The sequence below is a fragment of the Carassius carassius genome, chromosome 39, assembly GCF_963082965.1.
Source record: "Carassius carassius chromosome 39, fCarCar2.1, whole genome shotgun sequence".
Lineage (NCBI taxonomy): Eukaryota > Metazoa > Chordata > Actinopteri > Cypriniformes > Cyprinidae > Carassius > Carassius carassius.
The window spans coordinates 20,193,712-20,265,513 of NC_081793.1; the positions used below are offsets into that span (position 1 = coordinate 20,193,712).

The 71,802-nt window shown below is 36.7% G+C and overlaps 4 protein-coding genes and 1 pseudogene across 10 annotated transcripts; 2 read left to right on the top strand and 3 right to left on the bottom strand.

The window, feature by feature from the left end:
• Window positions 1-505: 505 nt before the first annotated feature.
• LOC132120991 (solute carrier family 35 member F3-like) lies at window positions 506-16,259 on the top strand (annotated as a pseudogene).
• An 817-nt stretch (window positions 16,260-17,076) lies between these two features.
• LOC132121586 (ectonucleoside triphosphate diphosphohydrolase 1-like) lies at window positions 17,077-31,618 on the bottom strand. Of its 5 annotated transcripts, none has more exons than XM_059531118.1 (11): window positions 31,350-31,616; window positions 22,781-22,837; window positions 20,449-20,576; window positions 20,238-20,355; window positions 19,867-20,017; window positions 19,145-19,304; window positions 18,762-18,980; window positions 18,065-18,316; window positions 17,863-17,970; window positions 17,628-17,765; window positions 17,077-17,544 (listed from the first exon to the last, which is right to left on the bottom strand). In XM_059531118.1, exons 1-11 carry the CDS (start codon window positions 31,363-31,365, stop codon window positions 17,329-17,331), a joined length of 1,563 nt encoding a protein of 520 aa, XP_059387101.1. In that variant the 5' UTR covers window positions 31,366-31,616; the 3' UTR covers window positions 17,077-17,328. The 5 variants fall into 5 exon arrangements, with proteins under 5 accessions (XP_059387101.1, XP_059387103.1, XP_059387104.1 ...); XM_059531120.1 differs by lacking the exon at window positions 31,350-31,616 and adding an exon at window positions 24,052-24,408; XM_059531121.1 differs by lacking the exon at window positions 22,781-22,837 and having other exon boundaries at window positions 31,350-31,615.
• Window positions 31,619-36,143: 4,525 nt separating this feature from the next.
• LOC132121587 (delta-1-pyrroline-5-carboxylate synthase-like) lies at window positions 36,144-47,980 on the top strand. 3 transcript variants are annotated; one of them, XM_059531125.1, is made up of 18 exons: window positions 36,144-36,294; window positions 36,777-36,886; window positions 38,390-38,610; window positions 38,736-38,885; window positions 39,770-39,874; window positions 39,970-40,122; window positions 42,160-42,250; window positions 42,869-42,993; window positions 43,093-43,237; window positions 43,338-43,411; window positions 43,577-43,676; window positions 43,805-44,025; window positions 44,309-44,446; window positions 45,126-45,321; window positions 45,457-45,578; window positions 46,254-46,440; window positions 46,630-46,725; window positions 46,813-47,980. In XM_059531125.1, the coding sequence occupies exons 2-18, from the start codon at window positions 36,796-36,798 to the stop codon at window positions 47,013-47,015; spliced, it is 2,418 nt and encodes an 805-aa protein (XP_059387108.1). In that variant the 5' UTR covers window positions 36,144-36,294; window positions 36,777-36,795; the 3' UTR covers window positions 47,016-47,980. The 3 variants fall into 3 exon arrangements, with proteins under 3 accessions (XP_059387108.1, XP_059387107.1, XP_059387109.1); XM_059531124.1 differs by having other exon boundaries at window positions 36,145-36,294; window positions 39,970-40,128; window positions 46,813-47,979; XM_059531126.1 differs by having other exon boundaries at window positions 36,145-36,294; window positions 38,459-38,610; window positions 39,970-40,128; window positions 46,813-47,978.
• Window positions 47,981-50,008: 2,028 nt separating this feature from the next.
• On the bottom strand, window positions 50,009-51,487 carry LOC132121589 (gamma-crystallin S-1-like). Its single transcript, XM_059531128.1, has 3 exons — window positions 51,353-51,487; window positions 50,723-50,965; window positions 50,009-50,571 (listed from the first exon to the last, which is right to left on the bottom strand). Exons 1-3 carry the CDS (start codon window positions 51,389-51,391, stop codon window positions 50,296-50,298), a joined length of 558 nt encoding a protein of 185 aa, XP_059387111.1. The 5' UTR covers window positions 51,392-51,487; the 3' UTR covers window positions 50,009-50,295.
• Window positions 51,488-52,043: 556 nt separating this feature from the next.
• Window positions 52,044-53,816, bottom strand: LOC132121588 (gamma-crystallin M2-like). Its single transcript, XM_059531127.1, has 4 exons — window positions 53,723-53,816; window positions 53,480-53,560; window positions 52,833-53,075; window positions 52,044-52,375 (listed from the first exon to the last, which is right to left on the bottom strand). The coding sequence occupies exons 1-4, from the start codon at window positions 53,810-53,812 to the stop codon at window positions 52,097-52,099; spliced, it is 693 nt and encodes a 230-aa protein (XP_059387110.1). The 5' UTR covers window positions 53,813-53,816; the 3' UTR covers window positions 52,044-52,096.
• Window positions 53,817-71,802: the final 17,986 nt, after the last annotated feature.

Genomic DNA, 71,802 nt, shown 5'->3' on the forward strand with positions numbered 1-71,802 from the left:
TTAAATTGATCAGAAGTTTCAATAAATATGTTTATAATGTTACAATGTTTTCAAATACATGCTGTGAAGTTGGTATAAATAAAGCTTCCACATAAATATAAAACAGCAAAACATCGTTAATATTTAGAAATGTTTTAAGCACATAAATTCTGAAGGATCATTGGAAACTGGAGTAATAGTAATAGGAAAAAATAGAAATCAGTTATTTAAAAGTGTCTAATATTTCACAATATTACAGTTTTTATTTTATTTTTTAATCAAATAAATTCAGCCTTAGAGAGCATTATAGACTCATTTCAGAAACAATAACAAATTCTTACCTACCAAAAACATTCCAAAAGTGCTTGCTGTGAGTTGTCCTACTAAATGTACAGTTCTGAAATTATATTCTATTATCTTATGTACTGCATTTCAGATTTGTCAGCGTCAGCTTTCTCCTAGAGTTCTGCATGAAAGTTTATTTTCTAAAAAAATCAGATGGTGATGTGATTAAATGCCTGTGGCTATGCTTATGCTTTTGTATAATGCAGTTATATTGTCTGTATCAGCAGGGGAGGACCAGTCCAACAGCGAGAATGTGGAAGTGAAGGTAGATGGCCATTCTCTAACAGAAACAGTCAAATCAGATTGTGGGAACAGGCTGCAGAGGCTCCACTGCTGTTTGCATATGAATGCAGTCCATCTGCACAAAGCACTGTGGGGTGTCGCTTTGGTGATCTGCATCTGCTTTTCTTGGTCAGGCTGCACTCAGTTAGCCAAAATAACCATCAGACACTTGAATGTCCCGTTCACCCTCACTTGGTTCTCCACCTCCTGGAACTGTGCCATCTTCCCTCTTTACTACCTGGGTCACCTGTGCTGTAGCAAAGAAAGACATACTCCCAGACAGTGCTTCAGGTGAGTCGGGTTGGGTTTCCTTTCATGCAAGGAGATCTGATTCTGTAACCATGAAACTTAACTGCATTTCAAAATGAGAACTCTTTGCAGAAATGCTGCACTGTGAAATAGCTTGGTTTTATGCAGTCAACTTTTGTTTATGTTGCGATTTTGTTGGCCTTGGCTGCTTAGATAGAGGACTTGACACTAACCTCATTTTCTTAACAATGTCTCATGGCATTTTTTGTCTTTTGTGAGTTCAGCACAAATAATTTTTTTAAAGGTTAAGGGCACTTTTTTTGAACTAGGTGTAATTTAACGAAACCAGGATTTCCCTAAATTGGATAGTTGGTTTATAACGTTCTAATAAATTTGTAAACTTTCACCAAAATACAATTACATTTTCCACCTATAAAATTACTTTTTCCTGATGTTAGTTTATGTTATACATTATCCAAAGGCTTTTTTGGCTGCTGTTGTAAGTCATGTAGTTTTTTTAAATATCTTGCCAATTTACTGTAGTAATTTATTGATATAAACAAATGAATGAAGTCAATATTAATATAATAAAAGTTACAGCAGTATTAACAATATAAGCATCAAATGTTGAACATTTACAATGTTCAAACAAGGCTGCATTTATTTACGGTGGCCCAGTAGTGCACAACACAACGACATTAAAAAAGCAAACATAAGCTCACAGCACAACGACATTAAGCCACAACACAAAGACATTAACCCACAACTCAACGAAATTCTCACAACACAAATGCATTAAGCCACAACACAACGGAAATGCTCCCGACCACTAGGGGGCAGTTGGTCTGCAGAAACGGGCAATAGACTACGTATTTCCTGTGAAATCTCAGGGCGAATAAAAGGTTCCTGTCTTTATTCTGCCGTAGTGTGAGTGCATTAACAGCCGCAAACTTTTATCCATAAACGATGAATATGAAATAATATTTATACATTTTGCTATAATACTCCAAATCTTTTTTATTGGTTTTCAACGACAGTACAGAATAAAACATCATAAACAGTATAGAGTAAGATATTGTCCATTATTAACCCCTTACATGATCTCCCCCCCACCTTCCAATAGTTCAGAAAAAATAAATAAATAATAATAAAAAAATAATAATAATAAAAAATAATAATAAAATAAAATAAAAAAAGATAACAAAAAATAAATAAATCCCCTACAAAGATCATCCTAATAAGCGAAAATTATGTACCATTGCCAGTTACAGATGCACAAGGTAAACCCTTAACGTAATTTAAAAAGGGATTCCAAGTCTTGTAAAAGGATGTAAGTGAACCAGAGAGTGAATATCTTAGCTTTTCAAGTCCAATACAGTGAAAAATGTCCTGTATCCACCTGTCATGTGTCGGAGGGGAAGCATGCCTCCACTTAAGAAGGATGGCCCGTCTGGCCAAAATTGTAGTAAAAGCAATGACTTTACAATCTCGGGCAACCAAATCTGGCATAGGGGAAACCCCAAATAGGGCTATAATTGGATCAGGGCCAATATTAGTGTTGATAACTTTTTTAAGCGTTTGAAATACATTAGACCAAAATGACACCAGCTGTGGACAAGTCCAAAACATGTGTAGATGGTCGGCAGGAGAAAGTTTACAACGGTTGCAGGCAGCACTCTTGTCTGGAAAGATTTTTGCCAATTTGGCATTGGTTAAGTGCGCTCGGAATAGTATTTTACATTGAATTAAGCCATGCCTTGCACATATGGAAGAGGTATGTACCTGGTTCAAGATGTTATTCCATAGGTCCTCTGTAATAGTAACACCGAGGTCTTGCTCCCAGGTATCTTTAAGAGTGGCATTAGTGTCAGAATTAATAGAATTTATTAAATTATAAATGACTGAGATTAAATGCCTATGGTTGGCATTTAAAGCAAGAAAGTGATCAATTTTTGTTTCAAGGGGACGATTGGGAAAGTATGGGAACTGCTTCTGAACGAAGTGTCGGATTTGAAAGAACCGGAATAAGTGATGACTGGGTAGGTTATACTTTTTAGATAATAAAGAGAAAGAGACAAATACTCCCTCATCATAGAGGTCACTAATCTTGAGAAGGCCATTAGATGACCAGAGACGAAATGCAGGGTCTGAACTAGACGGGGGGGAAAAGTAGTTATTGAGGATGTGCATATAAGTGGAGGAGCCTCTATGTAAACCGTAATGTTTCCTAAATTGGACCCAAATTTTAAGAGAGCTAGTGACTACTGGATTATCTGAAACTTTGTTTACAACTAAGGGAAGCTGAGAACAGACAACTGAATAGAGAGTGCTTTTCATTGATGATGTTTCTGTATGCACCCAAGGAGGGCTGTCAGAGTAGATATCTTTGTTCCAAAAAAAGAAGCTTGTTTATGTTACAGGCCCAGTAATACTGCTGAAAGTTGGGAAGTGCAAGGCCTCCTTTAGCTTTAGGAAGTTGGAGAATTGATTTCTTAAGGCAAGCAGGTTTATTCCCCCATAGAAATGACCGAAAAATACTGTCAAAGCCAGTAAAGAAAGATTTCCTAATACAAATAGGTAAGTGTTGAAAGAGGTACATAAATTTTGGGTAGAATAACCATTTTGACCAAGTTAATTCGACCTACAAGGGATAGAGGTAGAGAGGCCCACCTACACATATCAAGCTTTGATTTGTCCACAAGCGGTTGAAAATGTTTTTGCAAATAGATTATTATATGAATTCGTAAAGAGGACCCCCAAGTATTTGAAACCATCAGGCGCAATCTTGAAGGGTAAGAGTGATCGTGGAAGCAGAGGTGGGTAGTAACGAGTTACATTTACTTCGTTACATTTACTTGAGTAATTTTTTGGGGTAACTAATACTTTTCGGAGTATATTTAAAGATGGGTACTTTATACTCTTACTTGAGTAAATTTTTGGGGGAAAATCTGTACTTTTACTTCGTTACTGTGGGCAACGCTCCTCTCATTACTTTATCTTAATGCAATAAATGTTATAAATGCTTCAGTTTATTCCAAACGCGCCGTCTACTTTTCTCTGGGCAATGAGCGATGCCCATTCGCGAATGATTCATTCTTTTGAGTCAATTCTGTTCAAAGGCTTGATCAAACCAATTGGCAAATGAGTGAATTGGTTCATGAATCAGTTTGAATGAGTCGTTCAGTTCCCTGCCGCACGCGCTGAGCGTCTGAAGCGGTTCACTCGGAGTTGTAACGTTTAAGAACAGAAAGAGCGTTGAAAACGTGGCTATGGAACTGCACTGAAATGAAACCAAATCTGCAAAGGCTATTATTTGCTTGCGATGGAGATCCTTACTACAGTATATGAACACCGCGTGTGCTGTCTACTGTTTAACAGGTAATAACTTGGGCTACATTCGATTACAGTACACGATACCACTGTTTGTTGTACGTGTGTGGCTTATAACAGAGGGGAGTCAAGTTGAATGCAGCTTCCAAAAGACAAAAAATAGCCGATTAAGATTTTATTAATTTTAATACAATCACACCGGTGCGAGTACGTTCAGCAAGTCATATCATCAGCTGCTAAATTCAGATCTGTGATCGCTGGCTGGCGCTGAGCCAGAGATAGATGTGTTTTTACAGCGCTTCGCATTATAACGAATCACACATGATTCTTTTGAGCTTATTAAAGCATTGGCCAATCAGAGGTGTTCAGATGAGTCATCGCTAAAATGCCGTTACTTCCTTCACTCGCTCCTGACTGGAGACCTCTTTCTGGTGAAATCTCTCGTCAGAAACAACAAAGTGCAGATGTGTGTACGAATCTTTAATTAAGATATTGATTTCACAGTGTTAACAGTTTCAGTGATTTAATGGGAGTTTCTGAGAGTGATTGAAATCTAGACTGTCAGTGAAAATGATCTTTAATAATGTAAATGTTATTTGCTCTCTTTCTGAACAATGAAAGATTAGTAGCAATATTTATATCACATTAACTTTCAATGTTAAATTCACATTTAATATAAAGTCAGTCATATTAAAAATATGTTATGGCATGACACCTATATCTGTTACTTAAGTAAACAGACAGGGTTTTATAATAAATGACATAAATTGGAGTAAAGGCTGAGGAAATATACATTTATACACACACACATACATTACATACATTTTATCTATATATCTAAATAAAAATAGGCTCAGTATATATGACCAAAAGTAACTAGTAACTAACTACTTGAGTAGATTTTTTATCCGATACTCTTTTACTCTTACTCAAGTATCTATTCAAGACTAGTACTTTTACTTTTACTTGAGTAAATATTTCTAGAAGTACTTTTACTTTTACTTGAGTACAGTTTTTGGGTACTCTACCCACCTCTGCGTGGAAGTTTTTTAGCTTCAGAGTTAACCAGAAAAACTTCACTTTTTTGTACATTTATCTTGTAGCCAGATAGTTGACCGAATTTGTCTAGGATATCCAAAACTGGGGGTAGGGAGGCAGCAGGGTTTGAGACATATAATAAAAGGTCGTCAGCATAAAGAGAGAGTTTGTGAACTAAACCATGACGAGAAATTCCCTCAAAGCCATTGTGGCTACGGAGCCAGATAGCTAAAGGTTCTATGGCTAGATTAAAAATTAAGGGAGAAAGGGGGCATCCTTGCCGCGTCCCACGCTGAAGCGAGAAATAGGGTGATCGTATGCCATTAGTATGAACAGATGCCATAGGGGAGGAGTAAAGGAGTCGGATCCAGGAGATAAAATTAGAATCAAACCCAAACTTTTCCAAAATAAAAAACAAATAACCCCATTCCACCCTGTCGAAGGCCTTCTCAGCATCCAGAGACACAATAATTTCGGGTAAGTCAGATGGGCGGGAAAAGAGAATGTTGAGAAGCCTTCTAGTGTTAAAAAAAGAGTGTCTTCCTGGGGTGAAGCCTGTCTGGTCATGGAAAATTAAACATGGTAATACAAGTTCAAGGCGAGAAGATAAAACTTTAGCCAGAATTTTAAAATCTACGTTCAGAAGTGATATTGGTCTATAACTACCGCATGAAATAGGATCTTTATCCTTTTTAAGGAGCAAAGAAATAGAGGCCTCGGATAGAGTAGGAGGAAGGCAGCCCACCTTAAAAGAGTCATTGAAAAGCAATGCTAAAGTAGGAACTAAAAGGGGAGCAAAAGCTTTATAGAACTCAACTGTAAAGCCATCGGGGCCAGGAGATTTTCCCGGTTTCATGGAATTAATTGCTACCTGTATCTCAAATTCTGTAATTGGGTTGCCTAGATTCTTAGCAGTGTTTTCATCAATTGTGGGATATTCAAGCGAGTTGAGAATATCTAAATTTGTAGTATTATTGGGAGGGCTTTCTGAAGTGTACAGTCTAGCATAATAGTCTGAGAAAACCAGGTTAATTTCAGCTGGTTCCGTAACTAATTCACCCGTTGGGGATCTGATACCAGAAATCCATCTTGAAGTGCTAGCTGATCGAGCCTGATAGGCCAAGAGCTTGCCAGCCTTGTCTCCATGCTCAAAAAAATGCTGTCTACATTGCCTAAGCTGTCTCTCTATTAAATCGGTCAACTGAAGGTTGAATTCTGAATGTAATTGAACTCTTTTAGCATAGAGGACAAGTGAAGGGGAAGCGGCATAAGAGACATCTAACTTAGAAAGTTCGTCAGCTATTGCGGATAGTCTTAAGTTTTTTGGCTTTCCTTACTTGTGAGGAATATGAAATTACCTGGCCGCGAATGAATGCTTTGAAAGCCTCCCACAAGGTGTGACTGCTAACATCTGGAGTCTGATTGAGTTCGAAGTAAAACTTAATCTGCGAGGAAAGGAAATTTTTGAATGCGCTATCTGATAACCTGGAGGAGTTGAATCTCCAGGGTGGGGGCGGCGGTCTGTTAGTTGGCAAAGTTATGTCAATAGATACTGGGGCATGATCAGAGACCACTAATGCATGATAAGTGCACGAGGAAATACAGTGTAACAATTTATTATCTACCAAAAAGAAATCAATTCTAGAAAATGTATGGTGAACATGAGAAAAGAATGAAAAAGCCTTGCCTTGAGGGTTTTTAAACCTCCAAGGGTCAGAGAGTCCCAGTTGAGAGGCGTTGTTTAGCACCACATTAGCTGATTTTGTTAGAGTAGACTGTTTAGAGGAAGACCTGTCCATGGATACGTCTTGAACCAAGTTAAAATCCCCTCCAATAATTATATGATGTTCATCTACTTTGGGTAAGCTTGAAAAAAACTTTATAGCCAACCAATATAGACCAATATAGCCAACACCCCCCCCCCCACACACACACAACTAACCACCCCCCACCCACCTTTAACAATTAACTTGCCTGAGCACTTAGTCTCGACTTCCGCTACTGCTTCTATCCTTCTGGATCTCATTCCCGTTCCAGTAGTAAGCCCTATAAAACTTGAACTTGAGGTTTAGAACATAACTTTTTATAGCACAAAAGTACAAAAGGTAAGAGCAATGCCAAAATAAATAATAATAGTAATAGTTTTTAAGGTGAAGTTGCCAGCTATGAGGCAACCCATGTGATTTTGCAATACAACAGTATGAAGAAAAAATAAACCTTAGGATAAATAAATGTCTAGATAAATAAATGCCTAGTCTCTGCATGCATATGCACATATAAGAGTTGGCCCTATATTTGAAAAATTATATAGTTTAACCTGAAAACAGTCGAACAGAACAATGCCAGAAATAATAACAATGTATAGTACATTTAGGTATGCATACCTAAATACGTTAAATCAACGAGATAATCGATGCAATAATCATGTCAAGCCAACCAAACAGTTACTAGACGGCATTGAGCGGATAGAAATATTACTATAATTTCCGACTCTCTGGTGTGACTGAAAAGGGAGGAAAAAGAGAAGAAAAAACACCCCAAAAAATAAATAAATAGAAAAAGGCAAAAATAACCCCGCTTTCAGAACAAAGTGGAAACATTGGAAATAGTTTCTGTAACTTGCATCAATTTAACCGCTAGAAAACTGAGAACAGCAATTAACCCCGCCTGCTGGTTGACTGTTGGACAGTTATGGCACATGATCCGAGGAGCGGGCAGCTGCAACAAAGTTCTCGGCCTCCGTCACTGAAGATAACATCTTCTTACCTCCGTCTTTCGTCCAGATTGAGAGCCGAGCGGGGAAAAACGAAGTTGGTTTATATCCAAGGTTATATAGTTCTGCCATAACGGACCGGTATTAAGCGCGTTCAGTAGCCACTTCAGGCGCGTAATCCTCGTAGATGGCGACCGGGTTGCCTTGGTAAACCAGTTTGCCTCTTTTGGCTCGAGCCTCTCGGACGATCAGCTCTTTTTGATGGTAGCGATGGAGCCGGATGATTACTGGCCTCCGATTCTTCCCGGTCGCTGGTTTACTAACGAGAGCTCCGGTCAATCTCCGGTGGAGAGGGTAAAATTTCTTCTCCCAGAATGTCTGCGAGGACTTGCGTGAAGAAAACTGAAGGACGTGGCCCTTCGAGTGATTCCGGTAAGCCCACAATCCGAATGTTGTTTCGGCGGCTGCGTGACTCAAGGTCCACAACTTTATCTTGTAATTTCGCATTACACTCAGCCATTGTGGCGCAGGTCGTTTCCTGCGCTCGCACACTTTCGTCCAGATCATTGGTACTCGATTCGAGCGAGGCAATTTTATGTGTGTGGTCCGAGAGTGTGGTTTGAATGCGATCAATCTTCTCTTCGAGCGTCAAGATGGTTGTTTTGAATTCGGTCGATAAGGCCTGGCGATGTTGTTCCAGGAGTTTGACCATCGCCGCCATGTTAAGCTCGCTAGCAGTGTCATCTACAGAGTCCGTTTTCGTTTCTTTTTTGCTCTGCTTAGCCGATTTAGAAGTCATGTTTAGACACAGTTACAGCGTGCGTAGAATATTTAGTTCAGTTTTGAAACTAAATAAACGATAAAATTGGCTTAAAATGTTGGGTTAAACTGAAAGATACGGGAGCAAGAGACGACACGTCTACTCTAGTGATGTGTCGTTCGTGAACGAATCGTTCTTTTTGAACGAATCTTTTAGGTGAACGAATCGTTCTCGTTCACGTAATCCACTGACTCGTACTTCTCGTTCAGTGAAGTTCCTCCCTTCACAGCAGCGCGGCGCTATAAGCAGCGCATGCGCAGCTCAGTGAACCGAGTAACAACCATTTCATCCTGTCAAAGAATTACTCAACCTCGAGCCAATAGCCTTCGAGTATGAGATGTGACAAAGTATGTGATTTGTTGAATGTAGTGAACGAATACGCCCTAAATGAACGAGTTTCATATGAGTCTGAACTAGATCTGGAGATCTTATTGCTCGTGAACGAAATGACTGAACTGGTACCCATGTCGTTCGTGAATGAGTTGAATGAGCTGATACATGTCGTTCGTGAGTGAAATGACTGAACTGATACACATGTCGTTCGTGAAGGAGTTGAATGAGCTGATACATGTCGTTCGTGAATGAAATGACTGAACTGATACACATGTCGTTCGTGAATGAGTTGAATGAGCTGATACATGTCGTTTGTGAATGAAATGAACTGGCACATAGCTTATCTCGTTCGTGAACGAAATGAATGAGAGTAAACCGGCTTAGTCTGCCATTTAGCATGTCAATCTCGCAAAAATGCAAAGCGCAGTTAAGTACTGTACTGTGCACATACGCTTGTTTTGATATTTAGCAACTCCACGTTTAATCCCCGATTTATGAATGTGAATATATAATATACAAACTGTCTGAGCAAACAATTAAAATGCTAATTAGGCAAGAAAACCTTGTGCTTTGTTCATCTGAAAAACTTAATTAGACTTTATATATTGAATGTGATTATACACACATTTTAATAAAGCCAGATCAGTTTTTGTAACAAGTGAATACGTTCGTTGACTTAAGACATAACACATAATACATTCTTTTTTTGCCATCTGCTGGCATATTTTGTGTAATACGAAGAAATGGTCACTGAACGAATCAGTGAACGATTCTGAACGAATCATTTTGGTGAACGAACTGAAAATGAACGAATCTCTAAAAAGAATCATAATTTCCACCACTAGTCTACTCCATTAGCCCTTAAACCGGAAGACCCCATTTTGCTATAATACAACAAATTAAGTATACCACAGCAATATAATTATTTAATGAAGAGTTCCATAAACATCTGTGTGGGTGGTTTACACAGCTATTGCTGTGTCCCATTTTGTGAGGCTCCTCAAAGGTTTTTCACACTTCTCCACTGGATGAAGAAACTCGAAATAAGTGGATTCAGATTAGTAATGTTAGATGTAAGGATTTCAACATCACTTCTGATACTAGTCTGCAGGCGCCTCTTCAAGAATGACAACAGCATGCGAATCTACACTAGGTAAGATCTAAACCTTTATTACTATATTAACGAGCACAATGTAGGCCTATTGTGAATTTTTTAATTGTCATTATTTATTTTTTGTCGCTGTGGTTGCCTGTTTGTTTAAATACCTCTTCCATGGATCAAGCCAATACGTGTCAATAGATGATTAACCCAAAAATAAAAAATAAAAGCTGTCATAATAATACTCAACATTATGTCGTTGTAAACCCATATGACTTGCTTTCTTCATTGGCATACAGAAATGTTGTAAATAATGTTACCTTCAGTCAGCTATCTAGATAGACCCCACAGAATACATTCAGAACAGTTTAGAATGACACGAGGGAGAATAAGCTAAAACCCCAGCTAAAATCTTTTTACAGACCTACCTTTTCTTCACTTGTATGTCAATACATTATACATTTTATAAGTATCCTTCAGGTTCAGTGTAGGCAAACAAACCTTTTAGATTTTTTGGTGTGAATTTTCTGAAAACATGTCTCATCCAATCTAGATTTGAGAAGTAGATCCATTTAATGGCCTTTTGGAGAGTTATTGAACCTGCATTCCACATGGCTCGTGAGACCAGAGCAAGCTACAGCGAGGAGAGAAGTTGGAATAACAAGCAATGCAATGGTAAATATTGATATTGTATTGTTTGTGACAGAGAAAGAAAATGTTATATTTATTTTCACTTTTTGATGCACACGTTACATGCATGTATCATAATTATTTAACATTTATTTTGACAGTGTCAGTCTCTGCAGTCCTTCGATGAGTTCCTCCTCTTCATGGTCTACTTTTCAGTCGATCTTCCACAGAGAGATCTGGCCTTACACAAAAAACTTGGGATGGATTCATTTGGTTTTATTTGTACGGACTACAATATAAAATGTAAATTAAATATTATGTAAGTGCAAATATATGTAACTTTAATATGTTTTCTTGCTCACCAGTGTAATGTAAACATGTAAATATCCACACTTAAATTTTAGAAACTTTGATACAATTTTAATGATTATGTAAAATACAAATACTAATAACTATGAAAGTGTAATGGTGTGTTACTATATTTTTATAACACTACTATATTTATAATACTTCTGCCACTTGGAGGACTGCTAGGTCAGGCAGATCACTGGTGACATCACTGTAAACATTCTCCTGAGATGAAAAACAAAGGTATAGTGTAAATTGACCATTAAGAAAAATAAAAAAATTCCACCATCATTACAAGTTGCATGCATAATGAATAGAGCCATAATCATTATGATTGTGTTTTTGTCTTTTTTTCTGCTAGGGCTAATCAAATAAGCATGTTATACATTATGAATAAAAGCAAGAAATGAAAAGATGATGTATCAATATTAGACACTCTACTCCTACCTTAACCACTCAGTGAGTTTCCTCTCTTGAAAACAGGACCACCATCCCACTGACAGGACCTGGTTTGACTCTAGGCATACCAATGGGGCGTGTTAATATTATTAATCAAAGTTTATTAATTATGTAATACATTAAAGCATTTGATAATTCTCTTACCATTGTTCAAGGTTTGTGCCAGCTCTGCTCCCTTCAGTGCAGCTCTGTACAGGAGGAACTGGACTGATTCTCAGTTCTGAATAGTGTGCTGTCTGCTACAGTGCTGCAACAGTATGGATGGGAGTCCGTTAAAACAATCTGTGAAGATAATAACATTGGTTTACATATTTAATTGATTTCAGATACATTTGGAATTACTTTCAGTTGCATTTTAAATTATTACATTGTAAATTACTCTATATTTAAAATAGATTATGACAAATAATTAATATTTTATATAATGTTACAAACATGCCAATAGACTGTAAAGAGATCAGTAATATTTCAAAGGATGTCCCTTTCTCTCTTAACCATTTCTGATCTTGGTTGCTTTTTACTGAATAGCTTTATCATGTTTGTGTTGGGGATCCCTGGAAAACTGCTATATAAATGTGAACAATAAATTCAAGCTTCAGGTTACAGATAATAAAATTTGAAAATATAACAATAACTGCCAGAAACTGTCAGACTAAAGCCCGTTCACACAATGAATGATAACTATTTAGATAACGATAGAGTCCACAGCAGCGAATGATATAATCTGTTTATTCTAAGCGCGCACAAGCTCGTCCGCTGCTTTACATTCTCGAGCTCGTTATAGCAGGATTCTGATTGGCTGTCAATGTTTTTAATCGTTCATTAGCTGGAAAAAAAATTGTTCTTAAAGTGATTCCAATGAAGTGATTCTATGTCTTTATCATTATAGCTGTGGTGTGGACTCTTTTTTTAATACTGAGAACGATTTTTAAAACTAAATATCTTCATCGTTATCTTTATAGTTTGGTGTGAACGGTCCTTTAAGATTTATTACGATAAATGGCCATCTAAAAATGGCAACAGTATTTAAAACACTTCAAATCAAGTGAAGAAGTTCCTGTCACAGCAAACACCTATCAGAACCACCGATGCAAATAAACGTGGATTACTACTATCTCTTACAAGTTATAAAAAGATGAGGTGGACGGAGTTTAAAGCTAAACTCTAACTTAGCCCTGCTATTTTTGAGCTGATCAAGTCGGTGCAGCAGTGTTATCCAGCCTTATTAGCTAGATTTGCTAGAAGACGATAGAACAATACTCACCCTAAATTTGTTGATGTAACTTGAAATGTTTAATGCCCTTGTTGTGCCCAATAACACCGGCACAGCACCGGATTTAAATAAGCCCCCTGAGATGAAACATTGTGTACAAGAGCAGAGCTAAACGGTCCAAATTGAAAATATTATCGATTTATTTTTTGCTCGATTCATGAATCGATACATTAAGATTATCAGGATATCAAAACATTTAATAAAAACACGTTTTTCATTTAAAAATTGATTACACATATTAAGTTACACATATGTCTCGATGAAATATCGGCGTTTAACTTTCAACACTGCCCCCTAGTGGTCGGGAGCACTTCCGTTGTGTTGTGGCTTAATTTTTATGTGTTGTGAGAATTTCGTTGTGTTGTGGCTTAATTTCATTGTGTTGTGAGAATTTCGTTGTGTTGTGGGTTAATGTCTTTGTGTTGTGGTTTAATGTATTTGTGTTGTGGCTTAATGTCGTTGTGCTGTGAGCTTATGTTTGCTTTTTTTAATGTCGTTGTGTTGTGCGCTACTGGGCCACCGTATTTATTTGATTGAAATACAGAAAAACAGTAACACTGTGAACTATTACCATTTAAAATAACTCTTTTCTATTTTAATGTATTTTAAAATGTAATTTATTCCTGGGATGCAAAAGTTGAATTTTCAGCAGCCATTTATCAGTTTTATTTATTACTTTATCCATTATTATTATCAGTGTTGCATGATCTTTCAGAAATCAATCTTATATTATATTGTGGAAACATTTATTATTATCAATGTTGAACATAGCTGCTTAATATTTTTGTGGAAACTGATAAAACATTTTCAGGACACTTTGATGAATAGAAAGTTAAAAAGCACAGCTTTATTTGAAATAGAAATCTTTTGTAACATTATACATTTCTTTACTCTCAGTTTTGATCATTGTAATGGGACCTTGCTTTGTATGTATGTATATATACATACAATATATATATAAACTTATAAGCTTTTTTTACTTTACAGTATAAATGTGTGTGTGTGTGTGTGTGTGTGTGTGTGTGTGTGTGTTTATATTATATACTGTATGCGGATATATGCAAAATAATTTTAAGCATTAGACTACTTAATTAGATAATTTAGCCTAAGATTTTAAGAAGATTTTCTTTACGATCACTAGAAACTTCCAATCAGTCAGGTGTGTCCAAATGTTTGGCACTTTGTGTTACATAATTGTGTATTGGAAATGTTGATGCGATAAATTATGGTATAAAACATTATTTGCATGTATGTGGATTGACATTAGACAGTGTTGTCAGTTCTTGGGAGATGACGGGCTGTCACTGGGGATGCTGCTCTCTCGCGCGGCTCCTTTTGGAGTGCTGTGGAATCTCACCAGCTACCTGTACCTGCAAGGCCTGCGCAGAACCCCTGCCACTGATCCCTGTGCCCTTTTCTGCTGTAGTAGTGCCTTTGTCTTCCTAATATCCTGGATTGTCCTGCGGGATCGCTTCATGGGAGTGCGGGTGAATCTATGATTAATAAATTGATATATAAAATATTTTTATGGTGTTATACTGTTGTGTAATTGTGAATAAGTCTATATGGGATTTTTACTTTTTATCATAATGTACTGTATTGTTAAAAAAGTCAGACATTTTCCAGTGTTCCGTTTAATCACAGATTGTAGCAGCCATTTTAACCATTGGGGGAATTGTTATGATGACATATGCAGTTGGTTTCCACAGCTACTCTGATTGGCATCTCCCTTGTGGTTGGTTCTGCATTAACAGCAGCTATATACAAAGTAAGACGGGATTGTAAAGCACAACAAACACATGATTTACTGCTATTTCAGAGATGTTTCAAATGAACATTTACTTATTTTATCCTCTCTTCATCTGTAGAGACATCCATAAGTGTAAATGTGTTTCTTCAGGTTCTGTTCAAGCTAGTTCTGGGTAGTGCAAAGCTGTGTATCTTACTGTTCTCGGTGGAGCTAATCTGGTCTTCATTAGTGCTGTACCTCTGATCCTGCTTATCACTGGGGCCGAAGTATCTGTGGTATGTCCGCTCTTCTGCTGGGTAAGAGGATGACCGATACATAAACACATAATGTGCTTACAGTATATACACAATTTGAATGTGTGCCATCAGAATGAAAGTTCAAGCAGCTGATACAATATCCACAAGTAATCCATCAATTAAAATCTCCTGAAATGGAAAACTGTGTTTTTAATAAACAAATCCATCATCAAGACATTTTAACTTCATGTTGTTTTCTTTTGCTACTCTCTTAGTGTTCAACTTCCTCTTGAATTTTGGTATTCTGATAAAACTTCCTACTCTGATTTATCTGGGCGTCGTCCTCAGTGTGCCTGTCAACGCTGGCGAGTCATAAAAGAGCCACTTGTTGTTTTTAAAGGTGTATGTTGTTGCAAATTGTGATTATACGAAACGTTTTTTCTTCTGTAATCCACAAAAGCTCTTTTCTATGCACTTAACATAAATTTTGACCAAACTTCAAAAATAGCACAAAATAAATAACAGCATGAAATTTCCTTTTGTGTTTCACGGAAGAAAGCAAGCCATACAGGTCTGGAACAACATGAGGATCAGTAAATGATTTTTGAGTAAATGACTTTTCTTTATTATTATTTTACTCCTTTACCCCATAATTTACACTACTGTTCAAAATTTGGGCTCGGCACGATGTTTTTGAAAGTTGTCTTTTATGCTCACCAAAACTGCATTTATTAAAGACAATAATATTGTGAAATATTAGAACAATTTAAGATAACCATTTTCTCTTTTAATAGATTTTAAAATGTAATTTATTCCTGTGATCTCAAAGCCGAATTTCCAGCAACCATACCTCCATTCTTCAGTGTCAAAAATCATTATAATATGCTGTTTTAATGCTCAAGAAACATTTCTTATTATTATCAGTGTTGAAAACAGTTCTGCTGCTTTTTTGTGGAAAACAATAAACCTATTTGTATTTATAATATTGTGCAACATTACAAGTGCCATGTTGCCACTTTTGATCAATTTAATGCATCCCTGCTAAAAAAAAAAAACACAATGAACACCTGTGTGATCATCAAACATCTTCCACACTCCAGTCATAGATCGCTACTTGTGTGAGATCCAGCTCAACAGTGTACGCATCATTGCCGTGTCCATCATTTGTTTGGGCTTCCTTTTGCTCTTACTACCTGAGGACTGGGGCCAGTGCCTGCCACAGTTACGATCAATGCTGTACAACCGAGAAGAGCCACACGAGAGCGCCAGAGACAAACACTCAGAGACGCTTAACATCAGGCTGAGAGAGGCCAAGAACTGCATCTCCAAAACTACTCCCAGTCTCCACTGACTCTGCGTTTTATTCATTCCATAAGCTCCCTATGGGTACCAAATGACTCTCTTCCACATTTATAATGCGGTTTAGATGTACTGCACGTCAAACTCAATAGCAAAACTGCTTCGAGAGATAAAAGTTGCTAGAGATCCACAAAGGAGGGTGCTGTTAGAGAAGATATTGAACAATTCTATGCAAAGCTTTAGAATTCGATTTGTTCACCTGTTACAGTTATTGAGTTAATAACGAGCAAGTTTGTGTTTCATTTTTAAGAGCCACAGTGTGAGAGTTTAAGTCTCCAAGTCAGCTTTATTAATATAGCACTTTATACAGTGGAAAACAGGAAAATAGTTTGTTGATAATGCAAGAGGACAATAACAAACAATCGAACAAAGCTCAAAACAGCTCGAACAAAGATATGTCTTGTGTTGATTTGTATATTTCATTGTCATGTCATGTGACACTGCAGACTGAAGAAATGGCTGCTGAAAATTCAGCTTTGCACTCAAAAGGAATAAATGCAATTTTAAAATTTTAAATTATAATAATTTAAGGGTGCGCAATAACAGACCTAACAAAAATTTTAAAGTTTGCTTTGCTAAAAGCAATGTATAAATAAAAATGCAAAAAAGGTATACAACTAGAGTAATTTTACCTCACAGATATTACTTTATTATGTATAAAAAAATAAAAATAAAAAGATTTTTATACATATAATGGGAAACTTCATTAAAGACTATAGGCACATGATATACTGAATGTCAGTGCACATTTGCTTTTAAAGTAACATCAACAACCCCTTTTATCAAGCACCCCAAAAGCTAAAACCTGTACTCATGACTTGATTTTCAAAAGAAAAGAAAACATTTGAGTGGTCACAAAAAGCACAAAGGAATGGGAATAGACTGAGTTCCCTTCAGTTGCAGTGGAATCTGTAACCCATCTCTCTCCAAAAACCTGCTAATCCTTCACATGAGGTATGATTTCCAAATTCTTTGAAATGTAAAACCTTTGAGATCAAGTCAAAATGTGATTTTGGATTTATCAAAATTTTGTTTCTAAAGAAATAAACAATCAATATATAGAGACCACAGCATAATATCGCTGTCTAAATGACAGAAATGTCTTTCTGGGCTGTTCTTGTTGACCGACGGAAATACATGTAGACCAGAAGAAGTAGTAGTAGTATTAGAAGTGAAAAGAGGAGCATAAATGTGACGTATCCCCCATGAGGCATCAGCGGCGTGTCTGGAGCTTCAGCAGGGATCATGTTGGTCAGGTTAAGCATGTAACCTAATGTCCAGCCTGCATCACTGTCTCCTATCTGCACATACATTTTTAATGTGATTTAAGTGTCCAAATACATTTAATGAGAAATAATAACATTTTAATTTACACCATGCTCACCTTCTTAATGAATTGGATGTCTTTCCAGTTGTCAGAAGTGAATTTGTATCCGTCTTCCAGAAGAGTGAGAATGTAGGTTGCTGAGAAGCAATATTCTGAAAGGTACTTCTCTTTTATGTGGGGATGATTTTCTTTAATCTACAAAAGTAAAAAAAGTATACATTTAGACATCATGCCCCAACAAAGATGCAACCGTATTTAACCTCCTTCAAAAACTGTTAATAAAGTATTTCACCTTCTTCCATGGTGTAGAACAGTATGTTGCTAGCTTCTGCTTTGTAACCGTTAAATTATTATTTGTCAGATTCAAAAAGTTCATCACAAAAAAGAAAGCTGAAAAGGCCTAGAAAGTAAAATGCCATAATTATTATCACTAGTTATGACTTACAACCAGTCATTCAAATTCTTACAAACAAACAATCTTCATTGTTTCTCACCCCAAAGTCTCCATCGACAGAAGGCTGGAAAACACCATTGAAAGAGCATCTTGAGTAAGGACAATAGCTGGTATTAAAAACCTTTCTGATTGATTGCTGGCACGGAGACCAATTCCCAAGCCCCACATGGAAGAAGCTTCTATTTGCCATTTTCACGTCTTCCGTACAGGGTGTATTGAAGAAACTTTGAACATTCCTGGTGAAGTTAAATCCAGGGTGAAAGCAAGGATCCCTTAACTCAGTGTGGTCTGTCTTAGGAAAGAAAAAGCATTTAAAAATATAACATACAATTTAAAAAAATAAAAATCAAGTGTGCTCTATATCTTTAGATATGCATTAAACAAAAATACAATAGTTTAATTTAATCTGAGCTAAAGCGGAGAAGCTAAAATACAGTTGAATGTTTGCTATTACCTTTTTTATTGTAAATGCATTAACTACCATACACACATGCCAAAAAAATATTTTTCTAAGTTGTAAATAAAAAGAAGAAAGATTAATACATTTTACACTCAATATATAGTGTCTTTCTACTTCAAAATTTCACATTTAATTTAATGTTCCTTGCTGATTCTTTGTAATTATTTGTGATATTTACTAGCATTGAAAACGGCTTCTAAAGTGCAAAATATTGCTTCAGTGCAACACTTAATTTTATAGAATAAGTTAATAACATAAATTGCAATGACAAGCATACCACTTTATCCTTAAGTGTCGACTCTAATTTCTTGGCCATAGAAAGCTTGAGAACTTGGTCCTTCCCATAACAGAGAAAGCTGTGGGTGTATAAGTGATAATCATTTCCATACAGTCTGAAGTTAATAGAATTGTCATGTGATTCAATGTTTTGTTGAGGTACGAAGGTTATCTGGGTAGATGCTCCGCCCAGGTCCAGAGCTCCAAGAGTCCCTGTGGGCTGCATGATAAACACAGGAAGCTTTAACAATTGGACTTTTCACATTGAAATAGTATATAACATTTACACTGTATATATTCAGCACTGCAATTCCGTGGAGAAGGGCTTTAGGTTAAATTACAAATGTGAAACAATGCTAAACCCAGGTTTAAAAACCATCATACCGTTCTCAAATTTTCATTCAGGTAATTGACAGTAATCCATCCAAAAGCTCCTTCCTCTTGCCCCTTAATGATACGAGCTCCCTGATAGGAGAAGGGGTAGCCCTTCAGTGAATATGCTACGGAGTCCAATACCTTTTCTGAGGCTTCTTTATTCTCCTTCCTTGAGAAAATAAATATTACTAGACTTTATCACTCAACAATTAATTGATAAACTATATACACTAAATTTTTCATGTTCATCAAGGCCGCATTTATTTGATCAAAAAGACATTAAAAACAATTACAATTTCAAATAACTCTTTTCTTTAGTAATTCAAATGTTGTAATAAAATATTAGTTATTCCTGGCAAAGCAGAATTTTCAGCAGCCCTTACGCCAGCTTCAGAGAGACAAATCCATGATTTTATTATCAATTTTAACTTATACAGTATATATATATATATTTTTTTTTTTTTGTGGAAACCATGATACCATACCATTCAAAAGTCTTGGATAAGTAGACTAGAAAATAATAATACTTTTATTTTAGTAAGGACACATTAAGTTGATCAAAAGTAAGACATTTATAACGTTACGAAAGATTTCTAGTTCAAATAAATCCAGTAGTCTAAGTATAACATTTATTTGGAAGTCTTTGGTAATCTTTCTAAGAGTTTTATTCAGAATTATTCTCGGCCACCCTATTTGATTCTTGAGGATTGAGAATATTTAGAAATGATTACTCGAGCAATCTCATGCCTGCTGTGGCTCCCAGGTACACAGGGGTTTCATGATGTCTGTGTGTAGGTATTATTTGCTTAGCTTCCTCCATGCACTCATGCAGAGATGCGCCTGCCCCGTTTGGATTATCGGAGTAACTGGAGATACCTTTCCCTACAGGGCAGAAAAAAACAGAAACAAGTTTTTCAAGACAGCCAGACATTGCCTACATGCTTTTCTCAGTATGCAAATGTTGGAAATTATGCATTATGTTGACATAACGATGCCAATTTTTTATTTTAGGTGGACATAACCATTCACATGCTGAAAAAAAAGGAAAAAATGCTATCCAAAAACTCTATATGCAACTCTATGTAAATTAGGGATCACATACCTTTTACGTTGCAGGTGTGTTTCTGCCGTACCTTGCCTGTGTTGTTCTCCTTCTCAGCTGGCCATTCATAGATAAAAACAGAGGTGTGGGAGGAGCCTGCATCCAGAACTATTCCATACTGTCAAATGTACAGAGACAATTGCATCAGTGAAATCTGTACAAGTCTAATCTCTTAACGCCGTAAATGGTTCACTTAAAGTGTTAGTCATACTTTGCATTTCTGCTTTAAAGGCTTGTTCTGGACAACAGAAATGGCCACCATGATGATGATCGCCACGGTGATAACAGCAGCCAGAAATATGACCACTGGCCTGTACCATGGGTTCTTGACCTTTACATCTAAAAAGAGAAAATAAAGTGAGCAGATTGTCAATTTACTTATTTAACAGCTTCAGTGATTTTTATTCACAGTGTTAGCTGAGTAAATAATACACATAAATATTAATAATTAAAAAGAGCATGTATGTAGTTAATGTTCTCAATAACTGTATAGCATTGTCTTTTTTTTTTTTTTTACAAAAGTAGAGGCTGTTGTTAATATATTTAAATTTTGGATTCATTGCACTATATTATTGAATCCATAACCCTGTGTTTATGATCTATAATCCAGTCTAAATAATAATTGCCAGGCAATTTCTGTAAAAATGTTAAATAAATGCTTATTGGATTATTTCAGTATCATGTGTATTACCATGATGGTGTTTAGTATTTGTCTGAATGACACTGTGTGAACTGTGGACCTTCTACTTCCCTCTTCAGCTAGTGGAAAAGCTGTTTGTGATGATCTTTGATTCCTCATATCACTTTCTCTTCACCATTTTTGGTGGTTCTCGGTACATTATAATGGTTCAAAATGAAAATACTTCAGTTAGTTCTGAAATTAGTACTTCAATATATTAACATTACATCAGTTATTGAAATATTTAGTATTTTTAATTTTACGAATTTAAGTATGCAAAACCTAAAATGTTGTTACCATATTTTTACAGTGAAGTTCTGGCATCCACAGCTGCCGGTATTTTACCGTAAATGTCACCGATTTTTTTTGTTAACAGTAAACGCTAACACCTTCTGTCAGAAAAACAAACAGGGCATGAAAGTATGAAGGCACTGTGTATTCTGCTGTGTACACAGCCCTCTGTGTATACAATTAAGACTCTGAGAGGCCCTTCGTATGTTTAGGTTTGAGGTAGATATTTTATAGAGCAAGATAATATTCACACTAATGAATGACTCTGAATTAAAGAAAATATCTAGTTCTTATTTTCTGCAGTCATAGACGCTGGGACAGGCTACAGCATTCTGATGACCCAATGTAGGAAACACTGCTTTGGAGAATGGATGGATTAATGGATGGATAGTTAATATTTTGGTGAAATGTAAAAAGTATATCCCTTGGGAAAAGTGAACGTGCATCCTGTAGGGAATGTGAATTTTGCATTTAGAATGACTGATTAAATTATTTTAATATAAAACTTTTTTTTTAATAATGGCTAAATTATGTCTTATTATTGTATGTTGTGATATAATTTTGAGATTTTAATTTATCTAAATCATCTACTCAACATTGCACACCATAGGCTTAATTATCTTGAAGGGAAGACCAGGGAATGTTGCAGTAATGGGTGAGATGTAACACATTCAGTTTAACCAGTCAGAAATGAGCTACAGTGACTAGCACCTTCCTGAAGTCCACACACAGTATAAATTGTCCCTATGCAAGAATTATAAAGAATTTTAAAGGATTAACAGAAAAAAAAACTATTTTTAAAGGAATTCTGCTTTCATATTTTCTCAGTATTTAATTTGTAATTGTGTAATTGACAGAAATGGTATCATCTAAATTAAATTTACATTTAGTGATTTAGCGGACACTTATCCAAAGTGACTTAAAAATGAGGACAATAAAAGCCGTCAAGAAAAGAGCCACAATATATGCCAATGACAATTCTCGGTTGGCCTAACGTAGTACATATAGCAATATATGCCATATACACTAACCTAAAGGATTATTAGGAACACTTGTTCAATTTCTCATTAATGCAATTATCTAATCAACCAATCACTGGCAGTTGCTTCAATGCATTTAGGGGTGTGGTCCTGGTCAAGACAATCTTCTGAACTCCAAACTGAATGTCAGAATGGGAAAGAAAGGTGATTTAAGCAATTTTGAGCGTGGCATGGTTGTTTGTGCCAGACGGGCCGGTCTGAGTATTTCACAATCTGCTCAGTTACTGGGATTTTCACGCACAACCATTTCTAGGGTTTTACCAAGAATGGTGTGAAAAGGGAAAAATATCCAGTATGCGGCAGTCCTGTGGGCAAAAATGCCTTATTGATGCTAGAGGTCAGAGGAGAATGGGCCGACTGGTTCAAGATGATGGAAGAGCAACTTTGACTGAAATAACCACTCGTTACAACCGAGTTATGCAGCAAAGCATTTGTGAAGCCACAACATGCACAACCTTGAGGCGGATGGTTGTGCATGTGCACTCATCTCAACTTCAAATAGGAAAAAGAGGCTACAATTTGCACGAGCTCACCAAAATTGGACCGTTGAAGACTGGAAAAATGTTGCCTGGTGTGATGAGTCTCGATTTCTGTTGAGACATTCAGATGGTAGAGTCAGAATTTGGCGTAAACCGAATGAGAACATGGATCCATCATGCCTTGTTACCACTGTGCAGGCTGGTGGTGTAATGGTGTGGGGGATGTTTTCTTGGCACACTTTAGGCCCCTTAGTGCCAACTGGGCATCGTTTAAATGCCACGGCCTACCTGAGCATTGTTTCTGACCATGTCCATCCCTTTATGACCAACATGTAACCATCCTCTGATGGCTACTTCCAGGAGGATAATGCACCGTCACACATCTCGAATCATTTCAAATTGGTTTCTTGAACATGACAATGAGTTCACTGTACTAAAATGGCCCCCACAGTCACCAGATCTCAACCCAATAGAGCATCTTTGGGATGTGGTGGAACGGGAGCTTCGTGCCCTGGATTTGCATCCCACAAATCTCCATCAACTGCAAGATGCTATCCTATCAATATGGGCCAACATTTCTAAAGAATGCTTTCAGCACCTTGTTGAATCAATGCCATGTAGAATTAAGGCAGTTCTGAAGGCAAAAGGGGGTCAAACACAGTATTAGTATGCTGTTCCTAATAATCCTTTAGGTGGGTGTATATTATACACGCACATATACACACGCGTACAAGGAAAAACAAGTAGATCAAATAGAAAAAAATAGAAAACTGTTTTTTTTAATAAGAAAAAAAATAGGAAGAAGATAAATAAATAAAGTAGAATTAAAATACAAAGTACTAGAGTTAGAGGATCAAATAAAGAAATTAGCATGCTTTCCAGCATAGGCTGCTATTTTGACTAAAAAATAAATACATAAATAAAAATGTATTAAGTGAAATAAGGGTGGTGAGGGTGTGCCGTAGTTATTTTGAACCAGAAAACTGATTCGCTACTACAACAAATATAAAATAATGTTCCGGTCAAGCACTGAGTGTGTTTGACTCTAAATTAGACAGACATCCACATAGCCTATTGTTAGTTTCTAAACTAGCTTAATTTGTAGCAGACAAAGATGGAACTATTTTAGCGTTTGAGACATAAAAACAGTTCGCTAAAAACTTACTTCAAGTTATCGCAAGCCCAAAATGAAGCCACTTCTCATAAGGTTTGCTGTTTTCAAGACATGTACGCACGATTTCACGGAGTAAAGGGGAAACACAGTTATAGTAGATGCAGGAATGAAGCGTTTAAACCAGCGCGCTTTGTTGCGCTTTGTTACCTACCCATAAGGACACGCGCCGACTTCTGTTACTGGTGTGAACGGAGTGAAAACGACTGTCGCGGTTGATGCGGTTAGTCCCGGACAACTGAGTATTAATCGGTTCCTGCACACTGAATAACAGCCAAGTTGTGCGAGTTAGCTTCTTTGTAGGTATTTATATAAGTAAATATCAATCACATGTGTGCGCTGCTGCGGCTTTGCTTGGCACAAGTGTTTTCGTGTGATTTTCGGGGAAACACCCACTGTGCAAGTGGAGCCAGACTTGCAGTGACGTCACGAGCGGGAGTGAGCGGAATTCCCTAGTGCTCCCGTTTAGGAACTGAACCACTAAACGAGTGTGAGCTGCATACAGATCAGCCTCTGGAGCGGAAGCTTCTGTCTTTGGCATGCAGTGCTCTGGTATGAAGACTATAAAAGGCATCTTCATGCATGAACTAGCCTATTTAAAAATTGATTTAGCCTATAGAGGTTTATTTCTTCAGAATTGCAGTTTTGGTAAAGGTTAAGTAACTGTCTTTATAAGAGGACACATGAAAAAGTTCATGCAGGAGTTAAACACATATAATAGAAATGAGGTATAGAAACAACTCGCTATGTAATGATGAAGCTTATTTTATATTTTTCCAGATAAAAAAATGCTCGTCTGTTGTTCTCTTAAAGCAATAAACAAAGCATTAAAATTAGACTTAAATTCTAGTCCGTTTATCAGAAGACCTGGAATACAGTTCAATGAGTACATGTTTTTGGACTCCTTTATGGCAGTTTTATGTCATTTTAGAGCTCGACAGCCCCCATTCCACATTCCCTTTCGATGGAAAATGTTCATGTTTTTTTATTTTATTTGTATTATTATTCCTTAGTGAGAACAGCAGTGCTTTTTTATTCTGTTAAAACAGCATTTGCTGCACACTGTAAATGCTGTGCATGAATGATAGAGTTAACCTTGTGCGTTCCATAGAAGAAAGACGGTCATACGGGTTTGGAAAACATGAGAATGATTAAATGAAGAGTAATAGATGAGGAATATTATTCCTTTGATGTATATGGAAGATGCTGTTATACAGGACAAATTGCACTGTTGTTCATTACAACCTATACCACCCAAATATTTTACTCTGTGCATACTATTTATGGGATGACTTTTGGTGGAAAGTGGTTTTGGATTTCTTAAACCCAGAAGACCATTCTCAAGCCATGGATTGTAAAATAAAGCATGTGGTGATCTTAAAGAGACTTCTTCTACAAAATAAATCATACACAGTCATACCTCAAACATGAATTTTGAAAAATGTAAGCTGCTAACAAATTGCTACATTCCAAAAGGACTACGCCGATGTTCCAATTCACTGAGAACATTTACTCAACCTCAGGCCCTCCTAAATGTAGATGAATTTGTTTTCTTCATTGGAAAAGATTTGGAGAAATTTGTTCACCAATGGATCCTCTGCTGTTAATGGGTGCCGTCAGAGGATCCATTGGTGAGCAAGTGATATAATGCTAAATTTATCCAAATCTGCTTAAATGAAGAAACAATCTCTACATCTACATCTCAGAAGGCCTAAGGGTATATTTTACAGCAAACTTTCATTTTCAGGTGCACTATTCCTTTAAACTCATGTCCAGGTACAGGTTAAAGTCTGAGGAAACCCAGTGCTTAATTAACCTTCTGGTATGACCAACAAATTCTTTGTTGTTTTTCATGCATGACTTTGCAGTATTGTAAGTCATAATTATTTTATACAGTGATTTTAAGCTTTGACCGTATGTTTTACCTTTACATGGGAAAAAATGACTTTTTACTTCTGATCAAGACATCATGCGCTATTTTCCCTTCAGTCCTCTTGGGAATACATTGCTTGACAGTACAGACCATTAGCAGATCGTGAATAAAAACAGCAGGACCACTGTTAGGCTAACAAAATAACATTAAAACCCAAACAACCCAATCAATGCTCTTTTATGGGCAAATCTCATTGCATTCTTCCAAACACCCATCCCACATAAAATGCATCACCCCTAAGCTTTTACTATAAAAGTAGAGACGGGCCAAAAACAATCTCTGGCATGAGTACCATGTTGCTTGCTTTACTTAACTAAACAGTTGCATTTCCTGTTGAGCAAAGGGAAACACAAAAAAAAGCTTCTTTGTGAAATGACGGTCATTTCAAAGGATGTTTGTATAGCAACCTACATGTCTCAGCTGTGAATCTTTTATTGTCTGGAACACAAGAGAGACGTCAATGCACAATCATGCTCTCAAGTAAACAGACTTTCTTTCTACCTGGGGTGTTTCTTTAAATTCCTACGTAGATCAGCCATAATTGAGACACTGTCGTCATAAATCCTTTGAAAGTATACAGCACAGCGTTGATTAGTCTCATCAGCCTGAAGAGTCACTGTAGTCCAAATCCATGACTAAACGTGTTACATCAGGATTAATGTCGTTACCTGCACTAACACGCCTGAGGTGCCTGAATAAACTTGGATGAGGTAATCCAGATCAATGTGACACTCTTGAGACATTGTAAATAATGGTAAATGTCACTTCACACCCTACATAGTGAGCTCTGACAGTGGTTCTTTCAATACAATCGTGAGAAAGCATGATATCAAGGGTGTCGGGTTGTAATGTCTTTGGGTTGTTTTGTGTCATCAGGAACCAAAGCGACAGTACCTTTTATTTTAAACAATGAAAGAATGAAATTATATTCTTCATTCAACTGTGCTTTAGATTACAAGGAAAAAGGACTATAAATTTCCTTCAGTTGTATCTGGTAGTAGATCTGACAGTACAAAATTATTTTGTTATTATAAATTATCAGTTTATTTCATGAGCTAAGTGAAGTGAAGTGACATATAGCCAAGTATGGTGACCCATACTCAGATTTCTTGCTCTGCATTTAACCCATCCAAAGTGCACACACACCGCAGTGAACACACATAAACCATGAACACACACCCAGAGCAGTGGGCAGCCATTTATGCTGCAGCACCCGGGGAGCAGTTGGGGGTTCGGTGCCTTGCTCAAAGGCACCTCAGTCATGGTCTTGCCGACCCAAGACTCGAACCCACAACCCTAGGGTTAGGAGTCAAACTCTCTAACCACTAGGCCACTGGTATAACATTTAGTATTTTTTTTATGTACAAATTATTTATTTTTTTCATTGAAATGTAAAATATAATGTGTCATTTTAAAAAATGTAATTGTAGTAATATGTGAAAATTAAAAGCGTGAGAAAGTGTGTTATCAAAGGTGTCAGGTTGTAATTTTTTTGTGTTTTCATGGCTTGTCTTTAGAACAATGAAAGGATGAAATTCTATTCCTCCTTCAATTATGGATTAGATTACAAAAATTATTATAAATATCCATATAACTCAAGGAGGTCTGTAGCTAGTGTGTAAGATGGTTTTGTCCTGCAGAGTTTAGAGTTAAACCCTGCAGGAGTCCTCAAGAGAAAGTGAGGATTAAGTCAAAAAATCCGGTAGATTTGGAGGAAATCCATGTACTCCTTGGACCTCTGCTTCTCATAAATACTGCCATGTATTGTGCACATTATTTCTATTTATTTTTTTGACATATATCAATGTGATAATATTCAAGTGATGTGGATTTGAAGACAGATGGATCGTAAGATTATAATTATTTTTTATGGTTATTAATTTTAGTTCTAATATGCCAACCAACAGCCAGTCTAAGTTTTTGACGGACGTGTAACATGAATGAGGGGTGTAATGTTGTTTTTTTGGGGTATTATAAACATGATCGAGACGTTCATGCTTTTTTGTTAAACACTGGAAACTGAATGTCATGCTGACAGGTGTGAATCCCACAAACAATACCATCAGCCAAAAGTGAGGACTGTGAATAACACGCCTGATCCAAAGAACACACTGATGAGATTTTGTTACTGTTTTTTATTTTTCTATTATTAATTTTTTTATGTTAGAGCCAAGAAGCCTGTTTAGTTCAATAGGCTTATGTTACAGTACATATTACGTGGTTCATTCAGTCTTGCGGACTGATAAAGAAAAGAAATGAGCCGAGATGTGTTTGGTTTAGTGGTTTCGAAAATTTGCACTCAGACTTTCCATAAGAGAGAATAGCTTTTGTCACACCCTTGAAATGTGTGCCAGTGTGATCTTGTGGTCAACATCTTAAAGGGGTCATATGATGCTTTTAGAAAGATCATTACTTTGTGTATTTGGTGTAACAGAATATGTTGACATGCTTTTATGTTCCAAAAACACATGGTTTTTAAAATACTGTACATTATTGTAGGTCCTCTATGCCCCGCCTCTCTCAAACTTGTCGTTTTCTACAAAGTCTCTCCTTCCAACAAGCACAGCCTGCTCTTATTGGCCAACTGACCCAGTGCATTGTGATTGGCTGAAATGTAATGCCCCTTTCCATAATCGCAAGCATCATCTTTCAAAATAAATGTAAAGGCAGTTAATAATGTCCTTTGTTTAACCATCAATTCAAACCCCAAATGGGAACAGAGTTGCGTGACAGACACAGTGATGAAGTTCGTATGTGTTTGCAGTACACAAGCCACAGATGGTTAAGACAGCTGACTCCACTGTGTGACCCAGTCTCTCTCTCTCTCTCTCTCTCTCTCTCTCTCTCTCTCTCTCTCTCTCTCTCTCTCTCTCTCTCTCTCTCTCTCTCTGTTGCTGTTCTAAGTAATCTTAAAGATTCCTAAATCCATCTACTTTCAGAAGGCCAAATAAAGTGCTTTTGCTTTTGCCTAAATACACACAGGATCTCCCTGACATGGCTGCTTCAACACTTACTGCGGTTACTGAAAACATGCCTTCTTTCTTTGCGTGAACATTTGGACAGCATTACGCAAATATTTCCACATAATGATGTAGACATGTGGGGGCGTGTTTGAATGAGCTGTTTTAGGGGGGCATGACAGAGTCTTAACTTTGATGAAGAATATCTCTTTGGATTTGAGACTTTAATCTTTACAACTTTACAGATCTTCTTCATGCACCAAGAGCTTGTAACACTCCAAAGAGAAAGGAAAAATTGAAATCGGATCATATTACCCCTTTAAGATCTGTACTTTGATCTTCATAATAAACATAATATAATGAAGTTTTTTCCATATTAACAGGAAAGACATAGTTATGACATCCATTATTTGTTTAAGAAGACACATTTCTATAATATAACTACATTACTATACACACCCTCTGTTTCATCAGTGTATGAAATGAAGTGTCCATGTAAAGTGTGATGTATACATTTCAGCACTTCAGATATATTTCAGGATGATCTTCCCTAAAGGGTTTGTTTTACCAGAAAAGGATGTTTATTTCAACTGTTGTGGCGGTTTTCGAGGTTAGAGGAAGTGAGCTGCTGCGAGTTGTGAAAGGACTAACATTAAATATAAAAATGTGTGTGTGTGTGTATGTGTGTGTGTGTGTATATACATATATATATATATATGTATTTTTAAAAATATAATAAACCAAAAATATTCAGAAATATGTTTCTAAAATGTGCATAAATATCTTTGTAAAGAGTTTTATTATTTCCATTGTGTCATATATTTATAGTACATTTTTAAAATATATTTTCAATATAAGTACATCCATCCAAAACATTTATATACATTTAACCAAAATGTATTTTAAGATTGGAAATGGATTTTCCCACCCTTTGAAGTACATTTTGTAATATATTTTGGCTTTTTAAGATTTAAACTAAATATATTTTAATACTGAAATATATATTTCCTTAATCTGCACTGTTTACAACATATATTTATACACTTATACACTAAGAAAAGTCTGTAAAAATACAGACCAATATATTTATATATATATGGCAGGATAGTGGGTCCCCAGAAGCTGGGATGAATACCTAGTAGGATCTAATAAACATGATAACAAATATATAAATACTGTAAAAAATGTAATGCTCATTTTTAAAGTCATTGCATTAACTAACATTAATTATGGGACAACCTGAACTGTCCCTTTCATTTGTTATTTCTACTCTTTATTAAAACAAAAAAGTTTAAAGGTTCATTTTGCCGAAATATTGTTGACGTAGCCCTATAAATAAAAGGGAATCACTTCACACAGGTTTCCAAAAGAGGCCCTGTGTGTGGGAGGAATGGGACTTCCTCCGCTGCACATGACTGGAATAATGAGGAACGTCTGACCTTGTTGTGTCAGCTACGAGAAGTTTAGTTTGCTCAAGGCAATAACTACAGGCATATGGAGATGGCACAGAGAGTTCAAGTTCCCTCATTTTGGAAAGTGAAAGAAGAAACAGTCCTTCTCTTAATGAAAACATTCTTAGCTCTGTGTAAGAATGCAAATCTCCATACGATATAATGTAGCTGCGACTAACTTAAATAGTTTTTGTCATGGTTACAATGGGGGATGTTTTGTTACTGGGACTGCTCAACTACCAGATGGCCTGTCCACTCTCAGGAAGAAATCCTCTGGTGTTGTGTAATGCTCTTTCTTCCTCTCTGACGATGCCTCAGCGTTCTCAACTCTGCACAGACTCTCTCATGTTCCTGCTGCTAAAGCAGTTAGATGAACTCCAGATGCTGAATACCGATGTTTCAGACGACCACGCAGCCTGCAGCAGATTCCTGTATGTTTTATCTACCTTTATTAACATTGCTTCTTATCATCTGTTTACACGTCTAAGCCAAATGTACTGCAAGATGCACCAAACAATATGGATTATCCAGCCACTTTACCAGTTCCTGACTTGGGCTTCTTTTTAACTTTTTGACATGTAGTCCATCAAGTTGATAAAACAACCGGCATGCTTCAAAGGATACTTTAAAGTCTTTCAGGCTTGACTGAGAGTGTACGATGTCCATCTGGAATTTCCATTGAGATCATGTCACTGATGAAAAATTCTATTTATTTGGTTTACAGCATCAATTAATCAATTAGCTCAGCCTACAACAGATCTCTAACTAGAAAACCTTTAAAAATGTGTGGTAAATAAAAAACCATAGGGTTTAGAACAAGAAACATCCACTAAATCAACCCATTTATATATATATATATATATATATATATATATATATATATATATATATATATATATATATATATATATATATATATATATATATATATATATATATATATATATATATATATATATATATATAGTTATCCTGCACCAAATAATTTTGTCCTGAAGTTCTGCATTGTTTTTTCTTCTTCCTTCCTGCACTCCTTTCCAAATTACATCCTGCCATGAACCCGATATGGTGAAATGTGGGTTAATGTGAGTGGTCGTCATAGACTCACCTCCCTGTTCATCCATGAATGCAGCGTTCTATAATCCTCTCTCTTTTCTCTCTCACCCTCTTTCCGACTCGTCCCAGCTCTCCGAGTGCTGTTTCGGGTGTTTGGCTCAGCTCTGTTGGAGGGTCTTTCCCATTCTTGAGGTTCTTTATAAGGCTAGAGGGCATGAGTGGGCGGGCCAGTCGCCAAGTTTTCTCCCTCCCTCTCTCTACCACCAACCATGTAAACGATCTGCCTGTTACCTCTCTCTTCTCAACTGTGCATGTGTGAGTGTGAAGAGAGAGACAAAGACGCTGACAAAGAGTGTGTCTCTGTGTGTGTATGAGCGAGACAGAGAGAGAGAGAGAGAGCTTACCTTACAGTATCATTATCCACACTCTCCCTCGCTAACCGTTTTCGTACCACTTTTGCCAGAGCTCTGACCAGAAACAAAGGCATTTTTGTTTCTCTCTGGGTTACAACTAGCTCTGTCACATCTCTGGGTTGTCATTAAAAAAACATCAACACAACAAAAGTCACATTCTGTTCTCTTCTTTTGTGTTTTTTTTCAGTTGGTGTTTGTGTGGGTCTTTCATGCAGGTGTTGCCCTGGAGACAGGGAAAATTATTATATCATTGACAATCGAACGTTAGAAATATGAGACTTATTTAGGCTTATCTTGGGTATGTACATGTTTGGGTTAGTTCACTCAAATGAAAAATTCATGATATGGAAAAGAGCAGTTTAGACATTCTGTTAAATATCTCCTTTTGTGTTACAGTGAGTAAATGATTTATATATAATATGAAAATAAAAAAGTATATATATAATACATTTTGATACATAATAAGAATGTATCTTTTTTGTTTTTTAATTGGTTGTACTCTGTTAATAATAAAGCAATAATATATAATATAAATATATCAAATTTAGTATATAATATGTAATATATATTATAAATACGATATAATAATATGAATATAATGCTATGTACATCTGCTGATGCCTCTAGACACATCATTAGTGAAGTTGATGTGCTGATTTGGATTAAATAACATGCCAGCCTACAGTTTTAAAGTACAAAAACAAAAACTTTTGTGCAGCATTTTCACTTCCATTTCACATTTTCAGAGGAACCAAATTACAAAACACTTCTAGTAGCTACAGTATGTGGGCAAGAGAACAGTTATGTTGCAATTTACTAATGTTTTCCTTTTGAATGCTAGGAAACACTGTCCTCTAGGCATTCTTGAAAAAGACGTGCACAGCTTCTCTGAGATCAGCTGTTGCTAATCAAAGGGATAATTCACCCAAAATGAAAATTCCGTAATTCTCATGTTGTGTCTCAGTCACCGTGCACTTTCACTGAGGTTTTTCCATAGTAAATAGTGACTGACACTGAAAAATAAAGAATACCATATTGGTTTGAAACTACATGAAGTTGAGTAAACCCATTTTAGGTGAACTGTTCCTTTAAATTGGCTGACATTCTGAGTGCTTATCTTTGTCGGATACAGTGAGTAATGCTTTATACAAAAGATTAAACACAAGATCAAAGGCACACTTAATTATAATTTGCGGTTTTTGGCTTTCATTAAAAGTTAGTGAAAGATACTTCAAATGTGTTTAGCAATAAATCTCTTTGAGACAATTACACAACAGTGGAAATGCATTGGAACGTGGTCAGTCTGAGTGGAAACTAGTTGCCCTTTTAAATTTGGAACACACAAGGGACCTCTGTGATACCAAATGCATAATAATTTTTTTTTTTAAAGTTAGATCTCTGTATAACTTTCCTAAAAGGAAAATGCATCGTCTGCATGACTTCCTGGGGCCCCCGAAGCAGACTTAAACTGCATATTCTTTCAATTAATCCTCCAGAAAGCTGTTTCCTGGTGATTGTTTATATCCCCTGTATTTGGATGGTTACAACATAATCAAGCATCTCATCTTGTTTCCAAGAGATTTTTTTCTTCTTCTCTGGTAATGGAACAATGTAATTGGTCTGGAATATCTGATTGGAGAAGAAATAACAGATCTGTTCATAGGAAACCTTTGTAAGCGAGAGCCTATTAATCACTTTATGTCCTCAGGATATTGAGACTGAACTATTCATTGTTACCAAAGTGGACCACACAAATTTCTGGCTTATTTTGTATGTTACCTTCCCATTGAAAAAACAAACCCTTTGGTGAAACAGTGATTGTCTCACCCCACAGCCTATTATTATGGGCTCCCAAAGTGCCTGACTAGTAAATAAAGGAGTTTCTCATGTGAAGTCATTGATTATTTCCAAGATACCATATAAATGACTGTAAGATACAAGTGTTCTCTAAGCATGAGGTTAAAAGTGTAGCTGACCATTTCTGCAAAGATCTCTGTATATCAATTCATGCCACGGATTGAAGTGTAACTGACAAAGTATTATTAAATGAACCCCAGCAATACTAATGGCACTAACTGATCTTGATAAGGTACACTTTTAACTTCGTAAACTTTACAGATGGTGATTCAGAGCCAGCAGTCTCACTATAATGGCTTTCTGGCAATGATGTCAACCATCTGCTTCCCTCTTGGAAAAACTTTTCCTTCCAAAAAGTTTTCATGCTGCACATTAAAAAGGGTGTTTGTGGTACACAACTTGAAAGTGGGGGTAGGGAGGATAAAAATATGCAGATGGTAACACTTGTTTTAAGTAACAATTCTCAACCCAGAATTGTTTTAAAGAACAATTCTTGTTAGCTTATAAGCACACTTATGCCTTATATTGCATTTTTTTTAAATCCCTTAAGTTAACATAACCCATACCAAAACTTAACAACTAGCTTACAATTAATAAGCAGCAAATTAGGAGTTTGTTCAGTGAAAACTTAGTTAATAGTTAATCTGTGTTTCCTATTCTAAAGTGTGATCTTCACTATAACTCTTTATATTCTTGTAAAATAATTGAATTTATCAGCACATATGAAGTGTAATTTAAAAACACATTCAGCACAGTTGTAATTTTTTATTTGATTTCTAAAGGATAAGAGTAATGCAGTGTATCAGCTGTACTGTGAATGAGATACTTTATTTGTGTTATATAAGTGGTACTCTCTGAAATAGGTATAAGTTGAGACATTAAAGAGCTGTTCAGTTCTTTTGCATCTTTTATAGGCTCATCACACCCCTTCATCATTCCCAACTTTACTAATTGATCCATTGATTCACTTCTACACTGTAAACTGCATTATATGAATGAGAAAAAAAAGGACCATGATGTTTCCTGCCTGTCAAGTCACGTCTCCATAGCAGAAGATAAAGGGTTTTGTCTAAACAGATAAATACATGAGACGTGCCAGGTGTTTCTTACCATGTGTGCCAAAAACACTCTTGGACTTGTCTCAGATTAAGTCACAGGTTCAGAGCATTTAACCAAGATACCGTGGAATGTGGAAAATGAATAAAACCTGTCTGAACATCTGAGTTGTGATGCTGCCCTTGTTGATGACGTGCTCTTTAAAATTGTTTGCAAAGTCAGGACACATCATGTGTAGTTCAGATAAAGTTGCATGGGTCATAGCTGTTGTGCAGTACTTTTTCATATGTTCCTATAATTATTATAACATTATCATACTGTATGTTTCAAACTCACAATTATTAAATATGGAAATCAAGTCAGATTTATTTATATACAATATGGTTTGAGATCACAAAATGGTTTGAGGGGATGTCATAATTTTTGCCATGTCCCTGGATGATGCACTAACATGAAGATATATGTTGCATATATCACTTAGCAGTCTAGTAAGCAGCACTGGATTAAATTAATTCTGTGAACATGTTTTGAGTGATTGTGGTTTTAGTAGACATCTTACTTTAAAACACTGCATACTGTTTGATATATTATTGAAATTGTTATGAAATGATCAAAATGGCAAAATAGATTTTTTTTTTTTAAATCCAAAACTAGGCCTATATGTTATAATGAAAGGTAACCTAACTCTGAATACCTCACATTTATTTATATCCTGTTCATGTTCTTGCTATATATATATATATATATATATATATATATATATATATATATATATATATATATATATATATATATATATATATATATATATACATATATATATATATATATACATATATATATATATATACATATATATATATACATATATATATATATACATATATATATATATATATATATATATATATATATATATATATATATATACATATATATATATATATATATATACATATACATACATACATATATATATATATATATATATATATATATATATATATATATATATATATATATGCAGTGACTGTAATATTATAAACAAAATTTTACAGTATTTGTTTTAATGAACAAGACAAAACATTCCTTTAGGCTACCTGGTGTTCATAAGCTATAGTCTCTGTTGGCTTACAATGGAGTTTGTGGAGAAATGGGTCACTAACCCATTAAAGACATAAGAAATCTGTGCAAACTATCAGAATTAAGAATGGTCCATTGTTCATGTTCTGTTCTTGGAATGCAGATGACCCGTCAGAGATAAGAGTTATGCGTTCTGATGTTTACACTTCGCCCTCTAGTGCTGGAGGCTGAAATTGCCATTAAGGTTGCGATACCCACAAATATACTACATAATACATATTCTGACCTTTAATGTCGTGTTTAATTATTTTATTATTATTACTTTTAATATTAATTATTAAGTTATAAAATACTACAATTTTGCTCAGATTGCGTATGTGACCTCAGCGGAGTTGACCGTAAATATGTTTGTGAATCGTTACAGTAATCGGCGTACAAATGTCACTGCGTACGCTCGTTGCGTAACTACGTGATTGAACGTCAACATGGCTGAAACCATGCAAGCTTCTGCTAGGAGTTGATGTGGCACTGAAGAGAACCGCTGACAGTGAATTTGAGCTTAATAAATCACTTTTTTTGTAGATTAAGGTATGTAAGATTACATTTATACATGACTGCATTACGTCATTACTTTACATAAAAAATCTCATGTTGCGCCATTTAAACTTACTTCTTGCATCAGCTAACCTGTCTCTAAAGAAAGTTTGCAGATAAAATAACAAGTGTTTTTCTCTAACGTTAATGTCTGTTAGTATTGATTGATAGCTCTCATACAATATAAATATTCCCCACTCATCATTAAATGTATTAATGTAATAATAGCATCCAACCCTGGTAACAGTTTTCTTCTGTACGTTTAGCACAGTGATGCAACTGACTTGTTGAATTGAATGTAGCTCAGTTGGGTGTAGATAAAGCTTTTGTTTACATTTACATTAAGTTAAATAAACTATCTTCATCTTATGATCTCACATGCCAGGGAAGATTTATGTGGGGAACTTGCCTGAAAGATCTAATTAAATTGATTAGATCAATTGTGTATTGATACGCATATATGATTTATATTTCAGTTGTACAGATCAGGTCACCATGTATCTCCAGAAGATGTTCTCCTGTTCTCAGTTTTTAGCGAGACCAAATGCTATGCAAACATTCATAAGAGCTGCTTCACAAGGCAAAAGTAAGTATTTATGTAATTCTGTACCTTGTATCACATGCCTCTTGTAAGAAAGAAAAAATATGTAGGTGACTATAAAGAAAGTTTATGGACTGCAAAAGTGATCGGTATCAGAACAGATATTTTTAAGTATATCAGGATATCCTTGTTCCTTATTTATTAAAATCAGTCAGAGATAGAGATTTAAACAGAGATAGAATGAGTTGTTTCCATTCATAACCCCTGCTCTTAATTTACAGCTTGTCTGTTTCTCATTCACTGGGTCGGTGCTCTTCTTTGAGATCTGTCCTGTCAGCGTTTGGCTGTGCTGTCTGGCTTTGCTGATGTGGCACTTTTTACAGTGTTATTTTCTTTCATAAAGAATGTGGTGGGGGTGTTGGTGCATGGGCTCTGAACATTATGAGCTAAGCTTTGTGAATGGCTTGTGATTTCTGTTTGTTTCATTTGATTGCTTTTACAGATCACTTTTATGATTGCACTGCCTTTTGTTATTGATGAATTTTGTATAAAGACCAATCAAATTTTAAGTGTAAAAATGGTCAATATTGATTTTATGTTTTCTTTAAGTCAGCTGGTCTGAATTCTCTAGAATCCCATAGGGACCTGCACATAATTTGTTCACATGTATGCATTACTCACTCAGATGTAGAGGTGAGTTTTCACATTTACTGTTTTTGCTCAAAATATTACAAGTTACTGGCTAATATTACTAATTTAAAGTATTTAATAACACTCTTAAATGTTATCTTTTTAATTTCAAAATAAAGGCACATTTTTCGTACTGTACGTTCATGTACACTTTTAGTTTTTAAAATAATCAAATTTAGTTGTACGCATTGTATTGTTCATATTATTATCAGCCATAACAAAAATAATCAAAATCAGCTTATTGCTATTAGTCAGAAATTTCATATATATGTCACAATACACATCTGTAATGTTTTTTTTTTTAATTATAAACTTTAATAATATTTTCAATATTTTTTATAGTACTTTCTTAAAACTTAAGATGATATTTATTTTTAATTATAAAGAAAATGGTTATAATACACTTCCTTGGAGATTGTTTGGATCATGCCAGCTGGACTTTGATATTATTTGTTATTATTTTTCCCTGCCCGATGTGGCTTTGGTTACATCCGTTGAAAAGAAGCACAGAAAGTTATTCCATTTTAGATTATAATCAATTTGCATTGATTAATTTTGTGGGGAATAGAGTAGTATTAATTTGTTTACAATTAAATTTACATTTTTGCATTTAGCAGACACTTTCAAAGAGACTTAAAAGAGAAGCATATTATTGTCACAGAGCTAATTATATTTATTGTATGCAATGCCATTTGTTACAACATGCACTTCACACTTGCTATTTGCTCTGCATTATTTTAATGTTTATCAGTGATACAATCAGTGCACGCTAACACAGTCCATTTATCCATCACTCACTGGCTTTCCTGCATGGCATGGCTCCTCATTGGGTGCTTTTCCGGCTCTCTCTCTATGCAGATCCCTCTTCCTCCCCATTTCTCACACTCCATGCTGTGCGTCAGTGGAGTAACGTGCCTTTTTTTACAGTGCCGCTGGCACGGGCGCACGGTAAGTCATTTGCCCACCGAAGTGAGCTGCGCCAGGCCAAGAGAATCGTCGTCAAGTTGGGGAGTGCTGTCGTGACCCGTGGCGACGAGTGCGGCCTCGCTTTGGGCCGACTCGCTTCAATTGTAGAACAGGTAAAGAAGATGATAGAAGCTTAAGGATTTTCACATAATGTTGGTGCAAATTGTAGGAATTTTGTTTATAATATTTAATTGATATCACATTATAACTCTTTATTTATGCATTTTGATTGTTTAAGGTGGCCATGCTTCAGAATCAGGGTAGAGAGATGATGATCGTGACCAGTGGTGCAGTAGCATTTGGAAAACAAAGGCTGAGGCATGAAATACTTCTCTCACAGAGTGTGAGACAAGCCCTGCACTCAGGTCAGAATCAGCTCAAAGATATGGTGAGGACATGTACATTTGATAACATTTTTGGTTAAAAATAAAATTGATTTATTTAAAGTACAATGTTAGATTTAAAAGGGATAGTTTCGCTCTCTATATCTCCCAATAACTTGTGTTATAAACATGTTATTTAAATACTTAGTTTAATGATAAAAGTTATAGTTATAATTTGAGAAGTGTAACACAGTGGTGTGTAATGATATACAAATAAACATTCCTAAAATCTGAATACATCATATTTTATACATTTTAGCATGACTTTTCTAAATATGATGTATACATAATCAAGTAAACCTAAGTTGCTTCTGTCCGGTAAGTGTTCATCTGCAAGTCACTAACAATATAAAGGTTATACTTGCATTACTTTTATAAACTAAGTTTAAACAGCACAAACACACATGAACCTCAACCTGAAGGCAGAGTTTTTAGAATTATACCAAAAGGCCTTATTACTTATTAAAAGAAGGCATGTAGTTGATTGTGTACAACAGGTTTTTTCAGCAAATTTCTTATCATACTGATAAATTAGGGGCTTTATAAATTTGTATCAAATATGATACAGAAGGCATCATAGGGTTAAGAGATCACAAAATAAATGCATATGAATCTAGCTGTTAAATCCAAGTCTTCTAAAGAGACACAATCGCTTTTTATGAACAGATTTAATGTATGCTTTAATTCACATAAACATTAATCAAAGCACATACATAAGGCACATCAAATATGGTAAAGATAAGCTCAGCAGTAGGCTACTCTTTTGGCATGTGGAAACAAACCTCCTTTGTTTTAATTGTGTGTCAACCAAACATGTTTCAGCTTAGTAAACTAACCGTTTTAATTAAAAAAAGTTAGAGGCTGAAGTTGGATGTGTTTCCTTTGTCAGTCACTTCCAGTTCTAGAGGCGAGAGCGTGTGCAGCTGCGGGACAAAGTGGACTTATGGCTCTGTATGAGGCAATGTTCACTCAATACAGCACTTGTACTGCCCAGGTACATGCAGAAACTAACATATGCATGGTGAAGCTACAAAACACACTCTTATTCATAACTTCATTGTTATTTTTTTTGTTTGTTTGTTGCTTCAGATCCTGGTAACAAACCTGGACTTCCACGACGAACAGAAAAGACGTAACCTGAACAGCACTCTGCATGAGCTGCTGCGTATGAACATCGTGCCCATCATCAACACCAACGACGCTGTGGTGCCTCCCCCAGAACCCAACAGTGACCTACAGGGGGTAAATGTGGGTATTGGGAGAGAGAGTCTGCCCAGCCGCCTTGCCACCCATCCTCTTCCTTTTGGAACTGCATGCTGGGAGGGGCCTTTACAGATGCATGCTGGGTATCATAGCAATGCGGAGGCTTAAAGGGTTAGTTCGCCCAATTAGCAAAATTATGTCATTAATAACTTACCCTCATGTTGTTCCAAACCTGAAGACCTCTGTTTATCTTTGGAACACAGATATTTTAGATTTAGTCCGAGAGCTCTTAGTCCTTCCATTGAAGCTGTGTGTACGGTTTACTGTCCATGTCCAGAAAGGTAAGAAAAACATCATCAAAGTAGTCCATGTGACATCAGAGGGTCAGTTAGAATTTTTTGAAGCATCGAAAATACATTTTGGTCCAAAAATAGCAAAAACTACGACTTTATTCAGCATTGTCTTCTCTTCCGTGTCTGTTGTAAGACAGTTCAAAACAAAGCAGTTTGTCATATCCAGTTCGCAAACGAATCATTCGATGTAACCGGATCTTTTTGAACTAGTTCAACAAATCGAACTGAATCGTTTTAAACGGTTCGCGTCTCCAATACGCATTAATCCACAAATTACTTAAGCTGTTAACTTTTTTTTTAATGTGGCTGACACTCCCTCTGAGTTAAAACAAACCAATATCCCGGAGTGATTCATTTACTCAAACAGTACACTGACTGAACTACTGTGAAGAGAGAACTGAAGATGAACACGGAGCCGAGCCAGATAATGACTCGTTCACGAGTCAAGAACCGTTTCTTTCAGACGCGTCCGATTCGAGAACTGAGGAGCTGATGATACTGCGCATGTGTGATTCAGCGTGAAGGAAACCGACACACAGAGCGTCTGAACCGAACTGATTCTTTTGGTGATTAATTCTGAACTGATTCTGTGCTAGTGTTATGAGCCCAGGTAAACCGAAGGCTTGCAGTCATCGCCAATGACGCCATTACGTCGAGCGCAAAAGAACCGGTGAACCGTTTTCTTCAACCGGTTTATTGAATCGAACTGTCAGAAAAAAAACTACTGGTGATCCGTAAACCGATGCAACCGGTTCTTGACTCGTGAACGAGTCATTTTCTGGCTCGGCTCGGTGTTCATCTCTCTCTTCACAGCAGTTCAGTCTGTGTACTGTTTGAGTACATGAATTACTCCGGGATATTGGTTTGTTTGAACTCAGAGAGAGTGTCAGCCACATTAAACAAGTTAACAGCTTAAGTCATTTGCGGATTAATGCATATTGGAGACGCGAAGCGTTTACAATGATTCAGTTCGATTTGTTGAACTGGTTCAAAAAGATCCGGTTACATCGAATGATTCGTTTGCGAACTGGATATGACAAACTGCTTTGTTTTGAACTGTCTTACAACAGACCCGGAAGAGAAGACAATGCTAAATAATAGTTTTTGCTATTTTTGGACCAAAATGTATTTTCGATGCTTCAAAATATTCTAACTGACCCTCTGATGTGACATGGACTACTTTGATGATGTTTTTCTTACCTTTCTGGACATGGACAGTATACCGTACCCACAGTTTCAATGGAGGGACTGAGAGTTCTCGAACTAAATCTAAAATATCTTAAACTGTGATCCGAAGATAGATGGAGGTCTTACTGGTTTGGAACGACATGAGGGTGAGTTATTAATGAAATAATTTTCATTTTTGGGTGAACTTTCCCTTTAATCTTTGTCTTCTACACTGTTGCAGTCTGAGGGGTTTTTTCCATTCTTGTAGAAACTAGAAAGAAATTAACATTACCCCATTCACAGTACTGTCGCTTACTCTCTGGGCTCATCTGCGCTTGCTCTGTCATGCACTGGTTGTGGCTTCAATGTGGTTTCATGTGGAATTCTGCTTTTTGATAGACTAGACAGTCACTGTTCATCATACCCATTTTAATGCCGTAGTTTAGAGAGAAATGTTCATGGGAGCATGAAATATAGTAGTGATGTCTGTCTTTGTGGGCCGCTTTCTTTAGTTTGAATCTCTTTTCATAATTCTTTTCTCTTTTTCATACTGCAGGTTATCAGTATCAAGGATAACGATAGTCTTGCAGCGCGGCTTGCCGTGGAGATGAGGGCAGATCTTCTCATCGCTCTCTCTGACGTAGAAGGTGAGATTTCAGTTTGAATGATAATCAGTGAATACATCAATTTCCATATCATATTTTACTGGCTGGTATTAGATATGTTTTTTATTTATCTTTTTATAGTGTATATGTACTTGTGCATGCATTTTTTTTTTTTACGTTTAAATTATCTTTGCCATCCTGTAACACTCACTTCAAGTATTTAGTAACACTGTTAAAAGTAATTTTTAGCAAGTCTCAAAATTATACTTTACGTTAAAATGTTGTAATGCCTAAATGTTCTTGTAACATTTAAAAAGGATTTTAGTGTTTTGGTATTTTATAAATTTATTTTATTTTTATTCAGCAAAGATGCATTCAATTGATAAAAAGTGAAGACATCTATTTATAATGTTATTTCTGTTTCAAATTAAGGCAGAAAAATATATCATGGTTATTTTTAAAATATATAAAAATAATTTTAACTGTATTGTAAAACTATATTACACTTAAGGAAAAGGTTTAAAGACTTAAATAATTGTCACTCGTTTTAATGCTGTTAAATGCGGTCTAAAGCTTTCCAGAGTATATTTTAAACTTTACTTTCCAGAGTGAAATTTTTAACTCTACCCTTTTAATTGCCTTTTTTATAACACTGTCCAGGCATTTACGACAGACCACCAGGGTCAGACGATGCCAAGCTGCTGGACACATTTTACCCTGCCGATCAGCATTCCATAACCTATGGCACAAAGTCCAGAGTCGGCATTGGAGGAATGGAAGCTAAGGTATGATCGCAGAAAGGATACCTGTAAAAGCACACAAAATATATCTTTTATTAGGATGAATAACTGAAATTGGCAGTCTGTGTATTTACTAAACTTAAGGTTAAAGCTGCTCTCTGGGCTCTCCAAGGGGGGACGTCTGTTGTCATTGCTAATGGTACAAACCCCAAAGTCACAGGTCAGGTGATCACTGACATTGTTGAGGGAAAGAAAGTAGGAACCTTCTTCTCAGAGGTCAAGCCAGCTGGTGAGATACCACACATTCTTCTGAATCAGTTTTTTTCTAATGTGAGAAATTTATCTCTGTTTGTTGAAAGATCTCAGGTGCCACTTTTTGTCTTCCACAGGCCCCACAGTCGAGCAGCAGACAGAAATGGCTCGCTCTGCTGGCAGGACCCTTGCTTCCCTTGAACCAGAGCAGGTTGGCTGAGCTTGTAAACCACTACTTTAAATGATTGGCTGGAATCATATGGGCCTATTTTCCCAGAAACCGTTGAACCATTAGATTAAAAAGGAATATTCTGGGTTATTTTTATCTTAACATCTTTAGAAAGCATCTGGGTCATATCATTCTGTTCGTCCACAGAGAAGTGAAATCATTTGCACATTTGCCGATCTCCTTACTGAGAGGAAAGACGAAATCTTATCTGCCAACAAAAAGGACATGGAGCATGCTGTTAGCACAGGTAACAGGAAGTGATGGTGGGCCAATCTGGTTGGATGGTTGGATTCTCCCTAACGCCCCACCCACTGGAGTGGTCTTTCACAAAGAGTTTTTTTGTGGTCTACTTCATCTCAATCTGCTGTGTTACAGGTTGTCTGTCTCCAGCCATGCTGAATCGACTCAGTTTGTCATCGTCTAAACTGAACAGTCTGTCCATTGGCTTGCGTCAGATCGCAGTGTCCTCTCAGGACAGAGTTGGCAGGGTTCTGCGCAGGACTCGTGTGGCAAACAAACTGGAGCTGGAGCAGATCACTGTCCCTATAGGAGTACTGCTGGTCATCTTTGAGTCTCGACCAGACTGCCTTCCTCAGGTCAGGTGGACAAAATGCATGCATATACATAAATGTAGTTTTTTTGGATATTGTTTTAGTTTTCCTACTGTATGTGAGCATGTTTAAGTTTGGGCGAGTGGGTGGTGGTTAAACATCTGGGCTGTTAACAGACATGTTTTAGATTCAGATCCTTTCATTCTTCACCAGACTTACCAAGTCTCCAGTTTTCTCAAGTGAGATTGGCCAACCAGTATCTGTATTGTAATGTGAGCCACTTCATACAAACATCTGCTAAATGTCTCATTTATTTTTATCCCAGCAGGTTTCGGCTTTAGCCATTGCCAGTGGAAATGCTCTTTTGTTGAAAGGTGGCAAAGAGGCGGCCAACACAAATCGCATCCTGCATGAACTCGCTCAGGAGGCTTTGTCTATCCATGGAGTCAAAGATGCCATCCAGCTGGTAAATGAAATGCTTTTGCACAGCAGGTTTTCACCTTTAATATATATACACACACACTTTGTTAGACATTATTTCGATGGAACGCTCAACTTCTCGTATACATGGATCTAATGTTAAAACTGTTAATTTATGGCATTCATCTTTTAATGTTGTTTCATCTTTTTAAAAATCTTTGTAAATATTATTTTTCTGTATTTAATGTATTAATATTACTTAATTTGTTTTTATTATTATTATTAATTTAATATATATTTATATATAATAAATATATAACACAGTTGCTTTTTGTTTTATACTATTGTTCACAGAAGAAAAAAAATAAATAGTTGTTAACAAAAAATATATATACACACACACACACACACACACACTGCTGCTCTAAAGTTTAGGTCCAGTAAGGTTTTTTTTTTGTGTGTGTAAAAAAAAAATAAAAAATAGAAATCTTATAACAAGTTAAAATAACTGTTTTCCATTTTATATATTTACAATGTAAATGTTTATTCATGTGATGCAATCTCAATGATCTTTTGTAATATTATAAATGTCTTAACTGTCACTTTTGATCAATTGAATACATCCTTGCTGCATTAAAATATTAATTAAAAAATATCAGCAACAAAAAAACATTTTGCTGTGTGTTTATATAGTCATTTAAAAGTTACATTACAATGTGTGGCAGGTGAGTACGCGTGAAGAGGTGGAGGATTTGTGCCGTCTGGAGAAGATGATTGATCTGATCATTCCCCGCGGCTCCTCTCAGCTAGTCAGAGATATTCAGCGTGCAGCTAAGAGCATCCCTGTTCTTGGCCACAGTGAGGGGATCTGCCATGTCTATGTGGACCATGAGGCCAGTGTTGACAACGCCATCAAGATCAGTAAGACTTCCAGTGAAGATTTACGAGTGTAGATATTTTTTTTTCCCACATAGGTGCACTTCACAGACAACAATTTGGTATTGTAGTTTTGTTTATAATGGTTTAAATTGCACTGTTTATGTTTTATCTCTCTAGTCCGAGACTCTAAATGCGACTACCCTGCAGCCTGTAATGCCATGGAAACCCTGCTGGTGCATCGAGATCTTCTCAGAACCCCACTGTTTGATCAGATCATTGACATGCTGAGAACAGAACATGTAAGACCACATATATACACTGTGTGTATATATTATAAAATTATAAATGTAACACTTTTGTTTTTGCCACCATTTTTCATGAGCTGAACTCCGAGATCTAAGACTCTTTCTATGTACACAAAAGGCCTATTTCTCTCAAATATTGTTCACAAATCTTTCTAAATCTGTTAGTGAGAACTTCTCCTTTGCCGAGATAATTCATGCACCTCACAGGTGTGGCATATCAAGATGCTGATTAGACAGCATGATTATATGCTTATCAGTGGTGACTGTCAGTTTATGTGCATATGACAGAAATTGTCAATAAAATTAATACAAGATGTAGTCAACCAGAAGATGAACACTATTAACAGCAATTATTATATGATGCATTCACACTTGTAGCAATATTTGGTAGTTCTGTATGTTGTTTCAGGGTTAGCATCATCTGAGATACAAATAAAGACATAATTAGCCTAGCTGCCGTTCCAACCAAGTAAAAATAATTAGTTTAACCCAACCTAAAGAATAATAATAATAATGATAATGCACATTTGATCAGATACAAATGCAGTCACAAATTATGAGAGGCATTATTTGAATATTATAAATGATTAATTATTATTATATTTCTGCATTTTATGAAATAGTCTACATTTATGACTGCACTTTATTAAAATTATTTAACTTTTGTAGGTGAAGGTCCATGCCGGCCCCAAGTTTGCATCGTACCTGACCTTCAGCCCGTCAGAGGTCAAGTCTCTGCGTACTGAGTACGGGGATCTGGAGTGCTGTATCGAGGTTGTGGACAGTATGCAGGATGCTGTTGATCACATCCATAAATACGGCAGTTCCCACACTGATGTTATCATCACTGAAAATGGTAAGACTAAACATACATCTGCCTATAGTGGTGGACAATCATGTATAAATCTAGACTCTTGGTGTTAAAATGACTCTTTCAATGCTCTATTGTGAACAAAAAAAGCAGTGTTGTAGTGCCATCTAGTGGGAAGATTGATGCTTCCAAACATTGATTTAATTATCTTTATATGTCTCATACTCTTTGTAGAGGAAACAGCAGAGCAGTTTCTTCAGCAATTAGATAGTGCCTGTGTCTTTTGGAATGCCAGCTCACGGTTCGCTGATGGATATCGTTTTGGTCTCGGTAAGTGCCTTTTTCTTTTTTCCCCACCCACAAACTTATTTACATTTTTCCCTGTTGATCTCATAATGACCCTGTGATGCTTTGTAGGTGCAGAGGTTGGCATCAGCACGGCCCGTATTCATGCCCGTGGGCCTGTTGGGTTAGAAGGGCTTCTCACTACCAAGTGGGTCTTACGGGGCGAGGGCCACACAGCTGCAGATTTCTCAGAGCAGGGCAGCATGACGTATCTGCACGAGAATCTTCCGGTGGCGCAGGTTCTTCCTGGACACAGAACCACCAGCGTCAAGTAAAAGCATCTGAAGTCAATAATCAAATACATCTTAAGTAAAAGCTCACCCACTTAATGTATTTAAAGACTCCAGTCAGGCAATGTATTTGGAGAAAGTGTGAATACAAAGAAAATCATCTGTCCAATGAACCCATACATTTAAATATTCCAGATATGTGTGTCTAGTTCTCAGAAAGAACCAGATGAACTTATAGCTAACAGAAACCAAGAAAGGTCATGCAGAGACAACAAGGGAATTTTTTGTCATTTTTTTTTGTTATGATTTGTGCATTATGTTCTTTTGAGTAGCCGAACGAATTACTGATCATGGGAAAAATAATGACAGCTTCACTCCAGTATGGAGTTAATGAAAAGAGTCCCCGCGAATTGCCCATGTTATATATTTATGTAATATTTAATGTGTGAAAATGCAGTAGGAATTTTGAAATGAAATTTCCTGGCAAAATATGGAGCATTAAAAATCATTGTGCCATTTTACAGCATATTGTGTACACATAATTTCAGCTTTAATGGGAAAAAAAATGTCATTTGGCATAGTGCTTGCCTTATTCAACATCACATAAAAATAAAATACTGTATTAAGATTTTTTTTTTTTTCTGTGGAAGAGTGTTAGTCATATACAGTACAAGATAAGGAAACTGTTATTTCAATCGGAAGAAAAAAAACCTTGTATTTTCAAGCTGCTTTGTCTATTTAATTTACTTTTATTGAAGAGGAAATGCAAGAAAAGCAATGTTCCTGTTCATTGCTTTTCTCATTTAAATTATTTTTTTTATACTTTAATCATGAATAATATGCAGAACTGTAGGCATTTCCATCTTTCTTCTGTAAAATTCACCCGGGACGGCCAGCTTTTGTCCTGAACTGCTTCAAAAAGGCCTTGTTTTCTTTACTTTAAAGTGCAGTAACACCCTACAAAATAGATAGTGGTGCTTATAGTGTGAAAAGTGTTCACATTTTTGTATGTAGAATAAATTTTCTTCTTTTTTTTGTACTTTCAAAATGCTTCTGGATACATTTAATGCCTCTGACAAAGACCTGAAAGTTCTTGTACCTGAAAGAGGTTTAGAGAAGGGTTTAGGGAGGAAACTGACAAGTATTGGGGCCATTTTGAACTTGACTAATAATCTTTCTTAAGTGCAGTTCAGTGTGGAAAACATCAAGAGGTGGTTCTGTAGGGAGAGAGAGACTTGCCAAGCACTGAGTGGGACATGGAAGAGTGAAAACAATACTACAGAGGATTAATTATGTTGCTATTAGGAAAGAAGAGACCGCGAGAAGACTGAGGCTTGCCAGTGCCTTTTGACTCACAAGTTCTTTATATTCTCCAAAATGTGTGGTTTATGCTCAATGAGCCTTCATCAGAAACTAAAAAGATCCAGTCTCATTCATCTGTTATTGTGTTCCAACCTTACTGCGTAAGATCTATGATCAATGAGTGTTTGGATGAAAGAGGTTAAGAAAATGCTCAAATGAGGAGAATGTTACTGCCAAATCAGGAGACTGAAATACAGGTGCAAAAGTAAGACTGCAAAATTTTGACTTGCATGCGAAACAAAGCTTTTCAAAAATAAAAGTTCATGAGCGTTGACCCTAAAAATGCTTTCAGATGTATTTTGTCAGTACAGGTTTATTCTCTTCAAATTATGACTGCTAAATAAATGTTGATTTGATACTACTGCACATCAACCTGTGCCCAATATTTCACACGTCTGAGAGTTTAAAGCATATGGATGTGAAATTGAAAAGAACCGGTCTCATGGCTTCAAAGCCATTGGGCTTTCACAGTCAGTACAGCTTTAATTGAACGTTACTTGAGGCAAAAACTCTTTTCTTGTGTTTCCTTGATCTTTAGAGACTCAGATGTGCTCCCTGCAGAATTTAATTCTTTTTTCAAATCAATAATTAATCATCAAAGTTATTTATTCATTTGTGTCTTTGCCAAATATGGGCTTCTAATTAACAATTTCAATAATTGATATTTATCTTTGAAAGAGCTTGGTATCCATACCTTATGAAAAATGCATGAACTGAGAGATATGGACTTGGTTTTGTTATGTGTTCTGAGAGAGCCGCATGCTCGGGGCTAAGACCAGGCCACTTTGACTTTTCCTCTTTGAGTCTGTGTTGCCCTATGATGTGCTGCTACTATGGGGCCTCTTTCAAGGGCCCAAAGCATCTGCTAGACATCATGTGATCTTATAAAAATCTTTTGCTCTTCCATCCTCACATACCCCTTTTTTGTTCTTTAATAACTCCGTTCAAAGAACAAGCTGTTTCCTTAATAATTTTCTTTTGTCTCTCAGGCATGAGATGACGTCATGCAACAACATTTTGGCATGTTTCATTCATTCAAGATTTCTGCAGGTTTAAAAAAGGTTTTAAAAAGCCGTAGTTTGCCCCTTTCACAAATTAAGACCTTAAAATGACTTAAATTCATAAAATCATGGCATCAAATGCAGCATGAGCTGCAAAAAAATGAATATCTTTCATGAATATCTTTCAATATCTTTTCAGTAATTTTTGTCCTGTTTTTCAAGACGAATATACAAATATCCTAAAATCAAGATAGTTCTGCTTGAGATGCCAAATGAAGATATGAAACTTTGTTTTTTGAAACTGAACAAAATTAAGGAAGTTTATGCTTAAAACAAAAATCTGGAAATGGTGTTAGAAAACTTGTTTTCCTTTTGAATTAAGTTGTTTTTGTGGCCTTTGGCAAGGCCATGGGCAGATATTTTTCCTTTATTTAATCACAAATATATTTCATTTTGATACAAGACAAAAATACTCATATTTTGTGCTGTGTGATCAGAAGGTAGTTGAACTATTTTTTGGTGTAAAAAATGCAGGGCTGCTAATACAACTCATTGTCTCCTCCAAATGGACAAGTTGTGTTCCCTTTTTTGGGGGGGTCTCAAAAAGGTCTTAAAATCACCTCAATAAAACTTGCAGAAACCCTGCCATTGCATGGCATTCAGAATGTAGACATGTTTTTTTTTTTTTATTTTAATCAAATTTTACTTTATTTCCAGTTGTAGTTGGGAAGGGAAAGGTGCTGATAAAACACAGTTTGCTCAGTCAACAGTGTTAAAAGAGACAAATAGCCCTAATTAAGTGAGGCATTTGTGCCAGAATAAATCAAGCATCACAAATACATTCAGCATGACAGATCCACAGGCCTAATCACATCAAGGTGATTGAAGGTCAGACGTAGTTGCTGCATGGACAGGCAGTGCTGTTGACACATTTGGGAGAGGTGGTTGTGTGATTTGGATCTTCAGTTGACGTCAGTCACACGTCTCAGGGAGCCCATGGTAGGACTTGGACTGCCCCACTCGACGTACCTCCTGTATTCGCCAGGGCGCAGGAAGAACTGGCGGCCAGTGTAGTTGGGGTGCTCATGGAGGATCCAGTAGCCTTCCATAACATTGGCTGAAGAGATGTCTCCTTTGTGGAATCGCTGACGCAGGTCAGGGCAATCTTCATTCAGCTCCATTGCCTGACCACCAAAATCGGAGCGCTCAAAGATCTTCATCCTGTAGTTTCCAGTGTACTGGGGAAGAGAAAATTACAAAATACTTTATGAACAATCTCTTTTTTTCGTTTTTTTTTTTGATGAGCTAGAATCTCACAACCTTACATACATAATTAAATTCTTAACTTGCTGATGCAAAGTCAAAATAGCTTCACAAATAAAGACTCACAGGAGGAACCAAGCGACAGGAACGAATGCAGTCGTTGAATCCAGCCCAGTGCTGGAAATCGGGGTATTCACCCTTGGAGAGCATGTACTGGTATCCAGCATAGTTGGGCTTCTCATAGGCCATCCAGCTTCCACTTTCTACTCGGATGGAGTTGCAGCGAGAAAAGTGGGCCTGCATGTCAGCGCAGTCTCCAGTGCACTCATAGTGACGGCCCTGGAAGTTTTTGTCTTCAAAGAAAGTAATCTGTGGGTTTGGTTATAATAAAAGAAAAATAAAGGTACACTTTTTGTTTGTAGTTTCAATTTTTCTTAATAATTTTTATTTATTTATTTATTTTTGTAAGAAGATACATAGAAAATCTGAAATGTTCTTTTTAATAGTAATGTTTTATAGTCTATCAGTTTATATTTTGTCTTCTGTATTACAATTTATCTTTTAATCCAGAGTATACCATTTTATAATTTTTTAATTTATATATATATATATATCTTTCACCAGTACAAAAATAACAGCTGTTCTATGTTTTGTTCGAATTTATTTTGAGGAGTTAAAAGCATGGTTTCGGGTAATAGGGATGAATATCCTAAAACCTTGATCTGTTAAATTTACAGACAGAATTTGGTCACTTACCTTGCCCATTGTGACTGTTCTCTGAGCGGACCAAACCATTTCTGAGGTCAGGATCTCTTTATAGACCCGGCATGGATCAGGGCTTTGTGTGTGACTCACAAAACTCTTGTCTGGTCAGCACAATGTGTTCTATAGAGTGAATGTGACTGCAGATCTGCCTGTGCATGGCCCCCTTTGTGTCTTTGCCATCTTTTTTTCTCTCTCTCTCTCTCTCTCTCTCCAAACACAGCACCACTGCACTTTTCAGTGCTTGACAAAAAAGTTGCAAACTCTGCTTTTAGTTGCTTCAGGGCTTTACTTGTAAATGCCTTGAACTGGCAGGACTCATAAATGAGGATAAACTGGTAATATGAAGCTCGGATATAAAGTGATTTAAACAAGATTTAATTGAATTTGTTCTCTTACATAAGCACAAAGTTATTTTTTTATCAGCTTGCTTTATGGTTTGGTATGAGACTAAAATTAATTCTTCAACCATGTCAGATTTATAAAGTTGAGTTTGGCTTGAAACTGACATGCATTCTTGTTTATTTTTATTTATTTATTTTTATGTGTACTGGGCAATGAATCAATGGGTCTTTATTCGAAAAACAAGAAACTGAAGGCTGAAGAAGGCTGAAGAAACGTTCTGTTTCCTACACTACCAAATAATTCAAAGCATCATGAAGAAAAAGACAACATGCAAGAACTGTTTTAATCAGTTTTAACATCTTTAATGCTCATTAAAAAAAAAAGACTGTGTTTTTACATTAAACTGCTCCTCATTCTCCTAAAGGAGCCAATCATGGGATTCATGCTACCCCATTCGCTGCAGGCTCTGTATTCTCCGGGCCGCACGAAATACTGACGGCCTCTGTAATTTGGGTGCTCGTAAAAGATCCAGTAGCCCTCCATACAGTTACAGGAGTAGATGCCGTGGTGGCCAAAACGGTCGTAGACATTGGGGCAGTCATCTGTGAACTCCATCATCTGTCCGTACATTTCCGGTCTGTTGTAGATTCTCATGCGGTAGGCACCTCTGTACTGTTGTGTGGGGAGAAAACAGAGATCAGGGCTTTAGAGGAATCAGGGCAAAGCAGAGACATTTGATAGTCAGAATGTCAGGGAGAAAACTGAAAACTCTTGATGTCGCTATTGTGACTGAGCCTTTGAACATGACTTGACCTGCTGTAAATGTGCTACTTTCAAAGATTTTCAAGTAGACGTTTAGTCATTTTTGTCAAACAAACTCTAGTGACAGTGTCATGATTCTTCCACTGCAAAAAAACAGAGATGAATGGAATTATGATGAGCTGCGCAGTCATCGGAGTGCGTCTTGCTCCATTTGAAGTAACCAAATCTCCTGGTGGACCTGTGAACCTGTTATTTTCCCCTGCATATATGAATTACTTCAAAGAGCTCGTTGATTGACGTTTTTTTTTTTTTTTTTTTTAAGGTGTCTAACTGTGTGAAATAAAACCCATCAGTTTGATTGACTTACTGGGGAGAACATCTGACAAGATCTTATACAACTGTTGAAGCCCATCCAGTGGTGAAAGTTAGGATACTCCCCACGGCCCAGGATGTACTGATACCCCATATAATAGGGCTTCTCGTAGCCAACCCAGTGACCCCCCATGACCCTTATGGAGTTGCAGCAGTTGAAGTATCTGTATGTATCAGGGCAGTCAGCAGAGCACTCATAAGAGCGCCCTTGGAAGTTGGAGCCTTCATAGAAGATGATCTGACGATAGAAAGCCACAGAGGACAGTAAAGATGTTAGCAAAGAACAGAGGAATCATGTAAGTGGGGAATGAATATCCTGATTTTGTCCATTCTTATGGGAAAGTTCTGTAGAAAGCTCTTATGGCTAAACTTACAAAAAAAAGATTGACTGAATATACTGGAAGAAAAATTTTAACAGAGATACTATTCTAAAGAATTATAATGTCCCTTTGCAAAATTCTCCTAATCTTTATCTAGTTTGACTTTTGAATTTCTTTTCAGACTATATGGTCTTCGGGTTGTTTCAAGTCAGTGTGAAGCTCATGTTCCTAATGTGGCGAATAACCACATACTGTCTTGTGAAAATAGCCATTCTGAACAGTAAGTATTACTCTAATTAGAAGTACAACTGTCAGCGCCTACCTTTCCCATGGCTGCAGAGCAGGATGTCCACACCGGTCTGCCGTACTCCCATAGAGGTCCTGGTGGACCTTTTATACTCTTCTACAGATGTATAGACACAGAAGCCAGAAGCACGTCACAGAAACTAGAGTTTACCTTTCAAAACGTCACAGACCTTTCTATTATTCATTTCTCTAAAGACAACTAAAGCCACACTCCCATTATTCCCAAATGCTAGAGTTTACCTATACAAATTCCCCTCACCTCATGAGCCTTACCAGCACACCAAGCCTTGTTCACCAATGACCTGATGATCTGCTTTTCACAACAGGCCACAAAAGGATCAGGAGGCATTAAAACAAGCTTTTCTGTCTATGGCACAATGTGTAGTAAAAATAAAGCAAACTAATTTATGCACAAGTTACATTTGATGTAATTCAAAGTTCGCTTTAACAGTGGGGTTGCAAACTGGGACCATAGACGCCAGGCAGCTGGCAGGGGAATGGTAGGAGGTTCACAAAAGATTGAGAAGAAAAAAAAATTATATGGCAGTCAAAATTAACATGGTAATTAATTAATTAAACAAGATGTTTTTTGATGTTGTCATCAAATATGCAATTACAGGGAAACACAATTGACACATTCTGTTTAGATTGAGGCGAACCAGCTTGACAGACATTGTGTCAACCAGTTGGTGTGGTGAATTTTATTGAATTGTTTATTTTTAAATACTGTCATCACAAAGCATTTGAGAGTGATATCATCACAGCACACATTAAAGTACATCTGGTGTCTGTTTTTCCTGCCGTGTGCATTTTCAGGCACTCATCTAAGTGATTCTGACACTATTGATTGTTCTGGAATGTGTTGACATAACCTCAGACAATATGTTGCCTTCTTTTGCTTCCATAGCCTGAAGAGTCGCTCTGATGCAAGGTCTTCATATGAGGCTGTGTTGAGGTGGGTCATACATTTCATGTGTTTGTGTTCGTGTTATTGTGTGATGGTTGTTTCAACTCTAGGACAGTTGGCTCTGGCATGTAAGCAAACCCCTCAGCTGGCAGGCAAAAGGCCAAAGACAGTTGGCCTTGTGTTTCTATTCTTTTCAAAGCTGAGCTTCACTCTCCACATCTCTCCTTTCATCAAGATGATGAGCAACGCTCTGTTTTGTGTATTGTTTTTTGCCGGTTTTACTCCAGAGAATGACAGCTTCTGTAAAACAATAGCCACACTGTTCTTTGATAGCCTGGCATCGTTTTAAAACAGCTCAGAGAGTGAGAGAAGTTGTAGTTAGTGCTTTGTTTCTTTATCTGTCAATGGCTTGAGCTGACAGTCACAATCATTACTAATGTGTCTGATCTTAAAAAGTCTAAAGATTGAGCTTCAGAGATCACACTGAAAATCTATTTTAAACCTGGAGATAAACAAAAAGTTTTGGGATTTTGAAAAAATGAAAGCTATCGTTATCGCATAAAATGGATGATAAGAATTTAATTATTATTAAATGAAGAAGATATATTTAAGATTCTGTTCTATTTCTAGATCACTTAACTAGTAAGCAATTTTGTGACATTGATATTTGTAAATTTAACCTGACCTTTTTATTTTAGACAAATTTAAGTTATTAAAGCAAAAGGGGGACAAAATGCAAATATATCAAATAAATTCTGAAACTCATTCCAACTTTTGAATGTAATTTGTACAATTTTTTTTTCAATACACTACAAATTAAAGTGTCATAAATTAAATATTATTATAATTATTTAAAATGGTTTTGTATATTCTATATTCTTGTCATTTAATCACTTAATTAGAACAATAAAAATAGCATTGTGGTCTCAAGACTTTTTGGACTCAATTGTATAAATGATTGTCTAGTGTTATATCTTTTGTCTTTTAAATCTAACTTTCTGTCTCCTCACCTTCTCAGCTTTTTTCTTGGCTTAGTTAATGATTACTGTACCAAATGTACTCTGCACTACAGGAATGGTTCTCTCACATTACAGGCTTGCAAATAGTAATCTTGAAAGCACTACAAGACATTTCATCCCCACACGGGGCGAAATACTTCAAATAAGCCCAAGCTTTCTCTCTTGGTTCCCCCTGGAGAACATAAAGCCAACGCTTAAGATCTTTTGCAGCCTCTCCGGTTGAGAGAGAAGGAAATGGAGAGAGTTGTTTTGGACAGACACAAAGTGTAACAGTACAGTTTTATCACATAAGATTATTTTCATTGTGAGGTGATAAAATATGCAAAATACGCTAATTTCATTTATTTACAATCAGGTCCAAAAAAATCGGAGAAAATACGTCTGTTTTACATTTGTATTTTTGTATTCAATTTTCTTTGTAATACATTTTATCAGTGTTTTTTAAATGTTGAACTGAACTCCACCAATCTGACAATCATGTTCTCCAGCATGATTTGAGAAAGATCCTAAAATCTTGCGCAGTAATGGAAGAACAACTGACCAACATAATGAAATTCACATGATCAGTGTCATAAATTTACTTGATTAGAGACTTACTGTAGAAAAAAATGTTTCTACACGTCTAACGTTCAAAAACATATTTCCATGCTTTCAGTCTGACTTTAGACTTTTGTTCAGTATCTATAAACCTGACTAGTCTTTTGGTTCATCTGTAAACTTAAAGGATAATATTGAGAAAAGAACATGGTCTAATTTAGTGACATTACAGGAAAGGCTAAGAAGACTATTTTAATGCTTGATAGACATAATGGCAAACAAATACACTGTTAGTTTCTTGATTGTGGCATTAAATTGGAATTGTATGTCTAAGCTAGAATTAGACATACCAAGTAAACATAATTCATTTTAATTTTTTCAGGGTGGAAGACAATATGCAGTGGACTTTGCAGTCCCAGATATGAGTATTTAAGTTTACATGGACTGTTTTAAAGAAAATGTGTAATTTTAAGTACTTTATGGTTCTAGGACAAAAGCTCTTTACTAGTGAATGGCAGCTGCCGCTTCTCTCCAATTAGCCTTGCGAGTATGTACGAGCGGGCCTTAATCTGCTGTTGAAGACGGTGTGATGGAGCTGGTGAGCCAAAGCCTCCCATGTGAGGGGGAGGAAGATGAGGGCCCCTTTGCTGAGAGATCATCCTCCTGTTGTTGTGCGGAGCTGCAGACGGGCCCTGTCTGTCCCTGCCAGCGCACAAGCCTCGCTATCGGCTGCGCCAGACGGTGCCTACGCTCGCCGGCCACTCTGAGAGCGTGCCAGGGACAGCTTTGTGGAGATGTGTCTGATGTGCTCCATCTTTTCTTTTGGAGGATAATTAAAAGAGGAAATAGTGGTGGAATATACACTGAAGAATGGAGGGATTGGGGACTCTTCTGAAGCCATTCAAATAATGGATGTGGTTATTATTTAGTTTATACATGCAGTTTTGTGTGTGTCTCTTGCCTTTGCTACACACTACTGGACGTTTTATAAAACTTTTCTTTAGAGGGTTTAAAGTTGACTTTAGCCCCAGATTTCATATGTGCTATTTATTTATTTTACACTACATATGTTAAAATGTGTATTTTAATTTTTTTTATGTTTTGGAAAGGAATCTCTTATGCTCACCCAGGCTGAATTTATTTGATCAAAAATGCAGCGAAGCAGTTCAATATTATTACAATTTATTTTCTGTTTCAGTTTCCAGTGTCACGTGATATTTCATAAGTCTTTCTAATATGCTGCGCCAGATGACCTGGCCTCCACAGTCACTGGACCTGAACCCAATCGAGATGGTTTAGGGGTGAGCTGGACCGCAGACTGAAGGCAAAAGGGCCAACAAGTGCTAAGCATCTCTCAGGGAACTCCTTCAAGACTGTTGGAAGACCATTTCAGGTGACTACCTCTTGAAGCTCATCAAGAGAATGCCAAGAGTGTGCAAAGCAGTAATCAAAGCAAAAGGTGGCTACTTTGAAGAACCTACAATATGACATATTTTCAGTTGTTTCACGCTTTTTTGTTATGTATATAATTCCACATGTGTTAATTCATAGTTTTGATGCCTTCAGTGTGAATCTACAATTTTCATAGTCATGAAAATAAAGAAAACTCTTTGAATGAGAAGGTGTGTCCAAACTTTTGGTCTGTACTGTATATATATATATATATATATATATATATATATATATATATATATATATATATATAAATTCTTCTTAAGGGGGACTTTAACACTGTTGTAACCTTTCATTATGTTCATGCATAGCCTATTAATGGCCATGTTTCTTACTAAATTCAGCTGGTCCTCATTTTTCTTCAAAATTTATCCCAGGTTTACATGCTCAGCTCCAAAATCAAACATGATTATGCATTATGGGTTACTGGGTTTGTTTTTCCTCACATCTCCTTTTTAGGTGAAACAGAGCGGTCCAGGTAAAGACAACCCTCTCACGTGATGTTTCCTTCACCATCCCATGTCTCTGAGTTTAAAGATCTTTTGGATCTTTTCATCTGCTCTTTTAGAAGGAGGAATCTCCTAACAATGCATCCGTGTGTTTAAAGCAGAGGCTGGCAACAACAGAAGCAACTTCAATAGAGTGCCTTGAACACACGGGGAAAAGGTGCACCCGAGCTGCCGATCTTCCCCAACCTTTCTACTGCCTTAAATATATAATCACATATGATGCCCTTTTTTGCTTCTTCAAATTTGGCATCAAAGTAAATGTGTTCTGACAACAGTTAGTGACAAGGGCTCCAAAGGAAAAGAGGAAAGTCTGCCGTACCACACCGTATCAATTATTGATCGTGCGGCTCTCGACCTGAGAGAAAGATAGAGCATTGTCATAATGAAATGTGTGATTTAAAAAAAAAAAATAGATAAAGGTCGTCCCATTGTTCTGAAGACTTATGAGTTTGATTGACAGCCTGCAAATTCTCTTCATTCACTCGTAAAGGAGATCAAAAAGACAGTTCTTCTCTTTGCCTAAGGCCACTTGAAATTTATTTAGAAGCCCTGTGCTTGTGTCCCAGCAGGTATCACTGCCGAACCAAGCCACTCAGGATAATCACAACTTTAAGGCATCTCTCCTCCTTGCTCACTTCTTTTGTCAAATTAATGTAGCTAAGAAGCAAGTTCAGTTTCTTTTTCAAAACAATGACAATATTTGGAAATGATCTCTGATTTAAATAACAAAACAGAATTATCATGTACTGTGGGGTCCAAATGTCCACAGATGCTGCGTTGAAACTGATGTCCACTGGAGATAAACAGAAAGCAAAGAAGCATTATGATGTCAAAAGGAATAGCTCATTCAGCACTTTTTATAGGTCAGTATGTGACATTGATCATGTGTTCTCCTTTCAGTCAGATGTTCTTTCCCTTTGGATCATTTAAAAATCATACTGGAGAACATGATCATCAGCTTTCAAATGGAAGTTCATACAGCTCAAGCGTTCCTGTCCAACAAAACTAACACATTCATGTTGCTCTTCACTGAAATTGTCATGCTTGTAATATAATTTAATAGCTGAATAATTTCAATATTGAACTGAATCATGTCCACCTTACAGAATGGTTACAGTACCATAAATAACTGAGAAAGAGTGCCATTGTTTATTATCATTACTGACTGTTATGTTTCTGTAGCTGCATATGAGTACATACAAATATGCAATCGATGGTAGTAGAAGATGCCACTCTGCTTTGTAACCAGCAATAAATAACACTGTTTATTTCAAAGGGATGCAGCAGATCTCATGAGCAGCGGAAGACTTGAAGAAAAATAGGGCATTCATACGGGAGCAAGTGAAGACACGAAGAAATAAAAGAAAATAGGGAGCAGTGTGAAATTCCTTTTGAGTGGTTTGAAATGAAGTAGCGTTTGAAATGAAATGTTTTGTTCACCTGGTGCTGGTGCACCATATCTCTCAAAGAGTGTTTGAAAAACCTTACGTATTACATTAATAATACACAGGAGGATGCTTAATGGGGTGTGTGGCTCGTCCCCATATCCATAATGATGAAACTGTTTACCCCCTTTTTAAACCCAAATGTGCTGCACAGAACAAATTCTGTTCTGTAAATGCCTTCAGTCTGGTTAAATTAGAATGACATAGTGTTGCAAAGTGATGAGATAGACTACACACTAACAACAAAAACTAGTAATGAAAATGTCTGCAGCATGTAATTTTCAATTAGAGTTTGCTTGTGATTATTTCAGTTTTTTGTTGCAATAATATATAACATAATAAAAAACACATTTTTTTATTTCTATTTTAATTGATTTTATTTTTAATCATAAATATTAGTACAATAATCATTAATAAGTGAGTGACTAATGTGACCTAGCCAATTATTGATTTACTGTATTTATACTGGGTTTGTATGAGGCATGCAAGGTAAGACTGACTGCAAATTACATGATGAAGTGTATAAGGTTAGAAGAAGAATACATGGTGACTAAATAATGATGTAATCAGTCACATCAATCTGTTGCTGCATCCATCAGGGACACCGTTTGAGCAGTTTGCACCAGTAGAGAGCAGTAGAGCTTTAAATGTGCTTTCTGCTGCTATCCCTCTCTCACCGGTCTCTCTTTCACTCTCTCTTTATTTGTAAAATAATTCCTGGAAGAAGTGTGCAGACAGATATGTATTAACTGGCTGTGTCATCCCTCTGTGCTCTAAATCCTATCAGCTGCAGCAGGTGCTGTGCTGGGCTCAGACTCAGACGCAGGTCATTTTAAACAGCTGCTGTGAGGGAGCTGACCTGGAGCACAGGCCACAGCGGGCATTCATACACACAAATACACACAAAGAAAGATATGTGCACACACAGCACACATGCACACATGTAAAAGCTTTTTTGTTTGGGGGCTACAATATTCTGGTGTGTTGCATGTTGGGATATTTGGCTTTGAACTATTCGTTTTTAATAGACACTTGAGAAATAATATAGAAATGTTGATAATTAAACATAAGCCTAATATTTATTACAATCATAGCATTCATTAAATAAATAAATAAATAAATAAATACAATTTGTAAGGTAATTTTTGATTGGAATGTAAATGAAGCCGTGAGGGAATTGGCTATGGTGTGTTACATGGATTGTATTGCCGTTTACCAACATCCTGTAGACAAAAACTCCATTAAGCAGTTTTAATTAACCCTTTTAAAGCATGTTGCACTGAAAAGACTGTTGTCCCTCAGCCTCGTTTTCATCAGCGTTAAATTCAATGTTTAGTTAAGGTTTATCCTTAACCTCCAAAGTTGAGACAAATATATTTTAGACAAACCAGTTTTGAGAATACATTTTTAATTATATATATGTATATATATATATATATATAAAATAAAAATGCTATTTCTTTGTATGGCAGAAAGAGAAGTATTAAGTATGCTATTCGGTAGTGTACTACATTGTTGTCACAGGACCTCATAATGTTGCATGTGTAATTCAGCAACGTGGTGTTCAAGAAGATCACCTAAGGTTAATTATTTGCTTCTAATTTTATGAACTTTGTGGATTTCGGCTAAACTATTATTGCTGGTTTCATGTGTCATGTATTGCATTATTTTATGCCAGTGCGTTGTATTTTGCACATTTTAGGAAAAGTACTCTGGGCCATTTCAAGCATGGACAAAAATTGGCATAGGCCTATTGTGCATAAAATATACTCCTGAAATTCTAAGAGTAGGCTACCTTAAAAAATGCTTTCAAAAAAACATTATCCCTGTTATTTTGATAGCATTGTTTTAAGAACTGTCATGCTTTCATATCATTTGAAAGACTGACACCGGTCTGGGTCATGACTGTGTGTGTAAGCAGAAGCCAAGTGTTTGAAATGCCTCAAGAATCAAAAACGACTTCCAGCAGCATCCCTGGAAATGCCTGCAGGTCCTCAGAGAAGATCACCAAATTAATAAAGGCAGGGAAATAACACCAATATCCACCATCAACATCATGGTTCTTATTCTTTTTGCTTTTAACTTTTGTTTTTCCCTTCTTTTCACTCTATCTCTACTCCATCACACTGTTGTTTTCTTAGTATGTTTTTCTCGTTCCGCCTTTTCTGTCGTGGAGCACTGCAGCCACTTTCAAAGGCTCGGCTGTCACGCGCCGGCTTTGAGAGCTAGTTTAATTTTTAACGTACATGTTGTCAGGGTGCCGTCAGCAGTGATTGACAGGTTCGTCCCAGAGCAGCTCTGCTTGGCAGGCTGGCGTCTTTTGTCAGAGAGAGCGAAGAGAAGCAACAAAGAAAGCAGAAGAGGAGGAAAAAACACATAAATAAAACACAACCCCCCACTTACACTTTCCAATAGAGATTCAATTAAACGAAACTTAACGTTGAGCTTTTTCATATATGGAAAATGGACTTGATATTTCCTTTTGTTCTAAGAGAGGCAGCAGGAAAAGCGGAGAAGAAAGCTTGATACACATAGATAGAGATATGAGTGCTTTGCTGTATGTATATACAGTATATATATATATATATATATATATATATATATATACACAGTACAGACCAAAAGTTTGGGCACACCTTCTCATTCAAAGAGTTTTCTTTATTTTCATGACTATGAAAATTGTAGAGTCACACTGAAGGAATCAAGGGCTATTTGACCAAGAAGGAGAGTGATGGGGTGCTGCGCCAGATGACCTGGCCTCCACAGTCACCGGACCTGAACCCAATCGAGATGGTTTAGGGGTGAGCTGGACCGCAGACTGAAGGCAAAAGGGCCAACAAGTGCTAAGCATCTCTTGGGGAACTCCTTCAAGACTGTTGGAAGATCATTTCAGGTGACTACCTCTTGAAGCTCATCAAGAGAATGCCAAGAGTGTGCAAAGCAGTAATCAAAGCAAAAGGTGGCTACTTTGAAGAACCTAGAATATGACATATTTTCAGTTGTTTCACACTTTTTATTATGTATATAATTCCATATGTGTTAATTCATAGTTTTGATGCCTTCAGTGTGAATCTACAATTTTCATAGTCATGAAAATAAAGAAAACTCTTTGAATGAGAAGGTGTGTCCAAACTTTTGGTCTGTACTGTATATATATATATATATATATATATATATATATATATATATATATATATATGTGTGTGTGTGTGTGTGTGTGTGTGTGTACATGTATCTGTTTTGCTATTATATTTATCTAGATAGCATAACAACCATAGGATTACTGCTTGAGGCTATTTGAGCATCAACCAAGCTGACACAATATCATGTGCTTACATAAGCAGTTATATACATGGCCCTAGATGATCTTTCTGCAGACTCAAAAGAATCTCAGTAGTGTATTTGCAGATAAAAAATAAAAAAATATATTTTTCTTTTTTGTCTTCCCAGTCCGGCGAGATAAAGACATGAGGCTCCTCTAATGTAAACACTGAGTAGGACACTCTTTGGAGTGTCAGGATTCTGACAGGACCGCCGCAAACCAGTTCATCTCTGTGCACATATCCACACTAGCCATAACCGTTTGAGATTGAAAAGAGCAGGACAAGGAGATCACAACTGTACTCAAAATGCAAACAGTAGAGTTGTCCTTGCAACATGGGATATGAGTCAGTTAACATTTATTTTAATCAAAACCAATAGCCACATAATCATAGGCTTTTTTTTTAAGTTTAGAGTGTGGTTTCAGTATGGTTTGAGATGCTGGTTGAAATTATTCTTTTATGAATAAGAACTACAGTAGATGTCTTTTTTTTCGCCCAGCTGTATTCATTGATATTTTTATATCATTGTCAAAGGCACCGATTGCTCCTTACATACCAGTCTATTAAATTTCAAAAAAGGATAAGTCAGTTCAAGTCTTTAGACAAAAAATAATAGCTCCAATAAACAAATTCCCAGGGTCATTTCTTTTTGCTGTGTGTGTGTCCTTTATTCTTAAATGTTTTTGAAAGATGCATATTTTTTACCAAGCATTTATTTGATCAAAAATACAGTAAAAACACCAATATTGAGAAATTAAAATAATAATAAGAAAAAAATGTTTAAAGGATAATTACAAAGGTCAAAAGAACAGTATTTGAAATATATATTTTTTTACTCTTTGAAGTATATTTTGATCATTTGTTGAATAGAAGTATTAATTTATTAAAAAGAAAGAAAGAAAGAAAGAAAGAAAGAAAGAAAGAAAGAAAGAAAGAAAGAAAATCTGATTGACCTAAAACTTTTGAACAGTAGTGTATGTCTAAAATGGTAGCAGACTTTCTAGTTTTGGTCAAGTTCTTTCAATTTTGGCATTTCTTAATACATTTCCACATTTATCATTATCTTTAGTGTATAATGTTGCCCTATATTGTAGGACATGCATTATGAAAATGTATGAAAATGAACTAAATATTAATAGTGACTCCTATATCTGTTGTTATATTTTGTAGAACTAAATTTGAATGCGAGGGGTCTTTGTGCCACACATGATGCCTTGGTGTCTACCACCCTGTCTGAGATAGGTGTACATTTTCCCCCTCTGCCAGCATCTTTTTGAATAAAAACACATCTTGCATTTGATAATGCCTTGACATTTGACAGTCCGTTCAGACCAATCAAATGAAGCAGATTTATTTTTTTCTTTGAGTCGTCTAGTGGAGCAGCATTGGGGAAAAAAAGTCCTGTCACTCCTCAGAAGCCTATCAAAGACTGCCTTAGCCGCAACGATCAACTTCTGATGGCGCCGCCCCCTTTTTCTTTTTATTTATTTATTTTGTAAACCAGCCTGTTGAGACATCATAGCTAAAATCAGAGCTAAATGTTGATGGGATGAAGTGTCCCACTTTCCTCTGAGAAGCGTCTGGTTGTTTTTGACTCACGGATGGAGGGAAGCGACAACGACTCTCTGTCAGTCATGACAGAGCCAGAACCACGGGGAAACAGGACGAAACCACTTTCTGGTCACCACCTTGTACCCTTGTTATAAAAGTAAAGTGCATATCACATTAAGTATGTGAGTTCCTCCAGTGAGGGTAGGCTTCTCTTAAAAGAAGCAACAGAGCTTACAGTCTCCATGGTTATATAATTAATAGCAGCCAAACTCAAACAAAATTTAACAGATTGCCATTCATCTAAGGCCACGTGTATTAGAGCACATTTAAGTCCAACGTGATAAATTAATAACACTGCACCAGGGTATAATGGGAACGAGCGTGTTTAATGATTCTGTTTGACAACAAAAAGAAAGTATCTGAATCCCTGGGAGTCATCAGCGCCTTTCCTTTTCGTTCGCTACACTATAAGACTGTGTGTACAGCTGTTAGATGATATAATAAATGCAATAATAAAAAGGATGGTTCTTGTAAAGAAAAAGCTAAAATAGGCCAACCCAAAAGAGTAACAGCTTTGACACAAAACAAATGTTCGTCTAGCTACTATATTACTGTGTTGTTGTTCATGTGTTATTCAAGTTTTTGGGGTCAGTAAGATTGTTTAAATGTCTTTGAAAAGTCTTTTATGCTCACCAAGGCTACATGTATTTACGGTAATCAAAAGTACAGTAAAAAGTAATACTATGACATAAAATAACATAAAATAATATAAGTATTATTAACTATTTTATTGTATTGTTTGTTTGTTTGTTTATTTATATAGCACAGTTTAATACAACTCACGTTGCCCAAAGTGCTTTACAGCAAGCTAAACAAAAAAACTAACAAGAAAATGACAGAGATAGACATATCCACCTCACATATACATACATAAACATTAACCCATTTAAAAGTGCTCTCCATTTGAATTTAAAAGATGTTGTTTTAACACAGCTTTGAACATGTGTAAAGATTTGACAGATCTAATAGATGGAGGGAGGTCATTCCACAATTTAGGGCCTGCTCGAGAAAAAGCTCTATCACCTCTATGTTTATATTTTGTCCTGGTAGTGCACAGCAGATGTTGATTTGAATAATAAAGTGATAATAAAGTGACGCGACATTCAGCCAAGTATGGTGACCCATACTCAGAATTTGTGCTCTGCATTTAACCCATCCGAAATGCACGCACACAGAGCAGTGAACACACACACACACTGTGAACACACACCCAGAGCAGTGGGCAGCCATTTATGCTGCGGCGCCCAGGGAGCAGTTGGGGGTTCAGTGCCTTGCTCAAGGGCTCCTAAGTCGTGGTATTGAAGGTGGAGAGAGAACTGTACATGCACTCCCCCCACCCACAATTCCTGCCAGCCCGGGACTCGAACTCACAACCTTTTGATTGGGAGTCCGACTCTCTAACCATTAGGCCACGACTTCCCCTGATTTTCTGATCTCAGGGATCTAGAGGGGGTGTAGATTGCCATCAAACTGGACAAATACACAGGAGCTAGATTGTGCAAGGCCTTAAAGACAAGTACAAGGATTTTATAAATAATTCTAAGTCTTACTGGCAGCCACTTTAAAGAAATTAATAACGGAGTCACAGATTCATATTTCTTTGCAGACTTGATCATTTTTGCAGCAGCATTTTGGATTTTCTGTAAACGCATAAGTGCTCGAACATCAACTCCATAATAAAGGGAGTTACAGTAATCCATTCGAGAAAAGACAATGGACGTAATTGCTCTCTTAAAATCTGAACTACAAATGGTTTATGCCACATTTACACATAGCCGGGTATTTAGAGAAACTAATATTTCCCCCCCTCCGTTTTCAAAAATAACATCGTGCACACAACATCGTTTTCAAAAAAGTTGTCGTTTACATCAACCCGCATAAATACGCCGTCGAGCGCCATCATAACTATGCCAAACCTATGGGCGGCAGTGTAGGGAGAAGGATAAAGCCATGCAAGCCAATCAGAATCCTCAAAATTCAAGCAACTTCCTGCTGACCTTCGTGTACTCCTTCGCCTCTGCTCCTCGATATAATACAGCAGTTGTGTTTGCAAATGCAAACAGACCAAAAGCGTTTGCACAAACATAAAAATGAGTACCACCTTAACAGCATCCATGATCAAACAGTAACGTTACCCAAACAAACTCTAAACATAGGGCGCTCACATGACGTTAAGCATTTTCTGGCGCATAATGTGACGTTTGAGAACCTAAAACCCCGTTTCTCCCAGTTGACACGGCAACACATAACCGGCGTTTTCAGAAATCTCCACTTTGGCCTGAGTTTTTAGAAATAATCATTTTCAGGGATAAAAACGGCGTTTTCGTGTAAATGACAGGCCAAAACGCAGGGAAATATCTGCGTTTTCCCATCGTGTAAACGGGGCCTTAGTCTTAGCTAACAGACGTAAATAAAAAAAAAACAAGATCTCACCACAGTGTTAATTTGTCTGTCCAACTTTAAATCACTATCTAGAACAAATCCCACATTTTTTACATTAGATTTAACAAAACCAGTCAAAGAAGTTGCATTCAAGCACTGCAGCACCTCATTCTTTCTAGGGCCAAACACAATAACATCGGTTTTATTTACATTAAGCTTTAAAAAATTTGCAGCCATCCAATCCTTAATATTGTGTATGCATGCTAATAAGTGCCAAGTGAGTTTGAATTTAACTCACTCATAGGCAAATAAATCTGTGTATCATAAGCGTAGCAATGGAATGACACTTTATATTTGCTAAAAATAGCCCCTAAAGGTAGCATATTAAGGGAGAACAGAATTGGAGCAAGAATTGAACCTTGTGGGACTTCCCAAGGAAGATGTAATCTTGAAGAATTACAGCCCCCAATATTAACAGAAAAAGATCTATCTGTGAGATACGATTTAAACCATTTGAGAACATTACCTTTTAGACCAACCCAGTGTTCTAGGCCGTTGATCAAAATCTCATGGTCCACCATATCAAACGCTGCACTAAAGTCAAGCAGGATTAAAATAACATTGTCGCCAATATCCAGTGAAACAAAGATGTCATTTAACACTTTGACCAACACTGTCTCAGTGCTGTGGCAGGACTTAAAGCCCGACTGAAATGGCTAACTAACTGAATTCACAATGATATGTGCTTGTAGCTGCTTAAATACCACTTTTTCTAAAACCTTGGCTAAAAAAGGTAAATTTGAGATCGGTCTAAAATTATTTGAATCCTCTATTGCCAAATTAGGCCTCTTTAATAATGGCAGAAATGTAGCATGCTTAAAAACTGCTGGACAGGTGCCCTGGCTAAGGCATTTATTAGTCAGATTCAACACCGTAGTCCCTACACTAGCAAAAATCTGCTTAAAAAGATGAGGTGACAAAACATCATTTTTAGATGACGAAGGCTTAAGATGTACAACAATATCCGCCAAAACTGGAAGGGTAATGAGATCGAATTCTCTCCATTCTGTGCCACAAGGCACAGCCAGGTCAAAAGACAGAGTCACCGGTAGTTTCAGTATTGTAGAATATAGACCAACAATTTTATCATTAAAAAATTTCAAAGAGTCTTCACAATTCAGGATAGAAGGATCTGGATACCTAGTTTCCCTAGGGTTAATAACTGAATTTATAATCTTGAATAAAATTTTAGGTTTATTCACATGTTGCGTGATAACATTCGAGTAATACTTACTGTATGTTTAGCGTCTCTAGAGGCCTTCTGAAATGTCTGTAGCGATTCTCTGAATATCTCATAATGGACCTGCAGTTTATTGTTTTTTCCACCTCCTCTCAGCTTGTCGAGCATGTTGTCTAAGGGCCCGTAGGGGTTTGTTAACCCATGGCAAATGTTTAACTTTACCCCTTTTTGCTTTGAGAGGAGCAACATTATCTAAAATATCAGCACAAACAGAATTAAACAGTTCCAAAGACTCATCAACACTTAAATTCATCAAAGCCCTTTCAGATAAAATAGAATCACCATAGTCTTTGTACAGAGCTGAGAACTCAGCACCAGTTGAGGAACTGATTTTCCGAGACCATATTTTTTCTGGCAGTGACTTTCTCATATTCTTATAAAAACATACATTGAACAACACTGTTTTATGGTCCGAAAACACTACCTCATCAATCATAATGTCCTGAATGTGCAGGTTAAAAGATAAAACAAGATCCAATGTGTGGCCCAACTTATGAGTTGGCCCTTTGACCCACTGTATCAGATCAAAAGAGTCAATCATATTTACAAACTCTCTGGAAACCACATCCTGCCCACAGCACAGGTGTACATTAAAGTCCCTAATAATTAAAAAAATCTCGAACTGTGTAATCAGCCTACTCAAAAAAAATCAGAAAATTCATTCTTATTTGGCTTTGGAGGACGATACACAAGAGCCACTAGCACAGGATTAGTCATTATCTGAAACGTTTGCAACTCAAAGCTATTATAAATTTCAGTAGAGATGGTCTGGCATCCGATATCATCTTTAAAAATAGACATAAGGCCCCCACCTCGCCCAGTTAACCTAAGAGAATTATAATAGGAGTAACCCAATGGTAAAAGGTCAGCCAACGGAGTAATATCTCCTACCTTTAACCATATGTTTCCGACAAAAAAAGGAAATCCAATTTATTGTTCATGATAAAATCGTTAAGCATAAAAGTTTTGTTTCCCACGGATCGAACATTGAGTAAAGCCATTTGCATTGTGGCATTTTCTTTGGTCATTTGCCGGTCGATGCAGACGGAGCGAAGATTCCGCAGCTCAATGCCTCTCGTACAGACGCGTGACCAAACAGGGTTGCGATTTTCTCACAAAGGCAAAGGCCGCGCCATCAGGAAGTATCGGGTGAATCCAGCCACGCACGCCAGTCGTGAAGTGCCGACAAATTTTACGGTTAACATCCCTCCTATCCGCAAGCGTTGATCCTGGACAAAATACGGCACTAAATTTTCTGCCATCCATGCCCCGTTTCAGTTTTACAATAACACCACCGTGTTTTCCTCGCTTCCTACATCGGCGTCTTCGATAAGCACCGGAGGAGAAGAAGCGGCACAGGTGCACGGGAATGTTCTCCAACAGGTACTGAGGGATAAAACCCGATCCCTTAAAATCATCTTTAGAAGCAGCATTCACACTCGCCTGGATCGTTAGCAGTTGAGTCTGGTCATATCAATAACAGGAACAAAACAAAGACAAACAAAACAGGTAGAAGGCATGCCATGAACACCGGCGCCATCTTGCCCAATTAAGGTTAATGTATAAAATAAAATACTATATTAAATTTTATATACAGTCATGGTCAAAAATATTGGCACCCTTGGTAAATATGAACAAAGAAGGCTTTGAAAATTAATCTGCATTGTTAATCCTTTTGATCTTTTATTTTAAAAATTCACAAAATGTATCCTTTCATTGGATAATAAGAATTTAAAATGGGGGGAGATATCATTATGAAATAAATGTTTTTCTCTAATACACATTGGCCACAATTATTGGCATCCCTAGAAATTCTTATTAGTAAAATATCCCTGAATTATATTCCCATTCATATTCACAATTTTGAGCACTCCAACGTAATATAAACATGAAATTATCCAGCCATGGCTTCCTTTTTTTTTATCACAATAATGCTTGATGAAGATTTTTGATACTTGGATATCCAATAACTTTTCATTTCTAATTGTATTAATAAAATTGTAACAGATATACGATAAGATTCATAATGTCTTTTTCAGACTTGTGTTTGATTCACTTTTTCTATCATTGAACTAACTAAGAATATTAAATGTGTTAGTAGTATTATTCACTAATCAGCAATTCAGCAGTAGTACAAGCATCCACCGCACAGCTGAGTCAGTACACAACAGAGAGCACAACTAAAATCTGATGCAGTCTGTTAATATTGAAGAGATTTCACTGGAATTCACATCAATTGTACCTTCTTTCTTCATATGAAAGGGCCTCTGTTGAAGAAAAAAAAAAACATCCGGACTTCTTATTACAGATCGTGAGTCAGGAGGCAGGTGTCGAGTTTTTGAGAAATTATTTGAGTGTGTGTGTGTGTGTAAGACAGAGATTCCTATTCCTCACTTGTAATTCCTTTCACTTAGAACTCGCTCACAACACACAACAGATAAACAAACCTTCACATTTCAAAAGGAAACTCTCAGACGTGGATGTGTGATTCTTTTTTCATCATCACTGTTCTCACTTATCATGAAGGGCAGCTTTCAGTGTCAGTTTGATAATAGACAGCCCGTCTATTCGCAGTGCATGCTTAAATACTGCCGAGTTGATGCCGTGTGTGATGGAGAGCGGACGACTCTTGAAGGAATGATGCAGAGCAATTCTTCCTCGTCTTTATTCTTTTTTTCCTCTGGATGCTTCGACCTCTTCTTTTGCACCAGGTGTGGGTTTCCTTGATCCCCCTCTTCCTCTATTTGCAGTGCCCCCACCCTCCGCACCCCCTGGTATGAATGATTCACTGCGAGAACAAGCGGCTTCCCTCCCCAAGAGTGTGGAGCATGGTGAAAAAGCCATGCAGCAGAGCCAAAGCCCCACTCTGATCTCGCCATGTTGTGTAACTCTTTAGAAAGCCAATGTTTCTAACTCATACTCTTTTTTTTTTTTCCCTGACTGTAACACTCGGTATTGACTGTTTATGCTTTTTAATGTTTGCGAAGAGGGCCTGGGGCTTGCAATGGGGGGAACCGTTCTTCTTGACACACTTAACGCCCCCGTAGTGAACTCTCGCTCCCAGCACTCCTGGAAGTACAGAGACCCCATCACCAGCCGGGAGTGGGTATGAAAGCCAGCACCCGCCGTGCGCTCGAGAGAGATCACCCAACACACGATTAAGACGCTCAAAAGGCATTCTTTCACACAAAATATTTACACAACAGCCCCCCTCCCTATCAAAGCTGCAGAGGCTCTCTTCTGTTGTGCTTTCTTTGGGGAAGTTTGAGGGCACTGGAGATAGACAGAGAGAGAGAGTGGGAGAGTGAGCATGCACAACCTTGCAGAGGGCACACTCCGGTCATATTAAGCAAGGAACAACTCTGTCTCTCATTCTTTTTGTCTGTCCGACTATTTTACGCTCTCTTACAGTCCCATGTGAGCGACAGCATGGAAATATTCTTGGATCGAATCTGCCAATAAATGTATGCGGGTCAGCATATGAATGTCAGGGTTGCCATGGTGTTATCTCAGAAATCCATTCCAAGTGTTTGGAGTGTTCACAAATATTGTATTTTAATAGACAGGTTGACATTTATTAGATCGCACTGACATAAGTGAATGTGATTTTTAAAGACGCTTTTTTAAAGGATAGATTACAAAAGCATTGTACTTTTTAAAAATCTTTTTTATTTATTAATTTCTTTTTTAACTAGACTTTTTAATTTCTCTATAATACATCTATAAAAATCAGGGAAATTCAGCTTTGCACTTTTGTAACTTTTGTATCTTAGTTCATATTATATTTTCAGTTCATTTGGCAGTTTTTTACAACAAAGAATCCTCGTCCCTAATTCTGTGGTCAATACCATCAA

What these genes read in the sequence shown, in the direction of transcription:
- LOC132121586 (XM_059531118.1), bottom strand. An exon ending in CGACACTTAAGGATAAAGTG is followed by an intron (nt 18,317 to 18,761) that starts GTATGCTTGTCA and finishes TTCTTTCCTAAG; the next exon opens with ACAGACCACACTGAGTTAAG. An exon ending in ACATCCAATTCATTAAGAAG is followed by an intron (nt 17,545 to 17,627) that starts GTGAGCATGGTG and finishes ATGTATGTGCAG; the next exon opens with ATAGGAGACAGTGATGCAGG.
- LOC132121587 (XM_059531124.1), top strand. Translation starts at nt 36,796, where the DNA reads ATGTATCTCCAGAAGATGTTCTCCTGTTCTCAGTTTTTAGCGAGACCA. An exon ending in TCGCTTCAATTGTAGAACAG is followed by an intron (nt 38,611 to 38,735) that starts GTAAAGAAGATG and finishes TGATTGTTTAAG; the next exon opens with GTGGCCATGCTTCAGAATCA. An exon ending in GGAGCATGCTGTTAGCACAG is followed by an intron (nt 43,677 to 43,804) that starts GTAACAGGAAGT and finishes GCTGTGTTACAG; the next exon opens with GTTGTCTGTCTCCAGCCATG.
- LOC132121589 (XM_059531128.1), bottom strand. Translation starts at nt 51,391, where the DNA reads ATGGTTTGGTCCGCTCAGAGAACAGTCACAATGGGCAAG. An exon ending in GAACAGTCACAATGGGCAAG is followed by an intron (nt 50,966 to 51,352) that starts GTAAGTGACCAA and finishes CCAAACCCACAG; the next exon opens with ATTACTTTCTTTGAAGACAA. An exon ending in CCTGTCGCTTGGTTCCTCCT is followed by an intron (nt 50,572 to 50,722) that starts GTGAGTCTTTAT and finishes TCTCTTCCCCAG; the next exon opens with TACACTGGAAACTACAGGAT.
- LOC132121588 (XM_059531127.1), bottom strand. Translation starts at nt 53,812, where the DNA reads ATGCCTCCTGATCCTTTTGTGGCCTGTTGTGAAAAGCAGATCATCAGG. An exon ending in GTGCTGGTAAGGCTCATGAG is followed by an intron (nt 53,561 to 53,722) that starts GTGAGGGGAATT and finishes ATACATCTGTAG; the next exon opens with AAGAGTATAAAAGGTCCACC. An exon ending in GCTCTGCAGCCATGGGAAAG is followed by an intron (nt 53,076 to 53,479) that starts GTAGGCGCTGAC and finishes TTCTATCGTCAG; the next exon opens with ATCATCTTCTATGAAGGCTC.